The following is a 72,089-nucleotide window of genomic DNA, read 5'->3' on the forward strand; positions in this document are numbered from 1 at the left end:
TGGGTTAGGTGTGACTGATGCAGATGAGCTCGACAGGCTGATCTATTGCAGCAATATGCCCAAGGCGAGAGAGCCCTGATCACCAGCAATGATGCAATCATTTAGCCACCTCCACTTACTGTATCTACTGTAATTTCAAACCCGTTAGCCGCGCTTCGCTAGGTGCGTTAGGAGTCAGAGGAGGCTTGTTGTCGTGTCGCTGAATCGCCTACGAAACGAAAAGGCACCATACACCCTCAGTCGTGTTTCCCGGGCTAACACAGAGCCGGATGAGCGCTACGGGCGGACCCTAACCCGATGTAAATGACACGTTTATAATGCACACACACATCCGCGTGCGGCGGGATGGGAGCTATCAGTCTCCACTGCCTAGATTTGATTTGGTGCCTCTCGTGTTTTTTGGATGAAGGAAATGAGTGATGAGTGTTGGAGAAGAATCCAGAACTTCCAAACTTAAGGAACTCATGAGCACAACTAATGTGGGAATCACTCAAATTCTGCCTTTCCGCTGACATCCGAATCAACCGCGCGTATTACCCTGTCTGATGTGTTTATGATGCAATGCCATTTACACTTGCTCCAAATCTAATCGCAGCTGTCATCGTCCTATATTAAGACAACCCAGACAATTAGAGCGCAGGCTTGGAACCCATTAGAAACCAATAGGAAAGATTTGTTTCAAACGGGTTACTTTTCAGATCTATAGCATCAGGGCGTTAGTAGACCTCGGCCAAATCCAGGCTTCTTCATTCCCCTGAGAGGAGTAAACCACCAGGGGATGTGAAACGGTAGCAGACAGTCACAGATTTCCTGCTGTGGGCGCAGATTATCTGATCTCACTTCTCTCTGTAGGAGGACTCGTTAATGTTCACTTGAACTGCACAGAAACGGATCACGGCGTTTACTGTAATAATATCCAATGCATTATGCATTTATAAACCAATATACAGTTCTTAAAAAAAAACACCTCCTCAGTATACTTCAGTCACTGCATTTGTAGTTGTTAAATTTAGGTATGAGGTTTAGGATTAAAGGATCTAAAATATGGTCATGCAGAATAAAACCTGAATTGGTGCTTTATTAATACTAATAAACAGCCTATATTCTAGTCAAATGCATTCTAATAAGCAACTAGTTAAGTAATATTGAGAACTGATCCTTAAAGTGAAGTGTTACTGAATAATTGTACATAATATTTGTTATATTGATGAGTTGGTTGTCAGTTTATGTTGTTTTTCCATCACTGCTGTGCTTACAACTTAATAGTATTTGTTTCTTTTAAATATTGATCTTCCCATAAAAGTAGCCATAGATGCAGGTTTGGTCATAAAAATAAAGAAAGGAAACATCTTTATAGAAAAAGTCTTAGACCACTGGTATCTTCATTCTCTCGGCTCTCTGTGGATGATTCAGAGTTTGGCACAGTGGGGTTTGGGCTGTTCCTGTAGTGATGCTGTAGTATAATGGACGACACAAGTAAAGTTCTTTGGAAGTTCATTGTAATGTAATAGTCTGAATGAATGAAGTTAACTGGCTCTCTTCATCTCCTGCAGCTCTTCATGGATAAAGAGGAAGCAGAGAGCTTGTGGTTGAACAGACTGATCTCTCTGCGTCAGGAGAGGCTCATGGGAAGTCCAGTTCCCTGACCAGATCCAGCTTCCTCCAAACCCCTGTGGATGATGACTTACTGAGCGGAGCCTCTCTAGTTCCAGCATCTCTCAAAAAGAGCAAGTGCTCCACCTTCTGGTTTCTGTGGGGAGTCTGATCCAGAATTCAGCATGTGATTATTCTCAATCTTTGACCGATTGTTTATTTTAGTTCATACTAACTGATAATGGTAGTATTAAGGTTTTAGGAGTAATTTACACAAAGCTTTTTTTTCACTATGAATGATGGTTGTATTTAGAGTGTGTTGGGTTTTGTTGTTATTGTTTTTTCTTTTTTTTTCAAAATAAATGATTGATGATCAAACTTAGTATTACATTTTTTATAGTAAAGAATGGCTAGATGAAAACCTTTTGAGGAATTAGTGTACAGTTTCTGTCATTAAAAACTATATAAAGTAAGCAGCACTAAACAACAGTGTGAGTGCTGGTCGCTGCCTAATTAGTAACAGAAGTAGATAAGTATGAATTGTGCTTTTTAAAACCGTATGAGACAACAGAGAGAAACTATTTATATTAATGCAGTGTGTGCATGTCAAAAGATTAAATCTGATCAAATGCTAGTGACATATAAACACACATATAAACCTGATCACTTTATTTAGCAATCATGTAAACACTACGTTCAGATTCATCAATCATGCAAATGGATGGCAAAAGGGTCCATGTAAAGTACCTGTCAGAAAATGATCATAGGCTATCTCTGGTTGCAAGACCGTGACATCGGCTGTCTTTGAACATCTCTCACTGTAAGATGTAGGACCACCGTTTAGGAGCCACGATCACAGAATTTGCCACAATTGTTTTACAATGTCAATCATTCATCTGGGACAGCCAAAAAATGTGCATTGTGTCTCTTTGTCTTTTATTCAGATTAAACTTGGCACTAGAATCAAATTAAAACTGGCAAATTAAGTGAACTTTAGTAAAAGAAGTAAAAGACCTACACCCAGTGTACTTTTGACCATGCCATTGGATTCCACCCTTGGTTCAGTGGGTGGTCTTTACAAAGGAGGGAAATATGTTTGTACATGTTTGTCATGTATGAGGGATTTCCATTAGTTAGGTGTACATTTAAGACATTTTCACTTTTAATTTAAGCCTACTGGCACATTGTTTGAAATCAGTCAGTTTCATAATGCTGCTATTATAACATATCTTCAAATTAAAGAAAAGAGTCCAAAATCTAACAATATCGGGGCAAAAATGCCACTGTATGAAATACTAAAGCCTCTGTATAAATAAATAAAAAATGACAACATATTATATTTATGTTCCCTTGCTGTCTGTCACATTAGACATTGTTGAATGTCATTAGGGTCTCACTTGGGATCCCCAATCACCTCTGAGTAGTTAAAAAATGGCCAATGAGATTGGGCGAATGGCTCCACTCCATTGCTTTGGAGCCATAACTGACGGCATAAAAGCAGTCAATCCTCCATTGCCTCAAGAGAAAGAAAGGCGAGGAGCTGTCTTGGCTGGATTTCGACAGCACATTCAGTGGTGCTTCACCAGTGTGCTGGAACAGTTAACTGCAGCGTCTCACTTTTGGGTGCTTCAGTTAAAAAAGCAGTTTCTCTAAAAGAGCAATACAAAAAAAATAAAAATAAAATGTATCTTCCCCTGTGCGTTTCTAGAAGCGGTCATTTCCTTTTTGTGAATGGTTCATTTCCTCATTGCAAGAATATGACAATGGCGATGCTGTGATCACTCCTCATAAGTGGTGGATTTCCCTCTGCTGCTACTCTTGCCAGTCCCTCTGCATCACACATGACCTCTTTGCTTAGCACTCAGGGAGATCTGAGGGGGACAGTGAGAGCTATTCCTCCCAGGCTAGTTCTCACAGACCTCCCACTCCTCTAGCAGGTCAAGTGCCATCATGGTGGCCCTTCTGTCTCTTTCAGGGCTCCAGATGAGGATTATATGCCAATAGCCACATGAGGGGCTGGCGTCCTCAAAAGATGACAGTTTTCTGAGATTCCCCCTTCCAGGGTGGCTGCTAATTCAGAGTCAGACCCTCAGATGACAGTCATGCTTTTCAAGGCAGCCGCAATTATCTATCCTGAGTGGAATCCTCCACCCTGATCAGAATGTTTGCGGCTGGGCGATTTGTTTTTGGCAGTGGGGCACAATGCTCAGCCATGTTTTGCCTAAGTCCCTTTCTTCCTGGAAATGCATGAGGAGATCACAAAGTCATTGAAGGCACCTTTCACTGCTCAACACTACCTTTAACAACAGGGCTTCCAAGAGTTACTCAGAGATTCCCCAGGCTGAGGGTGCAAATGTGGTAGTTCTAAACTGGGGCTAAAGCAGGAACTGCGCATAGCAACCTACTTCATTCTCCAGGTGACCAAGGTCTCGGCGCGGGCTTTCAGCAAGACAATGTCCACCTTGTTGGTCCAGGAATGTCATCTCTGACTGAACCTTTTGGAGATGTAGGACGCAGACAAATTACCCTTTCTCGATGCCCCCATCTGACAAGCAGTCCTCTTCAGCGACACTTAAGGAGTTGAAGCAGATGGAGGCCGTCAAGCAGATCTTGCCCTGTTGAGGTACCACTGCCAGGCAATAACAGCCCTGCCCCTGGTCTGGGCAAAGATTGCTGTCTTGTTGGCAAAGGATGCATAAGAGCCTATTCTACAGTACTTACTTCATCGTACCAAAGAAAAGAGTGGGGTTACGGGTTATCTTTGATCTGTGAGACTTGAACCAGTATGCTGTTAAAGATTCTGACACAGAAATGCATTCTGACATGTGTCTGCTCCCCAGATTGGTTCACAGAAATCAACCTGAAGGTTGCATACTTCCATGTCTCCACTTTTCTTTGACACAGGCCTTATTATATTTCTGATATAAAAGTATATGAACAGTGGCTATGTCCCTCCCAATGGTAAGTTATGTCCATTCTGTCCCAAAGGACTATGGGGCTTACATGGGGTGCTAGGTAGGTTACAATCTTGTGTATGCATTTGTCACTGGCATGCTGTTGCTTGCCAACATCTGCATCACCAATCCACATATCACAGTTCAGCAGTTACCATAGGGACCTCTAATGTCATTAGGAATAATGTTGAACATGACCGATAGAAAAGTGAATGTCTCTGTTGCTGATGTAACCTCAAGCCCTGGTTGAGGGAATTGAGATGAGGTCAGCTGACTTCAGCACAAACCTGAATGAGTAAAGCACACCGACTGCTTTATAAACCCATTTTTACTCATTCCCTGTGATTTTTCTGGACTCATATTTTGTAGTTTCCATATTTCTTTCGTTCTGAATTCACTCCTTGTGTTTAGTCCCTGACTGTCTTGTTTGTTGCCCTAGTGTTTCACTTGTTTCTTTGTCAGTTGTTGAATGTATTGGTACCATTACCATTGGGTAAAAATTTGACTTGACACCACTTAAGACCATTTACAGCCTTCAAATTAAGTGTGATTGGAAAATTAGTCTTAAGAGGTACTCTTATTGTGGTACCACAGTCACTCTATGCTAGAGCTCATAAGTTAATTTGGACATGATAGATACCAAACAGAATCTTTGAACTAAAGTGCTGGTCTGTCATGGAGAAAGATGCAGAGAGGTATGTCACATTGTGCCATGGATGCCAATTAGTGACCTGACAGGCCAGAGCAACTGAGAATAACATTTCTGCTCAAAGGCCATTGGCAGGACACTGATATACTAGCTTCTCTGCCACCTGGAGAGTCTAAACTAGTGCTAGTTGATTATAACAGACACTATAATTAATATGCAGTACTCAAATTCACTGCAGCTGATAAAATCATTGATGGCTTGATCGTCAGATTAGATTGTGGCCCACATTTTATGTCTGCTCAATTTAAACAATTCTGTGAGACAAATAACATCCAGTATGTGAAAACAACCCCACAAAGGGCACAGGCAAATGATGAGGTTGAGAAACAGAATGGGTTCAAATTGAAACACATAATAATAGCTCAGGCGGGGGGCTATACGGGAAACAGAAGCTCCACAGTATTACTGAAAAAAAAAACACCACTGAGTTGCTTTTCATGAGCAAAATTAAGAGAAGCTGTCAGATTTCATCATGCCATGTATGACCACATCATGATGCGGAGTAAAAAAAACGGTCGAGAAAATATTTACACAGATCACTACAGCTGAGCAAAAGCTTCACAGCTAGAGACCGCTTCACTTTACTTGTGACAAGTAAAAACTGACAAACTGAAAACTCCATCCAACTAAATTTCCTATTGTGGAAGGGGAAAATTTTGTAACCTTCAAAGACTCTAGTGGAGCACAATACGAGTGCATCTCAATAAATATTATAATGTCATGGAAAAGTTCATTTATTACAGAAATTCAACTCAAATTGTGAAATAAATTGAACGCACACAGAATGAAGTAGTTTTAGTCTTTGGTTCTTTTGTGATGAATTTGGCTTACATTTAACAAAAACCCACCAATTCAATCTCAAATAATACTTCATAAGACCAATAATAAAAAAAAAGTGAAGTCTTGGCCTTCTGGAATGTATGTTTATTTACTGCACATATACTCAATACTTTATAGGGGCTCCTTTTGGTTTAATTACTGCCTCAGTTCACCGTGGCATGGAGGTGATCAGTTTGTGGCACTGCTGAGGTGGTCTGGAAGCACAGGATTCTTTGACAGTGTCCTTCAGCTCATCTGCATTGTCTGGTCTCTTGTTTCTCATCTTCTTTTTGACAATAGCCCATAGATTCTCTCTGGGGTTCAGGTCTGGTGAATTTGCTGGCCAGTCAAGCACACCAACACCATGATCATTTAACCAACTTTTTGGTGCTTTTGGCAGTGTGGGCAGGTGCCAAATCCTGCTGGAAAGTGAAATCAGCATCTTCAAAAGCTGGTCAGCAGAAGGATGCATGAAGTGCTCCAAGATTTCTTTGTAAATGGGTGCAGTGACTTTGGTTTCCAAAAAACACAATGGACCAACACAGCTGTTGATATTGCAGCTCAAATCATCACATACTTTGGAAACTTAACACTGGACTTCAAGCAACTTGGGCTATGAGCTTCTAAACCCTTCCTCCAGACTCTAAGACCTTGGTTTCCAAATTAAATACAAAACTTGCTCTCATCTGAAAAGAGGAGTTTTCGACCAATGGGCAACAGTCCAGTTCTTTTTCTCCTTAGCCCAGGTAAGATGCCTCTGATGTTGCTGTGGTTCAGGAGTGACTTAACAAGAGGAATACGAAAACTGTAGCCATATTCCTTGACACGTCTGTGTGTGGTGGCTCTTGAATTGATTTTGTTTGACAATTCTCATAAGGCTGTATAGCATATCATAGTATCATAGGGTTCCTGTAGCTAAAGTGGTAGAGCATTGCGTTAGCAAGCAAGCAAGCGCAAGGTTGGGGGTTTGATTCTCCGGGAACACATGATAGGTAAAAATGTATAGCCTGAATGCACTGTAAGTCGCTTTGGACAAAAGCTTCTGCTAAATGCATACATTTAATTTTTTATTTAATTTAATAAGGCTGCAGTTCTCTCGGTTGGTTGTGCATCTTTTTCTTCCACACTTTTTCCTTCCACTCAACTTTCTGTTAGCATGCTTGGATACAGCACTCTGTGAACAACCAGCCTCTTTGGCAATGTCTGTGTCTTACCCTCCTTGTGATTGTCTTCTGGACAACTGTCTGATCAGCAGTCTTCCCCATGATTGCGTAGCCTAGTGAACCAAACTGAGAGACTGTTTTGAAGGCTCAGGAAACCTTTGCAGGTGTTTTGAGTTGATTAGCTGATTGGCATGTAACCATATTCTAATTTGTTGAGATAGTGGATTGGTGGGTTTTTGTTAAATGTGAGCCAAAGTCATCACAATTAAAAGAAGAAAAGACTTAAACTACTTCAGTCTGTGTGCACTGAATTTATTTAATACATGGGTTTCACAATTTGAGTTGAATTACTGAAATAAATGAACTTTCCACAACATTCTAATTTATTGAGATTCATAACTGTATTTGGGTACAGTTATTGACGATAAGCTTAGTTGGGTGGAAAACACAAATCTTGTTGTATCAAAAGCACAAAACGGTTATATTTATAGAGGAAGCTTGAGTCCTTTGATGTGGATCTATATTGATATTGTTTAATAGATCTTTTATTGAAACTGTTTTATCTTTTGCTATGATCTGTTGGTTTTATGGATTAAATGTAGATCCCAGCTGTGGAGCATTGTTAATTTAGGGTCAAAGATTACAGGCTCCGTACAGCTGAGTTTGCCTGCTCTATGTTAGAGGAACGTTCTCAGGAAGACTTTGATTATCTTGGACGATTCATCCCACACTTTGTATTTAGAATTAGAACTACTCTGCTCAGGCAGATGATATAGATTACCCAGGTGGAGGACTGTTAAAGCTTTTAGGTCTTTTGTTTCAAATGCAGTCTTGAGTGTAAATACTAGCTGAAACATAAATATAAAGGTGTACCAGGATTTTAACATTTTTATATATAAATTTGTATGTTTGTGAGGTGTGATGCTGCATAAATTGCCCTGTAAAGGGACAAATAAAGATTTTACTACTACTACTACTACTACTACTACTACTACTACCATAAAAGAGATACAAGTCAGTGATAGAATAATAAACAAATAATTGCTGATATAATGCCGGTCCAGAGTGAGCCACTAGGTGATGGTGTTGCTCAACAGATGCAACCACAGAGACAAATAAGCCTGCCAAAGAGATTTAAACACTTCATGTTGAGTGTTTCTGTTTGAGGAAATGCCATGCACTGATATGTTATGCACATATATTTCACTGTGTTTCTCAAAGTACCAAAATCAATCTGTTTTCAGGTTAACAGTGAAATTAGGGGAAAGTTATTTGTCTATTATTATGCAGTAAAAAGGTAAGCTTACTGTATTTTGTCAGTTAGCACTTGTGTTGATGCTTTGATACATCATGTTGAATATGACAACATGTTCATTATAAACACCAAAAGCATGTTTAGTGTAATGTGTGTGTAAAGAAGCAAACAGAGGTCAGGGGTGTATTCCAGAAAGCACGGTTAACTTACCGTCAGCTATAACCTGAACTTTCAGTGGATAAAACCCAAACCTTGCTAACTCAAGGTACCTGGTTCCAAAAATGTGTCCTGGAGTAAGTTCATTCAACTCAGAGTATGTTCCTCAGAGACATTCTCATCAGAGACAAATCGACAAGTCACCATGGAAATGGATGCGAAGAAAAAGCACACCCTGCTGTTTCTTTCTTCTTTTGTTCGATGGTCATTTACATGTTAAGTGCATATCGCCACCTAATCGATGGTTGTGCAATCATTATTTTTATTTTTTAATTTTAATCCTTAATCCCTAAGAATATTAATTATATTGTTTGTTTGATGCTAATTATATATAAAGTCATATCAGATATGTATTTTGATTTAGAATTTAGACATTATAGAAAATGCAGATCCAAGTGTGAGATGATAATATAAAATGTAATAAACATATATAATATAATAAATTAAACATTACATTGTCATAGTGTTTTATAATTTATATAGATAACGGCTATGTATGCAAATAAAATAAATATAACCATATCAGAATAATATATTACCTTATTTATTACTCATATTAGCACTTCATCATTAATATATATATATATATATATATATATATATATATATATATATATATATATATATATATATATATACATATATAAAAAGGTTCAAACGTTGACTGATGCTACAGAAAGAAACAAGATGCTTTAAGAGCTGTGGGGTGAAAACTTTTTGAATTTGAAGAATTATTGTACTTAATTTTTTTTCGGGAAACATACAAGTATCTTCTGTTGCTCACGGAGGGCAGAACTAAATGGGAAAAAATATATATTTCAACAAAATATTTCAACAACTCTTCATCGTGTTCAAAAGTTTTCACCCCCCCCCCCCCCCAAACTCTTAATGCATCTTGTTTGAACCTTTTTTTTACATTGTTACTACACGCCAGGTGTTTTATTGTTAATTATATACAGGCCACCAAGGTACTCTCAAGCACTTTTCAGATGCTTTTACTCTCAAGCTCTGAAATTAACACTGAATTGAAATGTTGTGTCATTCCTGCAACTTTCATATACAAGAATGTATGCCCCAAAAGGCTCAGATCTAATGTGTGCCTATGATTGTGGGTGGGTCCTTCCACATGTTGGGTGAGATCAAAGGTGCTAGGAATAGATAAAGCTAAAATGTTTTTGGAGCTAGTATTAAGACTTGTTGAAACGTTTAGCTCATCTATTCTAATCACCATTGTCCTCACCCAGCGTGTGCAAGGACCCACCCACAACCATGGACACACTTAGATCTGTTATAAAGGGTGCAGCTCTGTTTGAAACGGTACATAGATGAGAACACTAGGGTTTTGTTCATAAGGCTATATTTATGTTACCACTCTGTTGATGTGGTCTTTGAGAAGAGTAACTTTAAAATGAATGCATTCATTACCAGCAGGATAGATTAAACCAGGATCTGCACCAAACTGAACAACCAGCTCTTAGGTTATAACACCGGCTTCAAGTCAAACAAATGTTAATCACTAATCACCATTAAGGTGACTTCAACACAATTACGGCAGTAAAAAACTACATTTCTCTCAGTGGCACAGTTAACTTTATAATGTGATCTCACAGTAAAACAAGAGCAGTAAATGACTGTGATCATTCTGCTGTTCATCCACGGTAGTTTGTAAGAAAATGACCAGCATGCATTGATTTCACAGTTCATTTCTGACTACAGTAATTTATTGTAAAATAATACTCTTTACTCCTTAAAAATTCCTGGCAATATTTGACAGTGTAGCTCTTACCCAGATGACCTCCTGTGCAGCTTCTATCACACGGGACACAAAAGCCAGTGTGTGAGGAGGAGGATCCCAACCCCCCCCCCCCGAGCTCCAGCTCCTCAGAGCCCAGACCCCCACCTGCTCCTGCACTGCTTGTTCTGTACCTCACCAGATTCCAGAAGTTAAGTACTTCTAATTAGATTAAATCACATTTTTAAATACAAGTAATAAGACTACAGTTGTTTTTTTTAAAGATTACATTATTGCATATTCAATAGCAACAAATTGATCACAATTTAATGATTTTCTTTTTCATTTTTACATTTTTCTTTCTAAAATAGCCTAGTGCTGTTCATATTCAGAAAGTACTCTAGATTTGTGGACATTCACACAAAGACCAGTCACTAGTCTGGAAGCTACACGGCATTTGACCACTGGACTAACAGAAAGCATTTCAACATCGGCGTTAACTAGAGATGGACACATTCATTGTTATTTGAATTATCACTCAGTTGGCTATTTAATAATGCAGTTCAAGTTAATTAATTTATTTATTTATTGGTAATGTATTACTATGTCTTTGGAACGTTTCTGTCTTTCAAACACATTAAAATACATTCTTATTTATATTTATATGAAATACAGGGTAATATTTATTTCTTTATTTTTTTTCTCATCTGCTGAACCTCTTTCGTGTTATATTTTTAAGTACCCCTGAGATGATTTTAAAATAAATATTTTAAAAATTAAATCACATTTGCATGTTCATGGTACTCTAGTATTGATAAATGGTCACATGACATGCAGGTAAATGAATTTTATTTTCAAATCGTTTATTTTAATATGACATGTTTTATGATATCTTTATTTATTAGCTTTTTATCAAACTCACAACCCCCCATGCTGTTCATTTATGAAACCCAGTGCCAGAATGCATTTTATTTTCTTTGCATTTTTAAATCAATATGGTACAAAAGTATCCTATTTAAATTTAAATTAACGTGATAAACGAGTTAGGTTAAACGTAATCTAAAATTATATATATTAATTAACATTTATATATATTAACATTGATTTGCATATTTATGTATAGTACTACATATTGTATAGTTTTACATATTATCTTAATAATTATACAGTGTTATTTAGGTTTAGAAGTGGATTGGCATTCTGACTCATTATAATATGTTATTATTATTATTATTATTATTATTATTATTATTAAAGCTAGGTTCCAACAACAGTCACACACACACACACACACAAGGTAGTTTCACATCCATTTTTCGTGATTTGTTTTCCATAACACGCAATTTAAATAATAAGTGCAACAGTTTTCCAGGAGGGGATTGAATGTGAGGAACAGAGTTACTATTCTGGATGCTACGCAGATGATTCTAGAGGGAAGCTTAGACTTGAGGTTAAAGTTAAGGTGAAGTAGAGTAATTCTCATAGCAGTTAGTCCACACTGTAGATTCCGCACAGCCTCCCGGGTGTTGTGCCCAGTTACACCCCCCGCAGATTAATAGCCCCCAGTGGACCTAATGGTAGGTTTAGGAGTAGTTGGGGGTGAGGATTGGGTAATCAGGTAGCGATCTGAACGAGGGGGGTAATCTTTTGTCAGGGGGTCAGGATTTGGGAACAACACTGTCACTGTGTAGGCTGCGTTTACCAGCAAACGGCGGGAAATTAAGCATATTTTAAAGAAAGCTGGCACGTTTCTTTAAGATTTTAGACCTAGGTTTTAGATTGTTTGAGAGAGCTGTCGAAACACCGGCCACACAAGCCCATGCTCCAGCAGCGGCGCGCGTCGGAAGCAGCGGAGCGCGTCGTCATCGCGTCCGCTCATGCGTTCCGTTCATCGGGCCGCTGTCTGTGAAGGATACAGCTGAGTTTCACTTCTCTCTGAAAGAACTAGTTCATCGGGAACGCCCGTGGATCAAGCAGCAGATTAAACTTTCAGTTTCGATATTAGCCGATAACAGCTGCACTTACGACAGATTTGTTTGTGCCACATAGCTTCAGTTCGCAGAGGCATTTGAGATCGTTAATGCGCGTCTCTTCTCCGACTGGCTTGGAAATCGGTTTTACATGTTGGATTTGTTCAGATAAGCGATGAAGTCTGTGCTGTTTGCTTTAATGACGGCCGTGATCGCGCTTCAGCGGGCCGAATGTCTCACGAGGACTTATTATATTGCCATAAATGAAGAAAACTGGAATTACGCGCCCAGCGGTCGAAACCTGATCAATAACCTGAGCATTGATCGAGATGAGTAAGTTCCTTTACAAACAGGAAAAAATGACGCATGACTATTTAGGCTACCAGTAACAGTTAAAGCCCTTAACAGGTGACATTTTCATTGTGATAGACTAGACCAGTATGTGGGGGTGCTAATACAATTAATGATATTGATGACGTCAGAGTTATTTCATAAAGATTTAGGGCTAAACCGGGGCTATAGCCCCCTAACACAGGTGTAGTGCCTCTCTGATATGTGGATAAAGCTTCTTGTAACTGCATGGTGCTGTAGGCTAACACTATATTATTGTTATTGACAATTGTAACACTAAATCTAATTGTATGATTGACCTTACTGATAAACGAATAACCACTATTTACGTATTTCTCTCTCTAAATTCCCCTTTAACAGACATGCGTCAGGTTTTCTGGTGAATGGCGCTACCCGGATAGGGAGTATTTATAAAAAAGCTTTATACAGGCAGTACACAGATGAGACTTACTCCAGTGAGATACCTAAACCTGCGTGGCTCGGCTTCCTCGGACCAATCATACGGGCCGAGGTCGGTGACGTCATAGAGGTGCACATGAAGAACAATGCCAGCAAGCATTACTCTCTCCACCCTCATGGAGTTTTCTATGAGAAGAATTCAGAAGGTTGGACATGCATTATCTCTCTATCAATTCTTTTACCCCCATCCCTTCCTTTCTGTTAATTTTGCAGTCTTTTTATGTTTATCTTTGGATTACAACAGCAATTCAGTGTTTCTTGACACACATCCCATAAATCAATAACAGCCATAAACGAATAGCTTGCAGCAAAGTGTCAAAAAACAAGTTGTTTCAGAGCAGTTCAAAGGCCAGTCCACCAATTACACGGGACGACAGGAACCTTTAAAAAATGGCTACTTGAAGAAACCACTTCCATTGCTCAGATTTGTAGTCTGTAATTTAAAAAAATGTGTGTATATTTCAAATGTTTCTGAAATGTCTGTCTATCTTAAATGTCACATGCATATGTACACTGAAACAACTTGGTACACAATACACAATGACGGTAACAATCAGTGGATCGTGTTTGAGAATGAACGGGTCATTCTGAGTAATAAATGAACTCCAGATGTCACAAAACAACAAGTTACTCAGCCTAACAATGAAAGCAATGACAAAACACTGTAAATAGAACGAGAAAACAGTGACAGAGAAAACAAATGTTACCTTAATAATTTTTCATGCACCAGTGCATGATGAAAACAAAAGGATATTTACTTGAGGAATCCTTGTAAACATAAACACTTTCATGTAAAATATACTTATAAGTTTAAACTTTAATTTATGCACATGTAAAGTCAGTAATACTATTGAATTGAGTCTCTTTATTTAATTATCGCCTGAACTAAATTATTAAATGTTGTTTTTCCGTAGTATTTACTTCACCACAAAATCATTGTTGTCAGTGTACCGTATGATTGGATACACACACAAAAAAAGATTTTGGTCTAAATTTAAATTTTTATCTATTTCAATTGCATGGAAATTTTACATCCAGTTGGATTTACATAGTTATATAATAAACTAATAAACTTAATGTGGTTCTTGTTCAGTCATACATAAATGAAACCGGTTAGTCCCCAGTGTTAAACTCTGCTCAGTGTTCATGTGTATTATCATATACAGTTGAATCAGTATTTGGATTAATGACATAATTATGTGACAATAGAGGATCAGTGATGGACAGCTGCTGTCCACAAGCAGAATTACATTACATTTTATCCAAAGCCACTTAACACTGAGGTGAGTGGAAGCAATCAAAACCAAAAAGAGCAATGAAATATAAGTGCTAGAACAAGTCTCAGTTAGCTTAACACAGCACACGTAGCATGGGATTTTAAATAATATAATGAATAAAAACAAAACAGATTGAGTAGAAAATAATAGAACAAGCTAGTGTTGGAGGGCTTTTTTTATACTGAAGGAAAGAAAAACAACGCGAACAGAAGAAAGAGAATCAGATTCAGAAAGAGCTTTGTTGTTGGGAAACGCATCCCAGATTTACTTTATTTCTGTTATATGTCCACAAAAGCTCTTATTGAGAAGTACAGAGGTTTAGATGTTGATGATTTATTACAAATGTTTTGTTTGAAATCACCATCAAGGAGATCAGTGTTTGCTTTTTCTTGGCTCGTGACTCTTTGACATTAGCTTTTATGTGGCTGTTTTGTGAGTGTTTGTAAGACCCGCTTAGAATGAAAGTAAAAAAATAAAATGCTGATGCTTATGTATGATGACATAATCATAATCATCTAATTTGGTGGTATAGTTTAATCTCTGATCATATGGGTGATTTATTATTTTTGTGACTATAGTTTGAGATGTAGCACTATTATCCAGTATGAAGAGTTTACAAGAGACTATGATATTTTACTTTTTTTTTATTTATTTATTTATTTATTTTTTTATTTGAGTGTAACCTTGGTGCAACATCATTGTTTTAATCCACTTAACAATTTAACAATAACTTTCACTGTTATTTATATTAGACTTTTAGTGTTTTCAGTTTTTTTTTTTATGAGGTTAAGTTTAATTTACCCTGTCTACTTCCTGCTTTACTGTGTCTGCTTTCCATAGAAAGCCGAGTTACTGAATAGGCATTATTGTGTAAATGTGTGCTAATCATACTTCTGATACCAGTTCCGCAAATATTTCCAAATGAGTGTAGCTTCTTTAAAATCTGGTTGGACTTGAAGAAAAAAATAAATTTTATACTAAAAGAGGGAAATCCAGATAAGATAAAGCGTTTTACTGTATTTAAAGTCCTTGATTTGTTGCAATTTGCCAAATTATGATATGACTCCTCTTTTGCTTTTACTTGAATTCCTTACTTTGTATTTTAGGAGCGTTGTATCCAGACGGCACGGCTGGTGGTGATAAGAGTGATGATGCGGTGGCTCCAGGTGAGAGCTACACATACACCTGGCAGGTCAAACCAGAGTACGCTCCTACTGAAGCAGATGCCCGCTGTCTCACCTGGATCTACCATTCACATGTAGATGCACCAAAAGACATCGCATCAGGGCTTATAGGAGCTCTGCTCACCTGCAAGAAAGGTAAGGTACACACACAAGCCCTAATAAACTGTTCATGTCTGATAATTTAGTTACAATAGTCTACTATAGAATGTAAAGTATCTCACAGTATCAACTACTTCTTGGCATCAAGCACTAATTCCTCCTAATTTTGATAATTTTTTACCCTTTCTTTCTCTTTCTCAGGCACTCTGGACTCTAAGCAAAAGCGCTCCGATGTGGATGAAGATTTCATTTTGATGTTCAGTGTGGTGGATGAGAACTTGAGCTGGTACTTGGAGGAGAATATTGAAAAGTTCTGCTCTGATCCAGATGCAACAAACGAACTTAATAATAGCACAGACGAGGAGTTTAGAGAATCCAACCTCATGCACTGTAAGTCTCAGGATGTCTAACTTTCGCTTAGAAAAACTGGGTTTCTTCTAGTGTTCTGATGAGGATTGTTATTTATTTCATAGAAAATAAAAACGTTTTATTTAAATCATCTTAAACATTTATATTTATGCACTGTATATATATATATATATATATATATATATATATATATATATATATATATATATATATATATATATATAAAAAAGAATCTGAATTTGTCCTAATCCTAATTTTGCTGAAAATAACTGTGATTTCAATCAGGTTGTTTTCTTTTGTTTTTAATTATAGTCAAAATTCTGTAATTATCTCTAAATTAACTCCTGGACTGTTATTTTAAGTATTATGACATTAATGACAAATTACAGTAATTCTGTTTTTTTTTTTTTTTTTTTTTATACAGACAAAAAAAATTAGCAATGTTTTTTTTTTTTACAAAACATTTAAGAAATATAAGGACAAAAGTTATGATATTTTACCTTAATTAATTTTTTTTTTTTGCTTGGCAGCCATTTCTGCCAGTCATTGACCAGTCATAAAAAAAAAAAGAAGAAAAAAAAGATCTTTAATCATTATTAACATTCATGTTAAATGACTGGCACCCTGTGCCTCCATGCAATCATCACTTTTTTAAGTTTATTTTTCTTTACAGTGTGTATTATTCAAATATACTATACACATCTATTCAAAGCAGCTAACATTACACTGTAGCAGTTAAACAGTTAAAATGTGATTCATATCATTTTTATTTTTAGTATTTTACTGGGTTTGGGACTGACTACTGAAATGATGGTATTGTGTTACCAAATCGTGGCACTGCTCACTACTGAGTATCAAAACCATATCATTGGCCAATGCTATGCTCTATTGTTACAGATACAGTAATGTCTGAAACCTAGGGCAATGTCAATTTTAGCAGCTGTCACATAACCAGATTTTTTTTTTTTTTTTTGCATGCTCTAATGGAAAGTACCTTGTAACGTTCCACTTTGACACAAAGCCATTCAGAAAAGTTTAGTTTTTCTTTTGATATCTAAAGTACTTTGCACTCTAAAATTCTATCACGGCTGTCTGTGTTTTTAATATCCAAACCTGACATTTTATCAGTTAAATGAATAATAAACAGGATTATTGTTTTCCTTGTATTTATTAATATGTCTAATTATAAAGCTTGTGTCATTTCAAGTCCTATATTTCTCAGTGTCACTCGTTCATTCGTTCTCGTTCTCCTCTTCTCCCGTTAGCAATCAATGGCTATGTTTATGGGAATTTGCCTGCACTGAAAGTGTGTGTCGGACGTCCCGTGTCCTGGCATCTCTTCGGCATTGGTAACGAGGTGGACATTCATTCGGCTTATTTCCATGGGCACACCCTCGTGGATCGCTTGCACCGCACAGATGTGCTTAGTCTGTTTCCTGCCACTTTTGTCACCGCAACAATGATCCCGAAAACTGAAGGAAAATGGTTGTTAAGCTGCCAAGTCAATGATCATGTACAAGGTAACTGCTCAGTTCTCTTTCTCTCAATCAATGCTTATAATCTCTTTTAGTTTAGTTAACTCTTGAGTTTACCCAACGGAAGCAAGTTCTTTTATGATTTCTAGATATCTTCCCTCTCTTTGTTCCCGTGAGCAGCAGGTATGCAGAGTTTCTATGAGGTCTCGGCCTGTGGCTCCACAGCCTCTGTAACCCTTGCTCCTGGCAAAGAGAGACCTTTCTACATCGCTGCTGAGGAGATGCTTTGGGACTACGCCCCTTCAGGGGTGAACTACATGACAAATAAACCACTTACTGAACCAGACAGGTAAAACTCAGATTTGCAGATACTTTAATGCATGACTGAGTAACTCAAAACAGCTAGAAGGGCTGATCTGAATTACAGATAAATGAGTTTATTTATGTATTTATTTATTATGTAATTACTGTAATTATTACATATAATTGCTGCTTGCGGGTCTGGTATCATCTCTTATTTATACCAAATTTTACTTTTATTTTTTATTTATAATATGCAGGTTAATGTTGTCCTCGTATTAAGTTTTTACGTCTTTCTTTTTCCTGCAGTGACTCTGAATCATATTTCAGTCGTGATGGTGGTAAGCTGGGTGGAAAATACCTGAAGGCCAGATACATTTCATACACTGATGACACATTTACTACCAAAACACATATTGTGGGCTCAGATGTGCATCTTGGAATTCTGGGTAAAATCCTTACTTGTGTCTTACATGCTTTAGAACACTGCTATGTGTTTGATAATATTTTAAAGTTGGCATGAATTGTAATTTGCAACAGACCTGAATAGCTTAACTGCAACGTGGCCTTGCAAATGTCAGCAAATAGGATTCAACTCATATAAAGAAAAATATGGTTAATTTTGATTTCCTGCCAACTTTAAAGTTTTTGAATGAGAAGTATGGGGATATGTCCTAGAGGTAATATCATGCTGTGATGTATGAGTGCTTTTCCCTGTTATTGGTGTAGTTTAAATGATCCTCTACACCGCTTCCCCCCTCCCACTGTAGGTCCAGTCATCAAAGCAGAGACTGGTGATGTTATCATTGTGACATTCTTTAACAATGCCACACATGACTACAGCATTCAGCCACACGGTCTGCACTATGATAAGACCTATGAAGGAGCAAAGTATCAGGACGGTAAGTCATTTACAGCTACAGCTACATACACACAGATACACACATAGATCTTCATTTTAGGGTTTCTAAATGAGGCGAAAGCAAAGAAGAGGGGGCATTCACACAAACAAACCTTAAGAACCTCTGCTGTGAGATTTTATTTGGAAACTTAATAGCAAACAACACAAGGAATAATATTTGACAGCTTCATTAAGACACATTGCACATCATTTGTCTACAATAGTGAGAATACAAAGCATCATAACTCGAAGTTTTAAGTTATAAGTCTAAGATTTCAGAATCTTTTTTGTCCACAGGTACTGAGAAAGCTGGAGCTTCTGTGGCTCCTGGTAAAAAGTTCACCTACCGTTGGAAAGTATTGGAAGGTCCCTCCAGCAGTGATCCTCCTTGTCTTTCATATCTCTACTTTTCTGCTGTTGATCCTGTTCGGGACACTAACTCTGGTTTATTTGGGCCCATACAAGTGTGCAAGAAAGGTGTTCTTGATGGAAGTGGCCATCAGGTAATGAACTTACAAAGAACTGCACAGACAATTTGGTACAAAATAGGACAAATATTAAAGTGAAAAGTTGCATTTATTTGATCAAAAATACAGAACTGTAATATTGTGAAATATTATTACAACTTAAAATAATAGTTTTCTATTTGAATATACTTTTTAAAAAAGCATCAGCATCATTCCTCCAGTCTTCAGTGTCACATGTAACATCAGTCGATCACATGATCATTTAGAAATCATTCTAATATTCTGATTTATTATGAGTGTTGGAAACAGTTCTGCTGTCTAATATATTTGATCAATAAAAGGTTCAAAAGAACTGCATTTATTCATAATAATAAAAGAAAAAAAGTCTAATAATATATATTCTAATAATGTATTTTCTTTACTATCACTTTTTATCAATTTAACACAATTTAACACAAAAATTACTGACCCCAAATTACTGATCAGTAATGTATATTGTTGTTACAAAATATTTATATTTTAAAAACACAGCTTCTTTTTCTTTTCTTTTTTTTTTTACTTTTTATTCATCAAAGTATCCTAAAAAGGTATCAGATGTTCTGAAGAAATATTAAGCAGCAGAACTGTTTCCAGCTTTGATAATGAAGCATCATATTAGAATGATTTCTAAAGGATCATGTGATAATGATCCTAAAAATTCAGCTTTGCATCACAGAAATTAATGATAATTTAAAGTATAATAATTTTAAAAACAATTATTTTAAATTGTAATAATATATCACAATATTCTATTTTTTTTTCTGTTGTTTTTTTTAATAAATTAATGCAGGCTTGATGAGCAGAAGAAACTTCTTTCAAAAACATTAAAAATAGTAATGTTTCCAAACTTTTGGTCTGTACTATATATATATATATATATATATATACACTTTACTATACTGCAGTTTGTAGACAAGTCAAATGTATTTGTCTTTTTAGCATCAGTTTAAACAGAAAATCATGTACGGATGTGCACAGCTAGGTATCGTATTCAATAGCTAATAACTATAAAAATGTTTTACTACAGATTGAATGATTTTTACTATAGACTGTGCAAAAATTATGGTGTTGCTGAAGAATTTTTATATTATGTTACATGGGACTTTCCAAAAAACCTGTTTTGATGCTATGATACAGATATCGTATGTGTTTGAAAATAATGATTTTTCATATTAAAAAAATTATATGTTAAATTACAGTTTTATCTAAAAGGTCTCTGAAAAATAAAAATAAAAATATTTGTGCCTTTAATGCTTTAAAAAAAAACAAAAAAAAAACATGGGACACCAAAGTGTACCTTATTCTTGGAATGTGCCACATATGTAATGCACCTGTTGCTTTTCAGACTATGAATGACTATAATGACTTATGTGTTTGTGTGTGTGTGTAATGTTTCTCCATGTTGTGTGTGTGTCTCTTAAGCATGCTGACCAAATTCAGCATGAGTTTTTTCTGCTGTTCTCTGTGATGGATGAGAATGAAAGCTGGTATCTGAAAGAGAACATTAAAAGGTTTGGCAGCAGTGATTCAGATGAAGCTAATGAAGAGTTTCAGGAGAGCAATAAAATGCATGGTATGTGTTTGTGTGCGTTTAATCACACAGTCATGTGCATTTACATCCACACTTTGTGAATACGCTAATTTATGGTTTGACCATATTCCAGTTATGTGTGTGTTCCTTCTCAGCGGTGAATGGCTTAATGTATGGAAACCTCAAAGGTCTGGACTTGTGTATGTGGGAACACGTTATGTGGCACATACTTGGCTTGGGCTCTGAGGTGGATATCCATGGGGTCTATTTCGAGGGTAACACGTTTCGACGAGATGGGATGAACCGTGACACTCTCAGTGTCTTCCCTCATACCACAGTGACTGTGACCATGACACCTGACAATAATGGTAAGTCACAGCGCTTCTACATCAGGGATATGTAGGTGTGTAAATGCCTTTACACTCATATGACTAACTTTGAAACATAACTTGTAATGCTTTTAATAATAATGATTTTAGTGTTGTGCCAGATCCTAACCCAACCAACAATGTTTGTTTCCAAGAATGTTCTGGAAAACGTCCATTTCCAGAACAGACACTGCAAGTACAGAGCACAAGTACATGATGAATGCAATAAAAAACAACAATACTGGAGGAAATAAATGGAAAATGAATACAAATACATACATATATAATTGCTAAATTGATGATAATGAAATCAGGGACCTGAAACACTGTTCCCAATGAGTAAATCATAAATATCCCAAAATTCAAGTATTCAGCAATCTAATTTGATGGTTTCAAGGTTTATAGAGTTTACTGAATATTAATTGAGCAAAGGTGACTGTCTTGGAACAGAAACTCTATCAGGTGATAGCAGTGAAGAAGACAAACCTCTGGCCAAATAGATGGAATGAACAAATAAACCGAACACAACATGATTAATGAGTCCAAGCACAAGTCTAAGTTTCTCTATGGTATTCGAAATTGGAAGCAGCTCATTTGCTTAGAGACTGGCATGGGCAACAACAAGACTTGTGAGAGATGATCGAGGCAGGGGTTGCAGTCGAGCTGCAGAGACTGGTTTATAAATGAGTGATCCTGCTAGTCATTTAGGTCTTCTTTGAAATCCTCGCTGGTCCTGGCATGATGTGTTACGGCCTTAGTTGGAAATAGGGGTCTGCATAAAGGGATTGTCTGGTTGTAGAGGTCTGTGTAGATGTTCACTGAACATGAAGGGCTGTTTTTTGTTATTTGCTGGGCACAAGTCCAACATCTGGCCGGATACAGGCTGACTGTGGTGACCTTGCGATAAGAGTGACACAGACAAAGTAATAACTTCCAGCTTCAAAGTTTGTAGTACTAATGATAATAATGAATTAACAATATTGAGACGCATTCTTGACCCCAAGCTGCAATACAAAATTACAATTTTGGCAACACTTTACAATTTCTACAGTTTAAAGTGAGTAGCACATTAAAACAATGGACATTTTGAGCACATTATGATATTGTTAAACTGTTTTTTTTTTTTTGGATACTGTGGGATTTTGCAGTCAAAATGTTTAATGGTGTATATGCTACAAAAATGGAAAAATGATGTGCCTAGGGTACTTGTAACACAAATTCCAGTTATCCTAAGAGGATCTCTAGCTAAAACTAGCTAACGTTAGCTTTAAAGTTAGTAAGTCCATGCTAATGTGTAAACCTAAATAGTGAACTGTTCTCACGTCATGTACCGTGCAGTTTAAGTCAAAAACAAATAAACAAAGGTCTATATGTCAGGACAATTGTGCGAGAGAAGAGGCAGAACTCACTGTTGATGTGACATTGGATATCAGAACACCTAAGAACTATCGAACTAATCATTAAAATGCAATCTGAGAGTGTTTAACTAGTCTGTAGGTGCTTATACCCGCTCTACTCTCTTTGCTGCGCTTCTTGCCAAGTGGCTGGATTTGGAATGCTGTTCCCAACAAAGCGGTCTATGTCTTGTGGGAACTCCAGAGGGTATTGAGCCCCTCCAAACCAACAAAACTTGTTACAGAGGCACTGCTGAATGATTTGATGTCTGTGAATGCCTGTTTCTTGCCCAAACTTATTGAATGCTGGCTGCGAGACCAGCAAAGGGTAAGCAACTGTTGCCATTTGTCACTTGTTTTTACTGATTCAGTGTCAAAGAGGAAATATGCAGAAGGCCATCCAAGTCAAACAGTTCAAATACAAGGACAAACATATTTACATCTTACAGGACTTTCCTTCAGAAATCGCAAAAAAAAGTGAGGAGCATACTATGATCTGAACCGAAAGCTGAAGTCCCGGGCTGATGTGAGATATGGGTTAGAAGAGGTCTAACCAGATTTCGGATTTCCCCATAGTTGAGCAAAAGCTAAGGCCAGTTCACACTGCACTGACAGACAATGCAGTGTGTTGCAACCAGTAAAACAGTCATCTGCTATTTGTAAACATTATATCATTATATTAATCCAAGTACCATTCAGAATGTATACCATTCTTGACATTCACTGCTTTATTTTCTCTCTGGTCATCCAGTGTTGTGCCCATTTGTCATTTCCTCATCACCGTACTGTACTGCTGAACCTGCACTGAGTAACAATAACTGTGTTCATCACTGCTCTACCACTACTCCAAACTGTTGTCTGCGGTTACCCACTCAGACGGGGATTATTACAAAACAAGCTCCCTTAATGGGTTAATGGGAGTCTGTAATAAGCATAGTGCTTGCAGAAAATATTTGGTACTCAATCCTTGTCTGAATACACACATCATCACTTTATGCCAGACATACTCAGTTCAGTTCAGGGTGGTGCAAAGGACTCACTTGTCCAGAGCTAAACTAAACAAAATGTTTCCTGACCTCGATTTAACCTGCCTTCACTGAAGCATCAACATTTCTAATCTCTTTCTAGTTCTGTTCCAACTTGTGTTGTTTCTGGGGGAGTCTTTTTTTCTGTTTCTCAACAGACCCTATTACCTCCTAACAGCATTTTGGTATTCTTTTTTAACTTACCACTTTGACAGTACAGCCTTTGAAACTTCACTGGCTAGACAATTTAATGACAGAAAGTCAGCAGTCCTTCCTGTTTATTGCCACTGGGTTTTAGATTTATTTAAAAGCTCCTAAATGAAGTAACAGTGAGAGGAAAAACTAATCACTTTTTGTACATTTGGAACCTGTTATTAGAATACTTTCAGGAGACTAAATGTTATCCTCACTAACTTGCCACATAATATCAAATATATGACAATACTGTTATATTTAGCAATTTACACAGCAAAAAGTGGTTTCACAAACACTAAATGCTCAGCAGCAATGCAGACAGGAAAATAATTGTTTTGAGCTGTCACAATAAGAAAAATATTGCCACTAATGGAACATCCAGACAAACAATATCAAACATACTGTAGTATCTATATTGAATTAGTTTAATCATGACTTGATTATGAATAATTTGATGGCCCAATCCTAATTCTATCCCTTAGCCCTTCCCCTTTCCCCTACCCCTCCGTTTCGCGTGTTCACATGAAGGGGTAGGGGTGTCTCGATTCTCTTTTGGTTGGAGGGGTAGGGGTAAGGGAAGATTCACTTCAAACAAAGGGGTATGAATTATCTCAGAAACATGGCTGCTACAGCGAACAAAAATACACATAAATGTAAGCTTTTTTTGCATAAAAAAGATTTTAACAAAAAGTAATCATTTGTTTTATATGTTACATTCAATTGTGAGTTCGTATTAATGGTCATGTAACTCAAAGAAATGTTTGCAAAAAATCGCTGATATTTGCTAACGTAATATCATTACAGACTGCATGATAGTGCCACAGCATACGCTGTAAAAAATTGTGCCGTTAAATAACAGTTATTTACTGGCAGCAGGGGTGCCAGTAAAGTACTGTTAATTTACAGCTCTCAACCATTAATTTTTTTTTTTACTCTTATTTTTTTTTACAGTATTTTACCGTAAATTCTACCATGGAATTTAACTCCACTCCCACTGCTTCAAACAGTTCAAGTTTAAAACATTAGCATTCCTACGATGTTAGTACTATGAACTTATTTCATTTGATTTCACTGAGAAGGAATATATCTTAATATAACGATGCAAACACTTAGGGCCCTATCTTGCACCCAGCGCAATTGACTTTGTACACCGACGCATGTGTCATTCCTATTTTGCACCCGCGCAAAGCGCGCTTTTCCCTCCACAGAAGCACGTCGCTAAACTAGTGAAGGAACTTGCGCTCCCTGGGCGTTTCAGCGCAAAAAAGGAGGCGTGTTCCGGCGCAAACAATCCCTGGTGCTATTTTGCTGTTCCATTAAACAATTGCGCCACTGACCAGAAAAAACCTAGTCTAAAGTCAGTGGCGCGTTGCGCATTGTTCATTATGCTATTTTAAGGGCGCATGCTTGACCATAATGTATAGCGTGCACAACGCGCATACACTTTGCTCTTGTAATCTACACAGATGCAACAGTTATTTTTGCAAATCATAAACTGTTACACTGAAAAAATATTAACACATGAGATGACGGAAATCATTGTGGTGTGCCACGAAGATGTGAAAAAATAGGCATAAATCTAGCTTACACATTATTCAGGCTAATTGTAGTAGTTAAGGATCAGACCTGTTTGCCCTATAGTGGCAAGACATATATGTATATAAGGACATCTTATAAACATCCAGGAAAAAAAATCGATGAAACAATTGTGGCTATTTCCTCCCACGCCTGTTTAACCGACGCAATTTTGGGTGGGTTTCTCCCATCCCCATACAACACAACTTCTCTGTCTTTCACTGCTCTTACAAGAACATCAGTCTCCTCGGCTGTGAACCGCTCCTGGCGTGCGCCTGGTAAATACGCCATAATAATAGCAATCCATAATGGAACTTGCGCACCTGCTTTTAAAGGGAATGTTGGATGACGCTCTGATTGGTTTATTTCACATTACGGCCAAACCACACCTATGAATAATGAAGCTACATCAGACCAACCCATTTTAGATTTGCGCCGGGCGCAAGAGCCATTTATCCCACCGGGAAAATAGCAACAGCGCCGAGACCCGCCCACAAACTTACTTGCGCTTCGCGCTTTGACACTTGCGTTTCAGATCGTTAAAATAGGGCCCTTAATGTGCAGTAATAAAGTAACTAAATACATGACTTTTACTCAAATCACTGCAGCTCATTGTCAGCTGTAGCACACATGTATGTGCTGAAGTACTCAACACAGAGGTCACCACTGTATCAGTGACTCCACATTTACTGTCTTTATATAAAGCAGTAGGAGATCAGAAATTGTGGCTCATCATTGACTGAAGCACCAGCTCTACTCTCCAGCACAATGGTGAACAACCAAACTACATTAAACTAAACGATCTCTCTTGTGCAAACACACATTAATACAGTCAAGTTCAGTATTTACTCTCATTATCAGTGTATGACTTTGCATACATTTTTTTCTATGGATGTCCACAAATATTTTATTTAAATTAACTTTTTTTTTTCATTTGATAAATCTGACCTTTACATTTTACAGTATATTACTGTTTTTCCTTGACTTAACAGCAATAAACTGTAGAAAAACACTTTTTTTTGCTGGCAACCATTAATTTACGGCAAGAAACAGTAGAAAAACAGTTATTTACTGGCAGCAGGGGTGCCAGTAAATAACTGTTTTTCTACAGTTTGTTTCCTGTAAATTAATTACAGTTTATTACTGTTAAATTATGTTACATGGTGTTTTTTCTTCACCTTAAATCTTTAACTCTTTAAACCCCACAACAAAATCCTCAGTTTTAAATGAACACTTATAATGTGTGCACACTACAGAGTGTTTAAGTAACACTAAATTAGTGAAGTTAATGAGATAATTCGGTGATTAATTGATGATTGAGCATTAGTGATAAACACCTGCAGAATCACTGAAGGAAAGAGAAACACAAGAACTACAAATTACTTCAACCACAGCCTTAAATGAAATCAACTGAATAAAAGAATACATCAAATCTCTCAAGATCTGATTAAACAACTACTAAAACAGCTTCACCAGATTCACATTAATAACCAGACTGACTTTATTTCTGTCAGATGTCTACAGAAGAACTTATGGAGAGTTAAATAGGTTTAGGTGTTTTTTTTTTCATTACCATGATGGAGATCAGTGTTTACTTTAGTTGGGCTCTTGAACGTGACTTTTCAACAACTAAGGTTTTTTTTTTTTTTACATGTTATAACAATGCGCCTTTGGAAATTGTTATAGCAAAACAAATCTGATATTGTTGTTTATAGATTGACAAGAACAAACACTATTATCTCTGAACTAATCCCATGTCTCTTCTCTTATTGATACTACAGCATAAGAAGGAACACTGCTGAGCCATAAGTCATGAAAGACTGTTAAGAAAATTTCACTCATAATAAAAAAAAAAAAACCTTTGCTGATATTTAGACAGAAAGATCAAGAATCAGCGTATGAATCACAGCAATGGTGACAATCCATAAAATAAATGAACAGATCAGTTCTGAACATCACAACAAATGCTACTAAAACTTAAAACAAATGCAAAATGATAAGCACATAATAATTCAAGAAAATAAGTGAACAATTCAGGGGCATAATTTATTCATGCCGCAATGCATGCTGGGAGTCATGGATGAGTTTTATCCTGTGCTGGTACCCAGCATGCATTGCATCATGAACCTTTTGATTGTCACCATTGTTGAGATTCATATGCTGATTGTTGATTTCTCTCTTTGAGTGTTGTGGGGACTGCTGCCCGAAATACTTTTTTTACTAAAACTGTCGTTAAAGCCATAAGTTTAGACCAACTAAAGGAAACACTGATCTCCACAATGGTAACGTCAAACGAAACAGTAACATTATCATCTAAATCTCTGTAATTCTCAATAAGATCTTTCGATCTCTGATCTGACAGAAATAAAGTCAGTCTGGTTAGTAATGAGTGAAGTTGGTAAATCTTCAGTTGATTTCGTCTAAGGCTGTGGCTGAAGTCAGTTGTATTTCATGTGTTTGTCTTGTTTCTCTTTTCTTCAGTGATTCTACTCATTAACAGCAGCTGTTGATCATTGTCTGAATTCACTCATTAGTGTTCATTCTCTCTGTCAGGTGGACTATATTAGTAAACTCATGTAGGGAATAGTGAATGAGGGTGTAGGGTGTGATTTGAAACACAGCCGCTGAGTGTTGAATTTGAACGTTGTTAATTTACGAAATATAGCAGGAGGCTACCTTCTCGAAAATGATCAATATTACCCAGAATGCACCGTTTTAATGAAAAACAGTATGTTACTGTCAAAATTTGGCCGTATTTTTTACAGCGATTTTTAACAGTGTATGTCTGATCAGGGTGATAACTGCCATAGACACTAATGGGGGCTTATCCCCCAATAATTAGAAATCGCTAAACCCTTTTCTCAAATATTGCCTATTCGATAGAGACAGAGAGAGAGAGAGAGAGAGAGAGAGAGAGAGAGAGAGAGAGATGGAGATTGTATCCCCTCGTAGCTGGAAAATATAATGTAGCGATTCAGTATTTAAACTGTATTTAATAAAAGTCATGGGGCAGCATTGACAAGTTTCTTTTCTTCTGGATGTGTGAGCTGCGCGATTTCCGATATGTGTGTGTGTGTCAGTAAGCAGATCATTAATACAGAACGATAATTAAAGGCTCTAATGCACACCAGTATATGTGTGTATTGTAAGAGCTAGACGACGAATGATGGCGTGTGATGTCATGGTAGTGGTGTCCCAATCCTGTAGTGGATTGGTGTATTGGTGTAGGATTTGGCACAACAATGGTGTAACAAAGTTAGGGAAGATTATGCCAGTTTTCTGCTTCCATATACAGTTGCTGCTAGGTATAAAATGTATAATGTATGAAAAGCTTTTTATTTTGTTAAATTATTAAAATATATAAACAAAATGCAGATGATATTATTCTTTTGACAGTAAACATTTGCTCATCAGTATGCTCTTCTCCTGTCAGGCCAGTTTGAGCTGAGCTGTCGTACAGGTGATCACTATGAAGCCGGCATGCGTCAACATTACAATGTCAAGGCCTGTTCGACAGTGACTCCTGCACCAGAACATTTCCCCTCCACAGTGCACTACTATATAGCAGCAGAGGAAATGGAGTGGGATTATGCCCCAGACCGCACATGGGAATTGGAGAAACACAAATTTACAATGCTGAAAAGGTATTCACACAAACTTAAAAGCATATGTGTGCTTGAGACTCTATATTTCACACAAAGCTAGCCACACAGATTTACCTATTTATTGTTATTTTTGGATTACTAGAATGTGTACACATTTAGACACATTACTGCACACATTATCTTTTTTTTTTCTTTCTTTTCCTGATTTTCTCAGCCCTGGAAGTATTTTCCTTGAACAATCAGGAAATCAGATTGGTGGTAAATATAAGAAGGTGGTGTTTCGTGAATACACAGATGACACATTTAACACAAGGAAACCCAGGCGTCCAGAGGAGGAGCACTTGGAAATAATGGGTATGGCACATCTGATTTTGGAAGTGTGAATTGTAAATTGCTTTTTTCTTCTTCTTCTAAAAAACACTCCTTAAGATTAAATTGTAAATCTTGCATTTATGTAAGTCGTTTTGAAACCTGCTTCTCTATAATCATTAATGTATACATATAAATGTGTGTGTATATGTGTGTATATGAGATGTAATTAGTAACAAAAACAATAAGCATCACACATTTAAAGATGAGTGTTAGATGAATATTCCCTATTGTTAGAGCTTTGTTTAGCTCATTACCTTTGCTTTTGTGAATCTATAGTGAGTCTCATTTTATCTGCAGGACCCATCATTAGAGCTGAGGTTGGTGAGACGATTCAAGTTGTGTTTAAAAACAACGCCACAAAGCCATATTCTATTCATGCCCATGGAGTGAAGACCAGTAAAACCCATCAGGATGGTGTTCAGCCAGGTGTGTTATTACACAGATTTCTCTCATTTGTCTTTTTATTTGGGAACTAGTGATTTAATAGTATACCAATAAGTAAACCTCTCTGTGTTCATGTGTTACATGTGTTATAGGTGATACGATGACATACACCTGGACCATTCCAAAACGATCAGGTCCGGGTCCCAGTGATCCAAACTGTATAACGTTTGCCTACTACTCCTCGGTCAGCTTAGTTGAGGTATGAAGATGAAACCTGAAAGTGAAGTTGATAATGTGAGTTTTTACAGATTTACAGCTCTACATTGTGAATGTTCTTCAGGACTTGATGAGTGGTTTGGTGGGTCCACTGATAGTGTGCCGCAAAAAAACCCTGGACACCAAAAGACGCAGAAAAGACATTGATAAAGAGTTTGCCCTCCTCTTTTTGGTGTTTGATGAAAATAAGTCCCACTACCTGGATGAAAACATAGAAACTTACATGAAGGCAGACCCAGAAGAGTTTGACAAATATGATGGGGAATTTATGGAGAGCAACAAAATGCATGGTAATTGTGTGTGTGTGTGTGTGTGTGTGTGTGTGTGTGTGCGCGCGCGCGTGTGCATTATCTATGTTACAAATTCACTGGAGTACATGGTGCCTTCAGATTGACTTTTTTGAAGAACTTGATATTCTCTCTCTCTTCCACAGGCATTAATGGAAAGTTGTATGCTAATCTCCATGGGTTGAATATGACAGAGAATGACAGGACCGAGTGGTACTTGATAGGACTGGGGAATGAAGTGGACATGCACACTGTGCATTTCCATGCTCAGAGCTTCATTTACAAAGTATATACATAAACACACCAGATGAAAAAAAAAAAAAAAAATTATGGAGTGGCTAAGGGGTGGCATGAGGACAATGAGGAGTGCTGATGCCAAAGCAAGCATATTTCTTGTGAATTTATGACCTGACATACACATTCATGTCTGTATATATGTGAATCAGGTGCATTTCCTCAGAGGAACCACAAAGCTATAATTGTATTGTTAAAAAAAAAAAATAATAATAATAATAATAATAAAAAAAAAATGTATATATATATATATATAATTTTTCTTTTTCTTTTTTTTCCGAATGGTAAAAATATCTGTCTGAATAATAAAAGCAGAGATCAGTGAAGAGCAGAGGCAGTCCTTGAATTCAAACTTAGTGTTTGTAAGTCTTTTTGCATCATTCAATAAAAACTATAACTTGGCTATAAGAAGCGTTATTCATTAGTTGGGCTCTGCTGTTTGCACTTTCTGTTTTTGATTTACTATAAGCATTTGTTTTTTCTTATGAAAACCAAGTAATAGAATGACATTTTACCATTCCTTTGCATTACATCGTCTTTTTATCTCATCATATTGAAGCTCTGCTGATAAAGGCAGACTAGGAGACACTGCTTACATTTAGATTTTATACATTGAGATACCGAATGCTAGGGTGATCTCCCCTCCGTGCCACCCTCGTAGATCCACTCCCAAAACACACGAATGCATAAATACAGCTTAAGTGTTCAAATGTCTCTCAAACACTGATTTTCTCTCCCTCAGATGAATCATTCTCATCGAGCTGATGTATACGACCTGTTCCCAGGAACATTTCAGACCATTGAGCTGACTGCAGGAAGTCCTGGGCAGTGGCTGCTTCACTGCCATGTGACCGACCACATCCATGCGGGCATGGAGGCCATTTTCACTGTTCATCCTAAAGGTTAGTAGTAAAAGTTTTCAAATAGGCCTGCAGAGCACCTTTCACATGCTTTCACAATTAAACTCAAGTCTGTTTTTCCCCTTAGAGTTCAAGTTGTTTGGTTGGTGTCAAATCCTTCTTCCAAACTCTTGCATTAGTGCATTAGTGTCCAGTACTGCCTCGGCTTTCTAGTATGTGTGTGTGTAGATGGTAAACCCAATATGACAAAAACATCAATAACGAAATAGTGGCCCGAAAAGTTGGCATTTTCTGGAGTGAAGCTGGATTTTTGTTAATCTTTTGTTCACAGACACTGCAACAAATGCACATGTAAATCCAGGAATGCGCAGGGTGATTGACAAAAGCAAGAATCAATGCGTAATAAGAAGCTTATATAGATTTTAAAATGTACAGTATAATCCACTAATACACAAGGAGCATTTGTATATATTTATGCAATAATGTATTTATGTGGCAAAAATAGAGAGCCGACTGCAGTAGTATATTGTGAATGTTCTTCTGCATTTGTGAATCTTTTATTCACATACAATAGAGAGATGATCTACAAAGTATTTGCATTACCTCCACGTTGCTTTAAAAACGAATGATAACATAAATCAGGGTTCCCCAAATGTGTTTGTGAGGGAACTACAGGGGGTTCTTGGTATTTTTAATAAGTTTCTGTTTTTAAAGCAGTTTGCTCACGGACAATAACCTTATTTTTGGTCGTTGCTGTTACTGCGTCAGAATCTAGCTGGAGACTCTGTGATAAATAGTTAATGGATATTATCACAAGCTTTCCAATTGGTCATTCTGTATGTGATCTGTATGGACATATTCAGTAATGTGTTCAGGTTCCGGTATGCATGGAAGTCCTTATGTTTCATAACAGTGCCAGAAAAGGGGTAATAGTTCAGGTGATCGCATATACCCTTGTTGATTGAAGACCATGCTCAGGTTTAAGTTCATGAAAAGTTTGGCAATGTGCAGATCATCTATTCCATGGTGAAGGAAGCAGAGAGTGCAGTATTTAAATTGTCTGCGTTCGATAATGATGACTACAAGGAAAACTATGAAGTAGTGATTCAGACATTTGACCAGCACTTCATTCCTTTGAAAGAATTTTATATACACAAATTAGCAGACTTTCATCAGAGTCACAGAGTAGGGGAGACGATGGAGGCAATTTGTTAGGGGACTATATGGGGACTATATATAAGATGAATATATCCAAGATAGGATTCTGATCAGATTGAGAGATGAATCTCAGCAAAGAAGCAGCTTGCTAGAACACTGACAAACATTGACAAATTGTGCAAAATTCTGAGCAAAGTAATACTAAAATGGAAAAAAAAATGAGAAGGAAGGGGGGATGAAATTGCACAAGAGACAACAAAATACATAACCAGAGAGAATAGGTGTGCCACAGAGATGATGATACAAATAAAATATGTCATAAAAATGCAGTGATGTTTCCTTTGCTCTGTGAACATCCATTCTACCACAAACAACCAAATTAAACAAGCCTGAACCAGCTGATGAAGAACTTGTAAATTACAGGGAGGTTTGTTTGAGATGGGCTCATTGAAATCACTTCTCAAACAGGAAAAAATTTGGGACTTTTTTTTTTTTTTTTTTTTTGTCGGGAATTGATTTGATTATTGGGTCATTGTTGTTTGTTAATTGCTACAATTTTACATGAGTGAGAGGTTGCTAGAGGGGAGGGGTTAGTGTCCAGCCCTCACGCTGGTGCACATAATCATCATAGAAGAGTTGTTGTGAGAGGAGGGAACCTAGTGAAAAATAAACATACTAAAAGTTACTTTTTTTGCATGCCAAGTATATTACAAATACATTTACATTTTATGTGCTTAATAAAAATACCATGCAATTGTACTTTTAGTATACTCAACTGGTATACTTAAAGATTGCTTAAGGATTAAGTTTGAACTTAATGCACTTTTTTATGGTGCTGAAGTAGTGCTGAAGTCCAACTAAAGATATACTGAAGTATATTTGATTGTGTTAAAGCGGTACTATTGCAAATATACTTCAGGTATACCTCAAATATCCTGCATTTAAAGACACATATTATACAGAGATCATAGAACCTTCATCATTAGTGAGATTAAAACTCATTTTAGGATTAAAATTAAGAAATGGACATTGTCCACAAGTAGTAATCCAAATGATGTTTAATTATAATTTTTATATCAGTAAGCCTCATTTGATATTTCAGTTAATATGTTAATAGATTTGAACTATATTAAGAATGAAATGCATTTTAAATACAATGGGAAGTTAATGTTTTTGATTTAAGATAACACTGGCACATTCATTTTTAAAATCAAATAATGATGTGCACAGAGAAATCATTCCATAAAAAATAAAAAATATAATTTTTGACTTCATGGTGACATTCTGTTCAGCTAAAACATTTAAAGAGTCTGTTTGTGTATTTATGTGTGTCAGATTATACACATTCAGTACGGTTGCTACAGATGCATCTCATAAATCACAATGTCGTGGAAAAGTTCATTTATTTCATTTATTCAACTCAATTTGTGAAACTTGTCTATTAAATAAATTCAGTGCACACACACTGAAGTAGTCTTTGGTTCTTTTAATTGTGACGATTTGGCTCACATTTAACAAAAACCCACCAATTCACAATCTCTACAAGTTAGAATACTTCATGAATCCAATAAAAAATATATATTTTTGTGAATTGTTGGCTTTCTGGAAAGTATGTTAATTTACTGTACATGTACACAATACTTGGTAGAGGCTCCTTTTGCTTTAATGACTGCCTCAGTTCAGTGTGGCGTGGAGGTGATCAGTTTGTGGCTCTGCTGAGGTTGTCTGAAGCACAGGTTTCTTTGACAGTGATAGATTCTCTATGGAACTATTAGCAATGTTAGTTAATAACTAACAATAAGCAATACATTTGTTACAGTATTTATTCATTTTTATATTAAGATTTGTTAATAAAAACTACAACTGTTAATTGTTAGTTCATGTTAGCGCAGGTTTTCAAATAAACTAAAGAAGGTCTGATACAGGGAGAGGAGGAGGAGTTGATTTAGACATTTAGGGGAAAAAAGTGAGCTTTAGAAAACTTTGTAGTTGTTGTATACAAATGATAGAATTACTTTTTTATTATGTAAATGGTGTCAGTGTGTAACAGCTCATGATATATATGTGCATATTAAATGAATATGGTGTAGTTTTCTTAATTTACAGTCCAAAATGTACAGACTTTATTAGTATTGAAGGAGCTGCCAGTAGATTCACAAGGGAAGCAATTTCCAGGATATTTGCAGTTCACAAAAGCTGCCAGTGTAAGAGAAAAGCTCAGAAGGGATTGACCTGCTTACAGCAAAAGCACAAAACTGCTTTATACTGTATGCCATGCCTGCTTTTCTCAAATGAACTTAAAGAGGCTCCCAGAGTGTTGTAAGCAATAGAGATGGATACAAGATTTCAAGATGACAGCTTCCAAATGAAGAAAGCAACAAAGTCCACTCAACTTGTGGAAAAACCTAAAAAACTCAATGTTCACAGGAAGTGGTATTAATAAGTAGATGAACCAAAAACTTTAGATTTTGTGTGGATGTGGTAACATACAGACAGACCACAGCAAAGGCAATCTTATGGTGTTGATTGTGGTTAGGATTAATTTTATTAATGGAATGACCTGAATGCCTGAGTTCAGGTTTATTTACTGTGTTCATAAATTAGGTGGAAAAAAAGTGATCCAACATTTTTGCCATAACATGACATTTTTAAGTTAGTTCTACAAAAAAAAGCATGTTGTAGCCAATAAAAACTCATCCATGGCTCCCATCATGCATTGCGGCATAACTAAATTATGAGCTGAACTGTCTTTTTAACTTTTTATTCAAACTATATTTTATTTTTGCTGTTTTTATGTTCATTTTTTGTATCTAGTTTTGTGATGTTCAGAGTTGGTCTGTTTATCTGAATATGTTGTTTGTCACCGTTGTTGAGATTCATACGTTGATTATTGTTATCTGTGTGTGCCCAAAATTAGAATTCTTTAATAAAAAAATTAATAAAAATCTGAATCACTTACAAGAGATGCCTACAAAATGTATAGAGAAGACAAACTCTTTCATTGTGGAATCAAAGCCATTACAATCAATAACGATTGATAATCTTAATGAAGAGACTGTAAATGAGTTCAGTGTTTAAGGTCAAGCAACAATTACATTAAAACATAATCATTAACACCCAATGATTTTTGCCCAGATCCCAACTAAAGCAAACACTGAACACTATAATGGTGACACACAAATTGTGATTTTCTCGTTTGGTGATTCTGCTTGTTAACATCATGTTTCTTCAATAATGGTCAATCATAACTCAATTAACTTCTTAATTATCTCATTAACTTCAACTCTGCTTCAGTGTTACTTTTAACACTGCTTCAGTGTTTATATGTGTCCACACTCAGAGTGTTAAATTAAAACTGGGGATTTTGCTGTGTAGTTTTATCTTTCATATTTGCTTTGGTTTAAAAGAAATGCTGATATCTTACCGTTACTTGGATAAGAGTTGTTCCACAAATGTTAATTTTAATTGCCTTTATTGGAATGACAAATAATCGACTTTTTATTGCAAATATTCAAATATAGTTATATATATATATATATATATATATATATATATATATATATATATATATATATATATATATACCTATATATATATATATATATATATATATATATATATATATATATATATATAAAACTATACAAAATGCAAAACAACATGCATTAAAGGGATAGGTTACCAAGAAATTAAACTGAAATAATTGTTTCCTCACACTGGTCTTTATCTAATGGCCATAACCTTTTCTTTTTTCAGAACACAAAAGGAGAATTAAAAAAAAAATCTTCCTTTCAAGTTTGCAAAAATGTAAAACTTTTGATAAATTAAGATTAATAAACACAGCATGAAACATGATGCCTATAAACCATATGCATATCATTTCTGTTCTGAGTTCTCTGTTGTGTCAAGAATAATTCCTCTCTCACTTAGGGTTTTGGGATTTTATTATCCACTTTTTTAATGTAAACAACTCTTTAGAGAGGATGAATGACTAAACTGGTTAAAGTGATTGACAATATCTTATATGAATTTATATACATTCATTGTTTTTATTTCTATTTTACTTAGAGTCAACAAAGTCACCAGGATCATCAAGGATTGGTGACAATATTCCAGCCAATGGTAAATAAACTTTTATATTGACACCACTACCATGACATCACACGTCATCATTCGTGGTCTAGTTCTTACAATACATACATATACTGGTGTGCATTAGAGCCTTTAATTATCATTCTGTATTAATGAGCTCCTTACTGACACACACACAATATTGGAAATCACGCAGCTCACACATCCAGAAGAAAAGAAACTTGTCAATGCTGCCCCACAACTTTTTTTAAATACAGTTGAAATACTGATTTGCTACATTATATTTTCCAGCAACGAGAGGATACAATCGCTGTTTTTAAGTAAACTCACTCTAAAAAGATAAACGCACAGATATACGCAACCTCCATATCTCTCTCTCTCTCTCTCTCTCTCTCTCTCTCTCTCTCTCTCTTTCTCTCTCGAATAGGCAATATTTGAGAAAAGGGTTTTTGCAATTTGTAATTTTTTGGGGGACTAGCCCCCATCAATGTCTAAGGTGGTTATCGCCCTGATCAGACATGAAAAATTGTTGTGGTACTGTTGCGCAGTCTATAATGATATGACATCAGCAAATATTAGCGATTATTTGCATACATTTCTTTGAGTTAAATGACCGTTAATATGAAGTCATGATTGAATGTAACTGTAACGATATTCAAATCTCCATATTGATCGGGAAGAAGGAGGCGGGAACCGGCGCACAATCAAAACCCATTTTAATATTCAAAATAAACACAAAGCAGCGCGTCAGCCCCTCACGGCGACTGACGCGCACAAATAAAAAGCAAACATAAATAATATCCCAGGCCTGGTCCTCTCTCGTCCTTCACGGTCGTCACTCCAGTTTTATATCCTTCCATCTCCTACGTGGGACTCAAGACCGGCGGTGGGGCGCAGGTGTAGCCCATCTCCAATCACTACACCTGGCCTCACTCCTCGTTCCCACGCCTCTCGGCCCCGCCCCACTCGCCACATACCCCCATCGCCCCTCGCAGGCCGGGGGGTACCCTCGAGACTGCGCTCTACTCCCCCCCCCCCCCCTTCCCTCCGGGGGGGACCGCTCACGGGGACCTGCAGGAACCTGGGGATAGGACAGACGAGGCGAGAGAAAAGGAGATGGAAGGAGGAGCGACAAGGACGAGAGAGGGGAGAGAGGAAAAAAAAAAAAAATCCGGTTCCCAGACGCACTGCTGCTCGGCCCTCCACCAGCTGGGTGATCTCCTCGGCGGTGCCTGGCGGTGGCACTGGACGGCCCTCGGCGGACGGCGCGACACTCCTCCGCCGCCCGATGGACGGCGACGGCTCCTCCGGTTTTGGGCAGCCGGCAGGAGTCCCCCGTTCCCTGCCCCTCCGGATTCCTTCGCGGAGGCGGCAGGCTCCGGCCCCCTGGCGAACGGCGCCGACTCCTCCGCTCCCTCACGGACGGCAGCCGCCCCTCCATATCGTGGGCGGCCAGCAGCGAGCTCGCCCGTCCCCGGCAACTCGCTCCAGCCCACCGCCTCGAGCATCCCTGGCGGCACATACCTCGCCAGCTCGAGGGCACCGCGGATTCACCACAGCGGCGAGGGATCTTCAGCAGCGCGTCCCTCCTTCTCCCGGGCTTCGGCACCACTGTAACATACAAACTTCCTATACATCAGGAAGAAGGAGGCGGGGAAAGGCGCACAATCAAAACATAATTTTAATATTCAAAAATAAACACAAAACAGCGCGTCAGCCCCTCACGGCGACTGACGCGCACAAATAAAAAGCAAACACATAAACTAATGTCCCAGGCCTGGTCCTCTCTCGTCCTTCACGGTCGTCACTCCAGTTTTATATCCTTCCATCTCCTACGTGGGACTCAAGACCGGCGGTGGGGCGCAGGTGTAGCTCATCTCCAATCACTACACCTGGCCTCACTCCTCGTTCCCACGCCTCTCGGCCCCGCCCCACTCGCCACAGTAACATAAAACAAATTATTACTTTTCGTTAAAATCTTTGTTAATGCCAAAAAAAGCTTACATTTATGTGTCTTTTTGTTCGCTGAAGCAGCCATGTTGCCGAGATATTTCATACCCCTTCGTTTGAAGTGTGGTCCTGAAAAATCTTCGTTTGAAGGGCTATCTGGCCCTTCCCCTTACCCCTAGCCCTCCAACCAAAAGAGAATCGAGACACCTCTACCCCTTCATGTGAACATGCTAAACGGAATGGGGAAGGGCTTAGGCAGGGATAGACAACTCCGGTCCTGGAGGGCCACTATCCTGCAGAGTTTAGCTTCAGCCCTCATAAAAACTCACCTGCCTGTATCTATCTAGCAGAGGTGGACACTCGAGGAGTTCAGAAAGTAAAAGTCCTGCCATAAGTTTATTCCACCCATGAACTCAGCAGCTGATTTCAGCAGAGGAGGAATCAAGTCATTCCCTCCAAGTCACCAACAAGTCTTAAGTAAAATCCCAAGTCCTCAAAGAGATAAAGTTAATTTGATAATTAAGTGACTAATTAAATGAAGATTGTGCATTAGTGATGAACACCTACTGTTAACAATCAACATCACTGAAGAAAAGAGAAACACAAGAGCTATAAAAATATCTTTGTCACCATAATTGTGGTCAGTATTTACTTCCTTTGGGCTCTGGAGCCTTTAGCAGTTTTAATAAGTTTGCTTCTAAGCAAATGCATAACTGTTTTACTGCAAACTTATGTGCAATTCAAGAACAAACTAGCAGGTAACTTATGCTTTTGATGACTGTATGATCTTGATTCAGATTTATTTTTCTTAAAAAAATAAACACTATTTTATTATATATGACCACCATAATAGTTCAATATTAAGAGGAACAAAATTTTTTTTTTAGGATTTATGCATTAAGTCATGATCATTTATCTTATGATCCTCAATAGTGGTGACAAATAATTATTCATACTGCAGTGCATTATGGGTGTTTTCATGTATTGCAACATGAAGCATTTTGTTCATTGTCACCATTGCAGAGATTCATATGCTGGTTCTTGATATATGTGTGTGTCTAAAAAGCACTGGAGTTCAAATTCTTGTATGTAGCACACAGATTTAAAGTCTATTCTCTGTAAATAATGTAGTGCCTTTTTTGCGTGCTGTAGTTTCACTGGGACAATTATTCAAAATGTAAACTTATGAAAAATACATTATTTTGAATATATTCACCAGCTACTTGTGCCCATATGTTTATTGTACACCACTGAGCTCTCGTTTCTACAACATCACTTATAGGGCTACAGAGAAAGATCTAGCACAGCAAATCAAGGGTCAAGAGCACAACTAAATCAAACACTTATTTCCATGATGGTGGCATCATTTTAACCAATAAGACATCTGATCCTCTGTAATTCTCAATAACAGCAGGTGTTCATCACTAATGCACAATCTTCATTTAATTAGTCACTTAATTAGCTCATTAACTTTAACTCTTTGAGAACTTGGGATTTAACTTGAGACTTGTTGGTGACTTGAAAGGAATGACTTGATTCCTTCTCTGGTGAAATCAGCTGCTGAGTTCATGGGTGGAATAAACATATGGCAGGACTTTTACTTTCTGACTCCTGGAGTGTCCACTTCTGCTATCTAGCAATCCCGAAAACACTGATTGCCTTGTTCAGGTGTGTTTAATTAGGGTTGGAGCTAAACTCTGCAGGAGAGTGGCCCTCCAGGACCGGAATTGTCTATCCCTGGGCTAAGGGATATAAATGGGATTGGGCCTTAGTTACCTCATCTAGCATTCTCACTGCATAGCTGGAAACTTCTCAGCTTTTGAGGGAAACAACTACTGAACAAATGAGATATAAATATTACTATTTCTAGTTTTTGCTTTGACATGCAAGTAATGATTAATTTAATTGTCTAATCTTTCAGTTAATAAAATCAGCTTATAGAAGAACGTACTATTCAAGCCTCTTGCGGCTACTTAAAAATATCAGTTCATCTCAGTTTTACCATAGAGCTCCATTATGATATAAACATTTAACTGCTAAATAAACTAGATGGTTTACTCCCCAGCACATTTCATATGTCTCTCCAGTCAGAAGTGAGCATCCTAGAGCAGAGGCCTTGAAGTGGGGACTTTGGAGGGAACAGGGCTCTTATGTTTCATCTAGAGCAGTGGTTCCCAACCTTTTTCATCTCGTGGCCCACACAACCAAACACATATGTTTGCGCGGCCCAATGCAAAAAAAAAAATAAATAAAAAAAAATATATATATATATTTTAACTAGGGCCGGGACTTTAACGCGTTAATTGAGATTAATTAATTACACAAAAAATAACGCATTAACTAAGATTAATTAATTACAGAAAAAAAATTCCCGCATTTTTAATAACTTATTTTTGCACCGCGGAACGTTTCTCACTGGATGAGTTTCAGTGGACCGATTATACTGGAGCACCAACTAGCGTTCGCATATCACTGCAGCACATTGAGCCTCAAGTATCACCTCAACGCAAAACATATAGCAGCTAGCGTGGACTTTACACTTTATGTTGAACTATGTATTATTTTGTTGGTGCAACAGTTTATGTTGAACTCTTTATTGTTTTGGCCAAGGTTATTGAGAGTTGGACTTAGTATGTTATGGCCTCTGAAGCAACAAAGAGATGTTTTCTAATAGTCAGTGTTTCCAATGGTCTAAATGTAATTGACAGTGTTGTGTTTTACTTAAAAATAAAAAAAACACTTTACAGAAGGTCCCAGCACCTATAAGCTACCTGAATTTCTGAAATATACTATTTCTAAATTGTTTCTAAATATGCTATTGCTACACTTCATGGCAAAAATTGCACTGGTCTGCTAGACTTGGTTGAACAAAAATAAACAATATTTTGTTGCTTAAGCTTATGTATTCATTATTCTATGGTATACTATAAATCCATGTGAAAAAAAATTACTTCTCACTGTTCTCAGGTCAAATATTTATCTGCGATTAAAATGCGATTAATTTCGATTAATTAATTACAAAGCCTCTAATTAATTAGATTAATTTTTTTAATTGAGTCCCGGCCCTAATTTTAACTGACCCCGCTATTGTTGGGTTAATAACTTAGTACTCAGAAGCTAGATTGTTAACTGTATTTATTGATTGAACTAGGGCTGTGCTATTGCGGTTTCTTTGATTAATTTTGAGAATTTGATTTTAATCAAGATTTTTACACACAATTATATGCTTTACACAGCAAAATCCCCAGTGTTAATTTAACACTCTGAGTGTGGACTCATATAAACACTGAAGCAGTGTTAAAAGTAACACTGAAGCAGAGTTGAAGTTAATGAGATAATTAAGAAGTTAATTAAGTTATGATTGACCATTATTTGAAGACACCTAATGTTAACAAGCAGAATCACCAATCGAGAAAAATCACAATTTGTGTGTCACCATTATAGTGGTCAGTGTTTGCTTTAGTTGGGATCTAGACCCTTCAGTTATTAACTTTAGATTTTGTGTGACTGTGGTAACTGAATTATATCATATAGACAGACCACAGCAAAGGTAATCTTATGATATTGATTATGGTTTGGACTAATTGTCATGGAGTGACCTGAATGCACGAGTTCAGGTTTCTTTACTGTGTACATAAATTAGGTGGATATAAAAGGGATCCAGCATTTTTGCCGTAATACAACTTTTTAAAACTTAGTTCTACATAATGAAAAAATTATTTAGTTTAGACACACAGACATCAAGAATCAAGCGTGTTGTAGCCAACAAAAACTCATCCATGAGTTTTACGCGAATGCACATTTAAATAATGCACGAGCACGAATCTCTCGCACGCAGATTTCCTTTGCTCTGTCACAAAACCAGAAGTGCTTGCCCGGAGAGAGTGCGCGTACTTAAAACGTGTCTCCTCTCACTTAAACTGCGTCCTGCACTCACAATTCTCTCTATGCTCATGATATTAATTATTTTTATTTCCAGCCTTTTACTGCGTGCAGTGTGAGCACTGATCCGTTAACATGGGCTCGTAAAAAAGGCGCATCACAGACAGTGTGTGAACCTGGAGTTAGGCATATGCCCAGTCTGTTCTGTTCTGTCAGGGCCGCGGAAAATCGTGCTATAAAGCGATTTAGAAATCACGATGCTCAAATTGTGATTTTATGACAATTTCGATTAATCGCACAGCCCTAGAATGGTCTGAAAATGAACAGAAAATAACTCGGACTGGCACCGCTCAGTAAAACGGGAAAAACATCCAGCTCGGCAGTGGGTAGACAGTCAGCGGAGCAAGCAGTCAGGACGGAACATGTTGGCAGCCATTTATGCACGTTTGAATTTGTTGTTCTGTAGCATATGCAGCAAAAATATCTAAGATAAATTGGTGGCTTATTCTTAAACCAATCAGCAAGCTCGAATAGAGGAAGCATAGAAACAGTTTAATATAATTTTTTTTGTTTTTTAATTATATATATGAAATGATGTTATGATGTTATGACTTAGACATTTTTACATATATTAACAATATTATTATTTCTTTTAATAGTAATTGGCGGCCCAGTTGCCATACCACAGGTTGACAACCACTGGTCTAGACTAGAGTACACTTGATGAAGGGAGCAATGAAAGACAATGTATCTTTTCCATGATCTTTGCCTGGAATGTTACCCTGACAACAGCATTTATCAGCTCATTAGCTGTACACAACAGGAATCTCTTATTATTGCTGTTATTGTAAAGAGATCTTGAAACTAATCCATAAGCTGTTTTGTCCAAATTTTCTGAAAAGACTTGATCACTTTATAGGATGAACAGATTTAATATAGGCTTTTATTCAATGTAAACTCAAAGTGCAGAAAAATCTGAAAAATGATCCACAGAAATGGGATACAGTTGAGCTAAATGTCAAAATGTCAGCACAACACCAGAAAGTCATTGCCCAGAAGTTGAAATTCAGATTTCTTCATGGCTAGTTTTATCTTTCATATTTGCTTTGGTTTAAAAGAAATGCTGATATCTTACCGTCACTTGGATAAGAGTCGTTTACAAATTTTAATTTTAATTGCCTTTATTGGAATTGCAAATAATTTACTTTTTTATTGCAAATATTTAAATATGCAAATATGTATAAATAAAACTATTCAAAATGAAAAACAACATACATTAAAGCAGGGGTCTCCAACCTTTTTGTCAGTGAGGGCTCCCTGAAGGGATAAAATAGAGAGTCTTGAGGGCTACTTGTTTGATATAGGCACACACACACACACACACAGAGCTTCAAGTTTTGAAAAATACAACAACAAACAGTAATATTGTTAAATATTATGACAATTGAATTTATAATTACCGTATATACCTGAATATAAGACAATTTTTTGTCCTAAAAATAGGCTGAAAAATGGGGGGTCGTCTTATATTCGTGACAAAATCACGGGGGGAAAGCGAAAAAGAACAACGGCATAAATATGAAATAGTGACTGAATGATTTCGGCTATACTTGGATGTAAAATTAGAAAAGCAACATAATATTTGTGTTTAACCAAATTAAAACGATGCTCCTCTGCCGTGCTAGACCCAAAGAGAACAAGAAAGGTGCGCGCACGCGAGACGAAGAGCGCGCGAGCGAGCTGGAGAGAGAGCGCGCACGAGAGAGAGTTGAACATCGGACTCTGAGGACATTATTTAATTTCCATTCTTGTGATCTTTAAACAGAGTGTTGGTTATCAAAGTCATTGCTCCCTTGACAATTTCACCATCAGAGAAAGGTTTTTTGTGTTTCGTTAAAAAATGAGCAACTCTAAATGAAGCTTCGGTTGCAGCCTGTGAGTTTTTAGCGGGTTTTGTAAAAAAATGATTGCTGCCTGCTTAATGTTGTTTTCATCTCACTAACATTTTCTTTTCTAAGTGATGTACCTGGTGGATAACGAACATTGAAGGTCTTGTGGGTTGTGGTGAAATGTCTCTCCGCATTGTGTCTCTTGGCAACCGCAATGCTAGCTCCACAGATGAGGCATACAGCTTTATCTTTAACGTTGGTGAAGCATTTGCGTTTGGATTATGTCACATTTTATGCGTCCACAAATTGAAAACGCAATTGCAAATACAGTCCGGAAATATAATTCCATATCTGTCTCCCACTCCTCGTTGAAATAATAAGTCTTCTTTTTTGCATGACTTCCATCATCAGCTATAATTAATATTTTTTATAGTTCAATTTATCTCATGTATGTACGTTACCGTCTGCCCGCGACTGCCTCAACTCACAGAAGTGACATTTTTTTTTTTTTTTTGCACAACTGTAATGTAGCCTATAGCCCTAATTGGACGGGACTAGTTTTCTAAACTACGTTTGAGTTTCGATTCTTACCACCTGACGTCTGCGATTTTCATGTACCAATTCGGACGGGACTAACATCTCCATGTTTATTACAGAGGTGTCTGATTTGTGTATCTGGGCGTCACAGAGTTCACGCGCTCTGTATGCGTGCATTGCATTCATTCTGAATGATTGCCATTACACAAATTACATTAAATTTTTTCATTATTTAATTATGTTTTAATGGTATATGGAATTTCACCAATAGTTATTTTTTAATTTATGCCATTATCATAAAAAAAAAAAAAAATGAAAGATTACAATTCAGGCTATTTATAGAACGTGCTTGGCGGGCGACTCAGAGACTCCCCGCGGGCACCATGTTGGAGACCACTGCATTAAAGGGATAGGTTACCAAGAAATAAAACTGAAATAATTGTTTTCTCACACTGGTCTTTATCTAATGGCCATAACCTTTTATTTTTTTTGGAACACAAAAGGAGAAAAACACTTATTTTCAAGTTTGCAAAAATGTACAATATTTTGATAAATTGATTAATAAGCACAGCATGAAACATGATGCCTATAAACCATATGCACATAATATGTTTTCTGAGCTTTCAGTTGTGTCAAGAATAATTCCTCTCTCACTTAAGCTTTTAGGATTTTATTATGGACTTAAAGGGTTAGTTCACAGGAAAATGAAAATTATGTCATTAATAACTCACCTTCATGTCGTTCCAAACCATGGAGATCTCCGTTTATCTTCGAAACACAGTTTAAGATATTTTAGATTTAGTCCGAGAGCTCTCAGTCTCTCCATTGAAGCTGTGTGTACGGTACACTGTCCATGTCCAGAAAGGTAAGAAAAACATCATCAAAGTAGTCCATGTGACATCAGAGGGTCCGTTAGAATTTTTTGAAGCATCGAAAATACATTTTGGTCCAAAAATAGCAAAAACTACGACTGTATTTAGCATTGTCTTCTCTTCCGTGTCTGTGTGAGAGAGTTCAAAACACAACAGTTCAATGATATCCGGTTTGCGAACAAATCATTCGATCTTTTTGAACCAGTTCACCAAATCGAACTGAATCGTTTTAAACGGTTCACTTCTCCAATACGCATTAATCCACAAATTACTTAAGCTGTTAACTTTTTTAATGTGACTGACGCTCCCTCTGTGTTCAAACAGACCAATATCCCGGAGTAATTCATTTACTCAAACAGTACACTGACTGAACTGATGTGAAGAGAGAGATGAAGATGAACACCGAGCCGAGCCAGATAACGAACAAACGAATGACTCTTCCTCGAGTCAAGAACCGGTTGCATCGGTTTTCAGATCACCAGTAGTGATGGGAAGTTCGGTTCTTTTCAGCGAACCGATTCTTCCAGACAATTCGATTCAATAAACCGGTTGAAGACAACGGTTCACCGGTTCTTTTGCACTCGACGTAATGACATTATTTGCGATGATTGCCCTTCATTCAAGCCTTCGGTTTACCAGCGCTCATAATACTAGCACAGAATCAGTTCAGAATCAATCATCAAAAGAATGAGTTCGCTGAATCACACATGCGCAGTATCATCAGCTCCTCGGTTCACGAATCAGACGCGTCTGACAGAAACGGTTCTTCACTCGTGAACGACTCAGTCTATTGTTCGTTATCTGGCTCGGCTCGGTGTTCATCTTCAGTTCTCTCTTCACAGCAGTTCAGTCAGTGTACTGTTTGAGTAAATGAATTACTCCGGGATATTGGTTTGTTTGAACTCAGAGGGAGTGTCAGCCACATTAAAAAAGTGAACAGCTTAAGTTATTTGTGGATTAATGCGTATTGGAGACGAGAACCGTTTCAAATAATTCAGTTTGATTTGCTGAACTGGTTCAAGAAGATCCGGATACATCAAGTGATTCATTCGCGAACCGGATATCATTGAATTTTTGTGATTTGAACTCTTTCACAAAAGACCCGGAAGAGAAGACAATGATGAATAAAGGCATAGTTTTTGCTATTTTTGGACCAAAATGTATTTTCGATGCTTCAAAAAATTCCAACTGACCCTCTGATGTCACATGGACTACTTTGATGATGTTTTTCTTACCTTTCTGGACATGGACAGTAGACCGTACACACAGCTTCAATGGAGGGACTGAGAGCTCTCGGACTAAATCTAAAATATCTTAAACTGTGTTCTGAAGATAAACGAAGGTCTTACGGGTTTGGAACGACATGAGGGTGAGTTCTTAATGTTAACATAATTAACATAATTTTCATTTTCTGTGAACTAACCCTTTAACTTTTAATGTAAACAACTCTTTAGAGAGGATTAATGACTAAACTGGATACAGTGAGTGGCAATAAACTTATATGAATTTATATACATTAATTGTTTTTATTTCTATTATACTTAGGGTCAGCAAATTCACCAGGATCATCAGAGACTGGCAAAATTTCAGGCAGTGGTAAATAAACTTTTATATTCACAGCATTATTTATCTTCTTAATAAACTTAATAAAATCATGTAATGTTCATGGAATGTTTTCACATTGTGATTTTTTTTTTTTTCAGCCTTCAGTCATTTTAGAAATCCATCGACTGTGATGTTGTGTTTCCTTGGATTTGTCCTATCATACTTTGTAGCACACTGAAAAACAGAACAAAGTGACCATGAGCCCTCAGAATGAATATTTATTGCTGTGATGGTGATGCTCACTACTTAGTTACCTAATCTAGCATTCTCACTGGAAACTTCTCAGCTTATGAGGGAAACAACTACTGAACAAATGAGATATACATATTAGTCTTTCTAGTTTTTGCTTTGACATGCAAGTAATGATTTATTTAATTGTCTAATCTTTCAGTTAATAAAATCAGCTTAAAGAATGTGCTATTCAAGCCTCTTGCGGCTACTTAAAAATATCAGTCCATCACAGTTTTACCATAGAGCTCCATTATGATTTAAACATTTAACTGCTAAATAAACTAGATAGTTTAGTCTCCAGCACATTTCAAATGTCTCTTCGGTCAGAAGTGAGCATCCTAGAGCAGAGGCCTTGAAGTGGGGACTTTGGAGGGAACAGGGCTCTTGTGTTTCGTCTAGAGTACACTTGATGAAGGGAGCAATGAAAGACAATGTATCTTGTCCATGATCTTTGCCTGGAATTTTACCATGACAACAGCATTCATCAGCTCATCAGCTGTACACAACAGGAATCTCTTATTATTGCTGTTATAGTTATTGCTGCAACACAAAAACACTGTTTGGAATTTCACCTCAGGGTTTGCAGTCTACAACAAGCTAATTAGTGATTAGCAGACTAATTAGATAAAGCAAACACACAAAATGTGAAATTATTGCATTGGTAGCAGAGTAAAAGTAAGATGAATAATGAGTGTGTGAATGAAAAAAATTTGTTTTTATGGCTTTACATATGAACTGGTTTTTAATCAATATTTTTTTGTTTTAAGATTGTTGTGCAACATTTCTATTTTTAATTTGAACTATTTTTAATCTTAATTGTGCACTGTTTATGAACTTATCACAACTTGTCAGCTGGATATAATAAAGAATAAAATGAATAAAATAAAGAGACGGATTATTAATGTTATTAGTAGTATTCGTATTTTGAAGAATGGTATTTGAGTGGTTTATAATTATATTTATCCAAAGGGTTTGTATGTCATATTGTCATACAGCGTGCATTTCACATTTTATTGGTTTTGTCTCGTCGTGCCGGGACAAACGGTATCACAGAATTTAAGGAGTATAACATTTCTGTCACATGCTTGAGGCATTCAACCAATCACAATGCACTGGAAAGCACACCTCGCTTTTCAGAGTGATGAGCTTTGTAAAAATCAATGTTTCAGAAAGGCGGTGCATTTAGGAGAAACAATAACGTACAGTATGCACACAATTTTCTTTTTAGCAACATCATATGACCCCTTTAAAGGAGAAAAAGATGAATATACTAGTCAGAGACCAGACTGAAACCCCACTGAAAGTCTGTGAAATGAACTGAAGACTGCAGTCCACAAATGCTCACCATCAAATTTAACTGAACTTGAGCAGTTCTTCAAAGATGATTGGGCAAATATTGCAAAGTCTAGAGACAAATCCCAGCAGACTAAAGGCTGTAATTAAAGGAAAGGTGGTTCAACAAAATACTCAATGATTCAGTTTTTTTGCCCCCTACTCTTTTTCAAAGGACATCCTGGGATTTTTAATGACCACAGAAGAGTCAAGACCTCGGTTTAACATCTCATCAGAAAGACGGTCCTTTTTGTCAGTATAGTGTCCCCCTCACTATACTGGGGCATTAGCACCCACACAGACCTCATGGTGAGCACCCTCTGCTGGTCTCACTAACATCTGTTCCAGCAGCAGTGTTTTCACTGCAGGGTGATGGCTGCTATTAAAGGGGATGATTCTATTTTATATACAGTACTCACTGTACACTGTAACTTAAATATATATATATATATATATTTCTAAGGTGGAAGACTGCGGTTCTGCAAACCCTTGAAATGACTTTCAAAAAACTGATTGCTATCCAAGAATACAGAGGCCAATAATTTATTTACTGATGAAGATGAAAACTTAGTTGATGAAGGCTAAACTGAAAAGATGACAGGCCATATTTTGGCATCAAATGTTCAAATTTCTAAATTATATTGTCTTGTTCAATTTTTTATTTTTACATTGACATAAAACTGGAACTTCAGAGATGGGCATATCCAGAAAGAAAGAAAGAAAGAAAGAATAGTGTCATTGTTTAATTCAATCAAATGACTGTGTGAAGAGCATTAACTATTAAATTAGTATAATTCAGCTATAAAGCAGCAGTGCTCCAGAAAACAGTGATGTCATCATCCAACTTCGTTTAGTTCTCTTTTTTATCTATTTATTTATTTTTGATGTGACTATGTGCTGGAAGAAGTAAATATGGGCAAGCTAAAAGATCTAAGTGCCTTTGATAAGAGCCAAATAGTGTCGGATAGATGATAGGGTCAGAGCATCTCTAAAACAGCAAATATTATGGGGTGTTCCTGGTATGAATTGGTTAATACCTACCAAAAGAGATGATGGAAGGACAGCTGCTGTAACCACAAAACTCTGCAGTACAGTGGCCCCCTTCAAAGGTTTAGTCCTGAAAATGGGAGACAAAAAAGTACAATTTCAAGATGCACTGAATCGGGTAAAAGGCAATTAAATCATGTATGCAGCAGCAGGTCAATGAGCCCAAAAGGGCCCACGTCTGACCTCTCTTTATCTTGCTGCACTGGTTACTGATTGTGGCTCGTATCAAGTTCAAGTCATTGATACTTGCATGTAGAACAAACACAGGCTCAGCACCCACCTACTTCCACTCACTTTTGTGAATCTACATCCCCTCCAGAAGTCTGAGATCCGCTAGTGAGCGATGCCTCGTGGTCCCATCACAGAGAGGCTCAAAATCACTTTCCAGAACATTTTTGCTCATCATTCCGGGCTGGTGGAATGATCTTCCCACCCCTATCTGGAAAGATGTATCCCTGACAATTTTCAAAGGGCCAGCTGAAAAACTCATCTCTCTTTAGTCAACATTTAACAAAATCTTAATTTAATAAAAAATATCTTTCGCTTTTCTTAATCCCCCACTGTTCTAGCTTGCACTAATATGAGCAGTAGCTGCGTTTACAGGGATGATTCTAATCCGATAGTAATAGGACTAGAAGCACAATCAGAATAAAAAAAAAGTCACATGTAAACATGCCAGTTTGATTTAATTGGCCAGATCTGACAATGTTTTTGATTGGATTGTAAGGGGTGGTTTATTCCTTTTGTAATCCGAGTCAGAGGACATGTAAACAGTTGATCGGATTGAAAACCGAAACTGGAGAGTACTGCACATGGGCTGTGACAAAGAAATTACATATGACGAGCGGAATGAGCTGTTCTTCCTGGAGAATAAAGTGTCATAAATGAGTGTCCGGTCATTATAAAACTCCCCTTTCGATCAGGGTCTGTAAAACCACTAGCCTGACTTCGTCATACTCATATTCTAGGCAGAATGTGAGTCTGATACTGCTCCATTGCACTTGAATTATGGGGCGTGTCTTAACCGAACCAGTAAAAAAAACCTCTGCACTCAATTGGATAAACCTACAACCAATCAGAGCAATGCAGTAAGAGACGTATGTAGAGTTCCACTGCACGCACGCACGCTGGAACTGGAAGAAGTAGGAAAGTAATGAGTGTAAACGATCTTTGCCGCTGTTGTAAAAGGAATTTAAGAATTCGAAGAGTACTTACAAGCATGAACAACATTTTTGAGAGAAACACAAAAGGTGCATGTATATACGAATAAGATCGCTTTCTAGGATTAGATCTCAACAATAATGAAAATAAATATTATTGCATTTGTCGGCCCTGTCTCAACTTTATTACACGGTTGCAATGCGACTTGACTAACTTAAAAAAATGGAAAGACAAAATCTTTGATGACGTGGGTGGTTACGTAACCGCAGATAGCCTGTCCATCATCGATTAAAGCCCGCCCTGGCAATTTGATTGGCTCGGCCTTCTGGGAGCCGAGCATGATTACACCTCAATGGATCGAGTCCAGACCGAACTTCCCATCCAAAAAATGATATGGGCGGGGTTCGGGCTGGCACCCAGGCTATAAAACCACCAGTCCTTGTTTAAGACTTTTATCAACAGACGACTGTAAGGGGCATTTTTGCTACTTTTTTTTTTAAGTAAGTAGCACTGTACAGCAGTCCATGTGCAAGTTGTCACTTAATTAGGACCTGAAATAGATAAATATCACATGTGGTTTTTAAATCACTTTGCGGCAACAGTGGAAAACTCTGTATATTGATACAGCTTGCGCATGTCAAAAGATTAAATCTGATCAGAATAGTGACATATAAATGCGCATATAAACCCGATTACTTTATTTAACGTTCATGTAAACACTACTTTTACATTCATCCATCAGAATGAACTCATTCCGATGGAAGCAAAAAGTGTCCATGTAAAGTACCTAGTGTCTTAAACGTTGTATTATAAGCATTATTAATTGCATGTTGTATTCCTCGAAAATATATAATTTGGTTATGGCAGAAAGTAAAAGGGATTATGAGGCATTTTTGCAATGCCTCCAAGAGTGTGTTTCCAAAAATACACCAACACATTAACTTTCCAACACAAGGTAATAACATCTTAGACTTTGTTTACAGCACACAGAGAGGAACCACAGATCACATCACTGTCATGCTAATGCCTGCACACAGACCGCTCATTAAAGTCACCAAACCAGTTCACAAACAGATTCAAGTGTGGCCAGAAGGGTCGTGTCGTCAGAGGCTCTTCAAGACTGCTTTGACACAACTGACTGGAATATGTTTAAGCAGGCTGCCACATACAATAACACCACAGACATCCAAGAGTACTCCGAGACTGTCACTGTCTACATCAACAAGTGTATTGATGATGTAACAGTCACAAAAACCATCACTATCCGGGCCAACCAGGAGCCGTGGATGACAGGGGAGGTCTACAGACTCCTGAAGACACGGAACACTGCCTTCAGAGCTGGAGATGAGGTGGGCCTGAGAACAGCCAACCTGTCCCGTGGCATCAGAGATGGCAAGAGACAGCACTCCAGGAGGATAGCTCATCAATTCAGTGACAGCAGAGACACTAGGAACCTGTGGCAGGGGATACAGACCATCATGGACTACAAGCCCCCACCATGGACCTGTGACAGCAGCATCTCTCTGCTGAATGAGCTGAACACAGCTCCACTGCACAGAAGACTCCACCACCTCCCGGTGACCAGCGTGAGGAGATCCTTCAGCAGGATCAATGCACGCAAAGCTGCGGGTCCTGACAACATCCCTGGGCGTGTACTTGAAAGACTGTGCAGCAGAACTCACTGATGTCTTCACATCTCACTTAGTCAGGCTGACGTTCCCACATGTTTCAAAGCTACCACCATCATTCCAGTCCCGAAGAAGCCATCTCCATCCTGCTTTAATGACTACCGTCCAGTTGCACTTACCCCTGTTATCATGAAGTGCTTTGAACGGCTAGTCATGCACCACATCATTATGCAGCATTGGTCTGCTCACTACCTCATTCAGCACTGAACTGACATCATTCTACTACCTCATCAGTCAATTAAATAAAATAACTGCTCATGAGCCCTTTGTCACTTTAATCAGAATGAATAAGCTTTTTTGCACAAAAAATATTTTTATCTGCACTGTTTGTTCACTTCACTTGTTTGCACTCTATCTGCCATGTGCCTTGCGCTCTACTGTTAGCGTTATCTGAATGCACCAAGGGTCTGAGAGTAACGCAATTTCGATATTCTTTATGTATGTACTGTACATGTGGAAGAATTTACAATAAAGCAGACTTGACTTGACTTGACTTGATTTCTGAAAATGTTCAGGGACCATTCATGCATTTATGAAAAGGTGAACATTATTTTCACATATCACCTTGACTGTAAAAATCTCATCTACTCGAATGTTACAGTATTCGCTTCAGTAGCCTACTGTACATCACCTGGTGCCAGCTGCATAAAATGCTTAGACTTAGTCTTACAACTAATTCATCTATTATATTTTTTTTCTTAAAGACTTGATATTTTTTAAAAGTGAGTTGCATAAAAAAAAAAAAAACATAGATTGTCCTAATTTGAATCAGGAAAGATTGATTCTAACACTAGATTTATGCAACTGGCCCCTAAACTTGTTGAAATTGAGGGCCAGTCACAGAACTGGTCACAATTAGCAAAGCTTTGTTATTGCTTTCCAAACAATTTAAACCAATAGTATAATAGTTATAAATGCATCTCTCTCTCTCTCGTTCTCTCTCTCTCTCGTTTTCCACATTGTGCTGCAAACACACATCTGCTGTCCTGTAACAGAGCAGTAAAAACTAGGGTGCAGTTGTTCAAAAAGTTTGACCTGGATCAGAATGATCTGGATTTGGAAATCCCATGTTTTGTTTGCTATCCAGGATCAGGTAAGCATCTTACTTTTTGAACTGGTTTTTCAAAGCAAATTTGGATTGGATCACCCTGATCCAGATACAGACTTTTTAAGAATTTTCAAATCTGTATTGCTAATTTCTACAGAACCCATAAAGGGCCATGAAAAATCCCACCCCAAAAAGGCCAATGTTTTGTATTCTATTTTTACATTGCGTTTACACAAATAACTACTTCTCACGGGCTAAACTCTGAAAATAAATATAAATATAAACTTTTATTTCATTTTTGTTCCTGAAATCCACCCTTCTGATGGGATCAGAATAATCCAGGTTTTTTTATTTATTTATCAAAATTAATAAAAAATAAAAACTTTTTGAACAACACAAATTGAGGATTTAATCCAGATTAGTTGGGATTTTGTGGTCTAATCCTAATTCAGAATCCTTTTTTATATTATTTTTTATTTTAAACAACTAATTTTCAAGATTTGATCCAATCCGTAGGGCCAAAATCCGGTCCGGCCACAGGTGATCGCCCCGATAGGGACTATCCCGAAACTCGTCTTTCTGGAGGTCGAGTGCTCGATTGCGACTGGAAGTGACATCGTGGACAGAGGCTGGATGGTGGAAGGGAGAATGTCATGGGGAGATGAGTCGGATGGCAACAAAGACATGGAGTATCAGGAAGTAAGATTTAATAAAAGAGGAAAAAAAAAAAAAAGCATAAGTGATGGATCTGATTCGGAGGAAATAATTAACAAATCAAGCGGGTCGAGAAATGAAGCTGATAAGGAGGCGGAAGAAAGAGAAATCAAAGTGATAATTACTTTTGCTAAACAGTCACTGACCACTGTAATGGTAACCAATAATTTACCCTTTTCTCCTTCAGTGATTCTGTTCGTTAACATTAGGTGTCTTCAATAACTCTGTTTTGGGGGCCTTAAGACACAACCTTTTGAACATGATGCCTGTATCATATCTATGTAAGCAACAAAAATGTGAATTTGTAAAAAGGTTGACATCATGTGCATGCACATAATGTTTTCACAGAGTGTTTCATGATCGCCAACTACTGGCCTGGCATGCATAACATAGTATTCTTTGGCATAATGTTTTTTGTTTGTTTGTTTTTTGTCCAATGAAATCAATATTTTTGTGTAAATTTTACTTTATTTTTTCATTTTATTCTACTCATTTTGAATGGTTAATTCTAATTAATTCTAATGTGTTAAATGTAATTAATAATATTGCTATTAATCTGTTGTCACAATTTTATTGAGTAAATATGGAGAATCACTTTTTACAGTGTGCATCCAGTTAAACTTTCAAAAGCAATTGAGAAAGAGATAGGAATAGTGACAGCTGTATCCTTTCTTATATGGAAGAATAATGATTAAATGCAAGGACGGGAAACAGAAACAAAATATTCTGAAAATGAAAACACTAGTTGGAGGAAAGATAACATGTTCAGAAATAGGCGATAACACTAGTGGGGTCATTTCAGGAGTACCCCTCAATGTAAGCCTGGAAGACATTAAAGGAAGTCTGTATGGAGGCATAGTTACCTCTGCTAGAAGATTGCAGATGTGGAAAGACGATAAAAGATGTGATAGCACAAGTGTGATGATCCAGTTCGAAGGGAGCACTTTAACCGAAGCCCGGATTTATAAGCTTTTCGGTTCGAGAGTACATGCCTCCACCTTTGAGATGTTTTAAATGTCAGAGAATGGGACGTACGGCAAATCTGTGCAAAGGAAAAATGCGATGTGCAAAGTGTGGAGGAGAACATGAATACGGCAAGTTCAAGGAGAGAGCAGAGATCAAATGCTGTAGGCTGATGCCCTGTACAACAAGAAGCTCTGGAAATACAAAAAGTTAAAACAATGCAAAAGCTAATGTATGCAGAAGCTACTCTTAATACAGTAGTATTAGTACTCTTAAAGTAGTACAGGCAGATGGTATTATAATATTGAAAAATCAGTAAGGAAAAATAAACAGTTTGATGGAAGACATAGAAAGGAAGAAGTTATGATATCAAGATTAAGATTTGGACATACATGATTAAATTCAACACTTGCAATAATGGGGAAGCATGAAAATGGTATATGTGATGCGTGTGATGTATTAGAAACAATAGAGCATGTTTTTTTTTATGTGTAATAAATATCATGATGAGCACAATAGTCTTTTCAGCGACAATAAACCAGTGAGTGTAGTGGACCTACTGAGAAAGGGTTTGAGAGATAATCAGGCATATATGGCGGTTATAACCTTTTTAAAGTGTACAGGATTAAAGTATAGATGTAGTAATGCTTTCATCCATCTCAGAGAGTGAGGAGCCTACTGTGGAAGCTGGAGGAGCTGAACACACAGAGCCAGTTAAAGCATGAGATCTGATCCTCTGGGGGTGGGTGGGGCAATTCAATAAAAATTATACAGAATACGGTAGATACATCACTAATGCAAGTAAATAAGTAAGGTAGGTAATAAGTAGGTGCCGGTTATACTCCAAAGGAGTGAATGGCCATATAACAAGAAGAAGAAGAAGAAGAAGAAGAAGAAGAAGAAGAAGAAGAAGAAGAAGAAGAAGAAGAAGAAGAAGAAGAAGAAGAAGAAGAAGAAGAAGAAGAAGAAGAAGAAGAAGAAGAAGAAGAAGAACTCGTATTTCTCTTCCTCCGGTACAGCAGGCGGCGCTGTGCAAGTATTAAGTGGGTTTGCAGCCAGACAGTAGATCATGGAAGAAAAAGAAAATGAAAACGAAGCGCAACAAGTACAACGAAAACATTTACGGAAATGGTGTCGTTGTTTGTGTGTTTACGTCTAAAACCAACTGCTGCATATGTTAATACGTAAATCTTGTCACTATTGCGAGAATGAGCACAGTTTGATTTTCTTTTCCAGTCAGTCCAAAGTTGGATGGATGTTTGTGATTCGAGAGTTAGTAGATAGTATAAGAGAAGGTCATGGCGATAGCGCACGCTGCCACGGAGTACTTGTTCACGGACTTCGTGCTGAAGGAGCCCTCGTCCGAGAACAGGTACAAAGGCATCCGTCTGGATCTGGCCCTGGATAAGATGGTCACCTGTGTGGCTGTGGGGCTGCCCCTGCTGCTCATCTCTCTCGCCTTCGCTCAGGAGGTGTCTGTCGGTATGACATTTTCTCACGATCATCATGAGATAGTATGGGTAAAGATCATATGCTGCTTCTCTTTTCAGTTTCTCACAGTTTCACTTCACAAAAGAACTCACATCTAACTGATGATGCGGAGTTATTCATTGTTGAGAGCAGTAAAGGCATGCATGGCTTGAACTGCATTTCTTATGTGATGCATTTTCTTTTGGTAGAAAGAATACTGAGCTTCTGTTTTATAATATTTCTTTATTTATTGTATATTTTTAGAGCCTTTTCAGTGAGAGATCAGTTTAATTTCCAAAAAAACAAATACACCTTAAGTTACTTTGAGGGTAAATTGCAATAGCAGTTTATTCTCTGAACGTAACCTGCACTCAGTAGGACAGGTGTGTTCATGTTGCTGCAGGTAAATATATATATCTCATCTTCAGAGGTATTTGGGGCATGCAAACTCTTTTGATGAGGCTTCAGTAAGCATGACAGCAGATAATGCTGTATCTTATTACCTGAAGTGCATTACATTAGGTTGTATATAATTTTGTAGTGTTATTATAAGTAAAGTTTGTTGTATTTCATCTAACAAAACATTAAGTTCTGCATTCAAAAGTTCCTTTTTTCCCAAGGGAAGTATACCTATGTAGCACTTTAACACAAATGTGAGAACAAAATAGCTAAACATAAACCAAATTTAAAAAAAAAATACATTTATACAGCTGTATTGTATTCATTTTTATTTAGCAGCAAACAAATAATATAATCCTTGTTGACAAGCCCATATGTAGTGATATAGGCTACTAAGAATGTAAGTTGTAAAAAAAAAAAAAACACTTTACATGGTATTAAAAGTGGTAGGCATAATTTGCATTAACACAATTATTTGCACTTATGCAATTTGAAGATTGAGAATGTTTCTTATCAAAAGTAACTAAGCTCATTGTGATTATTGGATGAGAGCCATGGCACATATAATGTTTAGTGAAGCTTTATTTTCAGTGTAAATTATAATGTTATAATGTAATATCATAAGAACCAAAATATTCTTTCATCCGTGTTTTAATTTGTACAGAATGCAAGGTTTGTTGCACAGTACCCTAAGACAAAAAATAAAAATACAACGTGAACTGTGCATATAAATGTTCATAGGGAGGTGACGGATTCTTAAAACACCAAGAGCACAAGAGACGAAACTGCAGTGCTCTTTCACACAGACACACCTGCTGGGGCTGGAATGACACATCAACAATGGCATTATGTAAACTGGTCTATTTGCATTGAGTCAACCGGAGGGATAACTCAACCGAAAATGAAAATTCTGTGATCATTTACTCGCTCTCATGTGTTCATCTTCAGGACACAAATTAAGATATTTTATTTAAATCTGAGAGATTTCTGTCCCTCCTTTGACAGTCTGTGTAACTACCAGTTTGACGTTTCATAAAGTTCATGAGGGCAAGGCAAGTTTATTTATACAGCACATTTTGTACACAATGGTAATTCAAAGTGCTTTACATAAAATAAATTAATAATATATATATATATATATATATGTATATCTTTTTTTATAAAAAGAAAATGATTTAAAAATTGATTTTAAAAAGTGCAATCAGTTTGGACATTGCACAGTGCTCATTCAATAAATGCACAGCTAAACAGATGGGTTTTGAGTCTAGATTTAAATGTGACTAGTGTTTTAGCACATCTGATCTCTTCTGGAAGCTGATTCCAACTGCGGGCAGCATAGTAACTAAAGGAGGACTCCACTTGTTTTGAAAAAGATGAAAATGTCTTCACTGATTTATTTTCTATCTAAAAATCAGATTCTCTTTTCTCTAGGTACACAGATTAGTTGTTTCTCCCCCACGAAGTTCTCGTGGCGTCAGGCTGCTTATGTGGATTCGTACTGTTGGGCTGCAGTGCAAACACAGGACACAGGAGGCCTGCCGCTATGGCTGCACAAGGTACACCCATAAAACATGTTCAGACTTTTTACTGGGTTCTTCTAAGCACGACTTTAAAACGGAAAAAAATTCAATTGGTTCACTTGAAGCAGAATCGATATTTTAACATTTCTGTTCCTGCATTCCTCTGATATTATTACCGTTCTGAAACCGGTTTGGGTGGAAGAAATACCAGTTAATAAGGTTATTTTTTTTCTTTGCCTATAATTTGCCTAATAATAATATAATAATAAATTATAGCGTTTTCTTTACTCAAAAAGAAAAGGAAAAAATAGAGCTCTAACGCTTAGTGATAGCCAATACAGCATCATCTTCTCTAGATTTTGGCCAAATGTAAGCTGCTTAAAAAAAAAAATAAAAAAAAAATCTATCAACACTTTAAAGACAAAGTATTTTTAAGATATGTAAAAATGTTTGCTGCATTGTAAAAAAAAAAAAAAAAAAAGCTTAAGATGCGGCTCACATCGCATTTTATTAGCTCTATTACTTCCGAAATAATGAAGGCTAAAATGCCTGTAGTCTAAAGCAAAATGTTAACAAACATAAAAAAAAACAGTTATTAGTTTCTCTCCAAAAAAATCCTTTAAAGTTTAGGCTATGGAAACATCAATCCAAAAACTAATTAATTTAAGCTGAAGCTTGATGCCTACCTCTCTCATTCGGCACGAATCCAAATGTTTCTGTGTTCTCGAAATATCTGGATGCTAAAACAGTATTTAATATAAAGAATATGGAATATTAGTTACTGTATAATAAATATGTATATGCGTCCGAAACTCGGACTCCAAATTTCATTCTAAGAATTATTTCGAGGTTAATAGGCTATAGCAGATCAAAACTGTTCGCTTCCAGGAAATTAGAGATATATAAAAAGCTATAGCAATATTAACGACAAACCAAAACTAATTAATTTAGGCTAAAACAAAACTGAAACCAATGTTGAGTCTCTCATTCGACACAAAATCAAAGATTCCATATTCGCGATGTATTTGAATGATAAATGATTATAAAAAATAGCCTAGTGTTTATTATAGCCTAATGTTTATAAACATTTTGTGTCCGCATGGTCTATTTGTGAATTAAGTATTTTTTTTTTCTCTAAAAAAACCTCTCAAAGTTGAGAATAACCAAAGGAGAGCTGCAGTCCTCAGATGGGCAGGAAAGGCAAAGCTTGCTGGCGTTTGAGTGTCGAATACACATGCACCAACGGCGAGAAAAAAATAGGCCCTTTTTGCACTGCAGCATCAGGCCTAATTTGGTCTTAATCCGGCCCTGAAGACGGTGTATTACCATTGAGGCTTGCCCATGATGAGTTCACAGCTGAACGGACATTTCACTTGTTGGCTTCATTGTCACATTTGGATATGCCATACTGCTGGAAGCCGTGATTGGCTGCCAGCAAATTTCAAATATTAAATGGAATGATAAAATAATTTTATTAGCCGGTTAATGGCTATTACTAATTTTTTATTCTGTTTGGAACTATAAAATTTGATTTAGGTTCTGTTCCTGTCAAAATTTCGTTAGTTCGAGCCTTGCTTCTAAGTATTGTAGTCTAGAGCTTACTTAAAATTGATCACTTAAATTGAATACTCTATTTAAAAAAAAAAAATGATTGGATCATTTGCTCAACTGATTCATTTAAAACACAGATTCTTTCAGGGATGAAACACTTCTGTTTGTTGTCCAGAGACACACAATAGGGGATTTAGAATGTTTTTCCAAATAAATGTAAGAAAATTATGAATGTGTCGTAGGGCACATGATCCCCTTAAATGAACTACTCTCCCCTCTCACTGCAGTTTTTCCCTTATGTCCTTTTGCTGGTGGCAGTATCCGTTTACATGCCAGCGTTGTTTTGGCGGTTCACTGGAGCTCCTGTGCTTTCTTCTGATCTGACCTTTATAATGGAAGAACTGGACCGGTCCTATAACGGAGCCATCAAACTGTCTAAATGCCTTTACAAGGCAGGAAAACTGGACTCGGAGTCAGCCCGCATGGGCTCACAGAGGTAAACTGAACACACGCACAAAGAGCAGAGAAAATGTCAGTTCTTCTTGACACCTGAAGAGTGACTGGGTTTACAGAGCACACAGAACTGTCACATGATTTCACTCTGTGGGATTTGAAATACATACACAAACACACACACACACACACACACTCAAGCTTACCTTCCTTTAGTATTTTTCTAAAAAAATGCCATTTTCACAAACCATTTTTTTTCTCCGCCATACTATTTCCTATTACATACCTATAACATGTAAATCCTGTTATTCTTGCATGTTTTTTCTTCAGCTCTGTGAGAGATCTTACCGAGAGCTTCTTTAAATATCCTCTGGTGGAGCAGTACCTGAGGACCAAACGCTCCTCTCGAGGATTAGTGATCCGATACCTCCTCTGCCGCACCATCACTTTGTTGGCCCTCGTGTTAGCCTGCATCTACCTTTGCTATTACATCCGTCTCTCCATCACAGATGAGTTTCAATGTGACATCCGCACTGGAGCGGTTCTCAACGACTCCTCAGTTCCTCCGGCCATGCAGTGCAAGCTAGTCGCTGTGGGCATCTTTCAGCTCCTGAGCTACATCAATCTGTGTGTGTATTTGCTGCTGGTGCCATTGTGCTTGTACGCCATGTTGGTTCCGTTCAGAAGGACCATGGGCTTCTTGAAACCCTATGAGATGTTACCCACTATAGGGGTAATGCAGTTTGGGCAGGTGACCTGGGATGATCAAGCACTCTACCTGCTGTTTCTGGAGGAGAACCTCAGTGAACTGAAGAGTTATAAGTACCTAAAGGTGTGTTAATCAGGTTTTCAGGTTTATCTTTGTTGTTGCATAAATTCTGGAGGGGGGGGAACCCTCCAGACATTACCTGCTTACAGTATGATGCCCATGAAGTCTATGTTTCAGTTTTGTCATGTAATTTTGATTTGAAATGTAACATGTTTATTTGAATTGCCTTTTAATTTGGAGATTTGATTCAGCAGCATACATCAAAAGCTGCTGATCGGTGCAGTTGTTTATTGGATGTAGCTTTTATCTTACAATATCTTTGTAATTTTAAATACCTTCATCCAATTAATTTTAAAGAGCAATATTCCTTCCTTTACAGGTGAATTATAGTAAATTGTGTTCTTGAATTTATAAGAAATCTTCATGTGATGTGAACATCGCTAAGATCAAGCATTAATTAATTGTATTAATGCATTTGTTTATATTCAAATTGGTTACAATATCCTATTTCTTCAATATATTATGTAATATTTGTGCTTTATGTATGCAGGTTTTGGAGTTGTTAAAAGAGGAGGGAGATGATTCTTTTGACACCATAATGCTGTTGCAGACACTTGGACAAGTTAAAACAGATGTGGTGGATGGCAGATTGCCAGGAAAGGACCAGAATATCTCCAGCACCAACAATGGTGCCACTGAAATGAAAGGTGTTTTAGTTTAGTTTTTTTAATTTTCTGATCTTTGATTTACATATAAATTCACAGATTAAGACTAGTATTGTCTCTGAAAAAGGGCAGAACATGCCAGTAACCATTTTTGTCCTAAGATGTTATGTCAAATAAGGAAGTGTGTTACATTGACACATAAGATCTCATCGATCTCTGACCCTTTTTATTTAAACAAATATAAATGTGTGTTTCCCTAGAGATGTCTCCATTGCTGCAGGAGAGCGGATTGAAAAATCATGAAGATGAGAAGGTTGTGCGCCAGAGGGTGATCTGAACTGTTATTGCAGTGTATGGTGACTGCCTGCATCAGCATCTGGAACAGGAATACATTTGGGGAAAGGAGGAGAACAATGGAAGTTTCATTCTTCCATAAATGCATAACTAAGATCCACTAAGAATGCAGTTGAATTCTGTTTTAGTGCTTCTTGTAGCGGGGTTGGTGTATTAACGGTTTTATATTACTTTAATTTTTCACATTTAGTTTAATAGTCCCATTCATAGTAAAATTTTAACAGCAGAAAATGTGTCTGGCTCAAACAGTTATATACTGTTGCTGTCACTAATGTGGCAACACTACGTATACTTGACTTGAAAAAACTGACATATTTAGTTGCATGCTCACATTGTCACCCACATAGACAAAAGCTGCCTGTGAGCATTTGCTGATTCTCTCAGTCTGAAATAATGGGAAAATTGTAATAAACTGAAAGAAAATATTAATCTTTTTGAAATAGGAATTGTGGGAAGAAGTGAAAGAAATGGCACAAATGGATCATCTACTGTTTCTGCCAAGGTTGATATTGTCAGTTTGTTTACCTTTCTGCATCCATGTTTTTTTTTTTTGTTTGTTTCATTTTTCTTTTTATATACTTGTGTGAATTATGTTTTGCGTCTGTCTCTTTTCTCTGGAAATAAAAATTGATTTTTGCACTAGTTGTGAAATTCTTAGCTATACAGTTGCTGTCATTAGTTCATCTTACAGAAGATGCAAAATGTAAATAATCTGAACAAAATAAGAGGGAGCATTCAAATTGCTGCTTGTTTTCAATACTGCCTTGGATAAACTATTTCATATAACAGATGTTTACATCTAGGCCACAACAGAAAATAATAGATGAATGTATCCCAGCTAGAATTTTTTTGTTCTAAAAATGTTCTAAGAACATTACTATTGTTCTAACAATGTTTTTAGCGGGTAGTTTTAGTTTTGTTCCCAGAACATTCTCTCAAAAGATAGGATAATGTTATAACATTATTAGAACATTATCCCCTAACATTCTAAGTAAGATTTAAGCAGAGGTTTAGATGTTGATGTCGGTTTCAAAGTAATAGTTTGATTTGATGTCACCATAATGGTGGTAAGTGTTGGCTTTAGTTGTGTAATTTGACACTTGGCTTGGCAGTGTTGATCTTTAGCTGCTGTATTTTTTATTGTGGAGAAAACAGCAAGAGGACATGTGGATGATGCTGTTTGCTTGCTGATGAATAAGACATCACCACATATGTGGTCTGGTTACATGGTTTCACCCATTCTAATGTATGGTGTTAGTTGGTATTATTAAAGTGCCTCAATGGGTCAACAGCATGAGACCCATTTGAATTTAAAGCAGATGAAATCCAAAAAAAAAATAATAATGTTGTCTTTGTCACACAAACATCAAGATTCAGTGTATGATTCTCAACAATGGTGACATGCTTCATGCAGCAATGTATTCTGGGTACATCATACAAAACTCATCCATGGCATGCAGAATGCATTGTGGCATGAAGCATGTCACCATTTTTGAGATTCATACACTAATTCTTGAGGTCTTTGTGTAGCTAAACATTCTGGGTTACAAAGAGGTTCATGAAAAAAGTAATTTAAAAAGAATAGACAAAAATATATATGATATAAATCTGCAGGATCCTATGTGTTGCAACAAATTTGCTATAGTCACTTGCAGTAAATTAATAGCATAGACTATACTCCAGATAAAACCAGTTTGTCAGATTGTTACATGACAAATTTTTTAACATCAGCAAGTAACCCACATCACCTGATGAATTTTTTTTTTTTTTAAATTCTCACCTTTTTCACTGTAATAAATATACTTACAGCAGTTAAACAAAAAGTAACATTGAAAAGAGTCATACTTTCTATGTACTGATCACCATAATGGTGACGTCAAACTAAACTATTATTTTCAATAAACCATCAACACCTCTGTTAATCTGTATAATAACTTTTTTACATTTATAACAGAAATAGTCAATCTTGTTTAAAATAAGTGAAATTGGTAATACTGTTTTTGAACTTATTTACGCTGGAGTTTGACATCAAACAAAGGTTGGGTTTTCACTTTCAACCAACATTTGACTTCTGAGGCCCATCTACACTGTAAAAAATTGTGCCGTTAAATAAAAGTAATTTACTGGCAGCAGGGATTTTAGTATTATTAATTTATTTAATCTGAGTCCACTGAAAAGGAATATTTCATAATATAAAACTGCAAACACTTAATGTGTAATAGTAAAGTAACTTAATGCATGACTTTTGCTCAAATCACTGCAGTTCACATTTATGTGCTGAAGTACTTAACAAAGATCACCACTGTATCAGTGACTCCACATTTACTATTTTTATATAAAGCAGCAGAAGATCAGAAATTGTGGCTCATCATTGACTGAAGCACAGGCTCTACTCTCCAGCACAATGGTGAACAACAAAACTGCATTAAACAAACAGATCTCTCTTGTGCAAACACACATTAATACAGTTGAGTTCAGTATTTTCTCTCATTATCAGTGTATTGTCTTTGCATATTTTTTTGTATGGATGTTCACAAATATTTTAGTTAAATTAACTTTTTTTTTTCATTTGGTAAATCTGATATTTATATTTTACAGTATATTACTGTTTTTCCTTGACTTAACGGCAACAGACTGTAGAATTTTTTTTTTGCTGCACTGTTAAAAATCGCTGTTAAAAAACGGCCAAATTTCGACAGTAACATACTGTTTTTCATTAAAACATTCTGGGTAATATTCATCGTTTTCGAGAAGGTAGCCTGCTGCTATATATCGTAAATTAGCAACGTTCAAAGTCAACACTCAGCGGCTGTGTTTCAAATCACACCCTACTCCCTCATTCACTATTCCCTACATGAGTTTACTAATATAGTCCACCAGACAGAGAGAATGAAAACTAATGAGTGAATTCAGACAATGATCAACAGCTGCTGTTAACGAGTAGAATCACTGAAGAAAAAAGAAACAAGACACATACAAGAACTACAACTGACTTCAGCCACAGCCTTAGATGAAATCAACTGAAGATTTAAACAATCAACAAACAGCTTTATCAACTTCACTCATTACTAACCAGACTGTCTTTATTTCTATCAGATCAGAGATCAGAGATCAAAAGATCTTATTGAGAATTACAGAGGTGTAGATGATAATCTTAGTTTCGTTTAGCATCACCATTGTGGAGATCAGTGTTTGCTTTATTTGGGCTCCTGACCCTTGACTTTTGTACTTCAACTTTTGTTTCATTGCTATATTTGTATCTTTGTGTTACATTTATTACAGCAATATTAATCTTGATGGTCAAGTGATTATGACTGTTTCTGTCAGGCATGATCTACTAGACTGACTTGTTGTTATAATAGTCAAATAATAATTTGGTGTTGAAATATGTGAGTGAATAACACTTTTCTTTTGTTTGTTTCTTCAAATTTATAAGATTGAATGGTAATGTGGTTATCTGGATATGGATTTTTGAGCTTTAAATATTTTGGGCAGCAGTCCTCACAATACTGAAAGAGAGACATCAACAATCAGCATATTAATCTCAACAATGGTGACAATCAAAAGGTTTATGATGCAATGCATGCTGGGTACCAGCACAGGATAAAACTCATCCATGACTCCCAGCATGCATTGCGGCATGAATAAATTATGCCACTGAATTGTTCACTTATTTTCTTGAATTCTTATGTGCTTATCATTTTGCATTTGTTTTAAGTTTTAGTAGCATGTGTTGTGATGTTCAGAACTGATCTGTTCATTTGTTTTATGGATTGTCACCATTGCTGTGATTCATACGTTGATTCTTGATGTTTCTGTCTAAATTTCAGCAAAGGTTTTTTTTTTTTTTATTATGAGTGAAATTTTCTTAACAGTCTTTTATAACTTATGGCTCAGCAGTGTTCCTTCTTATGCTGTAGTATCAATAAGAGAAGAGACATGGGATTAGATCAGAAATAATAGTATTTGTTCTTGTCAATCTATAAACAACATCAGATTGTTTTTCTTCTGTGTACTTTTGTTTTGCTATAACAGGTTCCAAAGGCGCATTGTCACAGCATGTAAAAAAAAAAAAAAAAACTTAATTGTTGAAAAGTCACGTTCAAGAGCCCAACTAAAGTAAACACTGATCTCCATCATGGTAGTGAAAAAAACACCTAAACCTATTTAACTCTCCATAAGTTCTTCTGTAGACATCTGACAGAAATAAAGTCAGTCTGGTAAGTAATGTGAATCTGGTGAAGCTGTTTTAGTAGTTGTTTAATCAGATATTGAGAGATTTGATGTATTCTTTTATTCAGTTGATTTCATCTAAGGCTGTGGTTGAAGTAATTTGTAGTTCTTGTGTTTCTATTTGCTTCAGTGATTCTGCAGGTGTTTATCACTAATGCTCAATCATCAATTAATCACCGAATTATCTCATTAACTTCACTGATTCGGTGTTACTCTAACACTCTGTAGTGTGCACACATTATAAGTGTTCATTTAAAACTGAGGATTTTCTTGTGGGGTTTAAAGGGTTAAAGATTTAAGATGAAGAAAAAACAGCATTGAACATAATTTAACAGTAATAAACTGTAATTAATTTACAGGAAACAAACTGTAGAAAAACAGTTATTTACTGGCACCCCTGCTGCCAGTAAATGACTGTTTTTCTACAGTTTGTTGCCGTTAGGTCAAGGAAAAACAGTAATATACTGTAAAATGTAAACGTCAGATTTACCAAATGAAAAAAAAAGTTAATTTAACTAAAATATTTGTGAACATCCATAGAAAAAAACATTAGGCAAAGTCATACACTGATAATGAGAGTAAATACTGAACTTGACTGTATTAATGTGTGTTTGCACAAGAGAGATCGTTTAGTTTAATGTAGTTTGGTTGTTCACCATTGTGCTGTAGAGTAGAGCCGGTGCTTCAGTCAATGATGAGCCACAAATTCAGATTTTCTGCTGCTTTATATAAAGGCAGTAAATGTGGAGTCGCTGATACAGTGATGATCTCTGTGTTAAGTACTTCAGCACATGCATGTGTGCTATAGCTGACAATGAGCTGCAGTGATTTGAGTAAAAGTCATGTATTTAGTTACTTTATTACTGCACATTAAGTGTTTGCATCGTTATATTAAGAAATATTCCTTCTCAGTGGACTCAAATGAAATAAGTTCATAGTACTGACATCGTAGGAATGCTAGTTTTAAAAACTCGAACTGTTTGAAGCAGTGGGAGTGGAGTTAATTTCCATGGTAGAATTGACGGTAAAATACTGTTAAAAAATAAGAGCGGTAAATTAATGGTTAAGAGCTGTAAATTAACAGTACTTTACTGGCACCCCTGCTGCCAGAAAATTACTGTTATTTAACGGCAAAAATTTTTACAGTGTATATATCGTAAATTAGCAACGTTCAAAGTCAACACTCAGCGGCTGTGTTTCAAATCACACCCTACACCCTCATTCACTATTCCCTACATGAGTTTACTAATATAGTCCACCTGATAGAGAGAATGAAAACTAATGAGTGAATTCAGACAATGATCAACAGCTGCTGTTAACCATTAGAATCACTGAAAAAAAAAAACCAAGACACACACAAGAACTACAACTGACTTCAGCCACAGCTTAAAACGAAATCAACCGAAGATGTATACAATCAACAAATAGCTTTACCAACTTCACTCATTACTAACCAGACTGACTTTATTTCTTTCAGATCAGAGATCAAAAGATCTTATTGAGAATTACAGAGATGTAGATGATAATGATAGTTTATTTTAGCATCACCATTGCGGAGATCAGTGTTTGCTTTAGTTGGGCTCCTGACCCTTGACTTTTGTACTTCAAATTTTGATTCATTGCTGTATTTGTATCTTTATGGTACATCTGTTACTGCAATGTTAATTTTGATAATCAAGTGATTATGGTGGTTTCTGTTAGGCATGATCTACTAGAATGACTTAAAGTGTTACTATAGTAGTCAAATATTATTTTGGTGTTGCAATATTTGAGTGAATTACACAACTTTATTTTTTTTTGTTTCTCACATTTTATGATAATGAACCGTAATGTGATGATCTGAACATATTGATTTAACAACAGTTTGAGTTTTAAATATTTTGGCCAGCAGTGTCCGCAAAACTCAAAGAGACACATCAACAATCAGCATATGAATCTCAACAATGGTGATAATCAAAAGGTTTATGATGCAAAGCATGATGGGTACCAGCACAGGATAAAACTCATCCATGACTCCCAGCATGCATTGCGGCATGAATAAATTATGATGCTGAATTGTTCACTTATTTTCTTGAATTCTTATGTACTTATAATTTTGCTTTTGTCTTAAGTTTTAGTATCATGTTTTGTGAAGTTCAGAACCTATCTGTTTATTTATTTTGTGGATTGTCACCATTGTTGTGATTCATACACTGATTATTGATGTTTCTGTCTAAATACCAGTGTAGGTTTTTTTGAGTGAAATTTTCTTAACAGACTTTCATAACTTAAGGCTCAGCAGTGTTTCTTATTTTGCTGTAGTGTCAATATTCAATAAGAGAAGGGACACGGGATTGGATCAGAAATAATAGAGTGTTTGTTGTTGTCAATCTATGAACAGCAATAACAGATTTTTTTTTCTTCTGTTTACTTTTTTTCCCCCGCTATAACAGGTTCCAAAAATGCATTATTACAGCATGTAAAAAAAAAAAAAATAGTTGTTTTAAAGTCACGTTTAAGAGCCCAACTAGAGTAAACACTGATCTCCATCATGGTAGTGAAAAAAAAAACACCTAAACCTATTTAACTCTCAATAAGATCTTCTGTAGACATCTGACAGAAATAAAGTCTGTCTGGTTAGTAATGTGAATCTGGTGAAGCTGTTTTATGAGTTGTATAATCAGATCTTGAGAGATTTTATTAATTATTTTATTTCAGTTGATTTTCAGTTGAATTATTTTGAAGTCAGTTGTATTTCTCTTTCCTTTAGTAATTTTGTTTGTTAATAGCAGGTGTTCATCACTCATGCTCAATCATCAATTAATCACATAATTATCTCATTAACTTCACTAATTCAGTGAAACACTCAAACATTCTGTAGTGTGCACACATTATAAGTCTTCATTTAAAACGGAGGATTTTGTTGTGGGGTTTAAAGGGTAAAAAATTTAATATGAAGAAAAAACAGCATGAAACATAGTTTAACAGTAATAAACTGTAATTAATTTACAGGAAACAAACTGTAGAAAAACAGTTATTTACTGGCACCCCTGCTGCCAGTAAATAACTGTTTTTCTACAGTTTGTTGCCGTAAATTAATGGTTGCTAGCAAAAAAAGTGTTTTTCTACAGTTTGTTGCCGTTAAGTCAAGGAAAAACAGTAATATACTGTTAAATGTAAATGTCAGATTAACCAAATGAAAAAAAATAATAATTTAACTAAAATATTTGTGAACATCCATAGAAAAAAATGTATGCAAAGTCATACACTGATAATGAGAGTAAATACTGAACTCAACTGTATTAATGTGTTTTTACAAGAGAGATCTGTTAGTTTAATGCAGTTTTGTTGTTCACCATTGTTCTGGAGCGTAGAGCCTGTGCTTCAGTCAATGATGAGCCACAATTTCTGATTTTCTGCTGCTTTATATAAAGATGCTGATACAGTGGTGATCTCTGTGTTAAGTACTTCAGCACATACATGTGTGCTATAGCTGACAATTAACTGCAGTTATTTAAGTTAAAGTCATGCATTTAGTTTCTTTACTAATACACATTAAGTGTTTGCATTTTTATATTAAGAAATATTCCTTCTCAGTGGACTCAAATGGAATAAGTTCATAGTACTAACATCATAGGAATGTTAGCTTTTGAACTCGAACTGTTTGAAGCAGTGGGAGTGGAGTTAATTTCCATGGTATAATTTACGGTAAAATATTGTAAAAAAAAAAAAATAAGAGTGGTAAATTAATGGTTGAAAGCTGTAAATTAACAGTACTTTACTGGCGCCCCTGCTGCCAGTAAATTACTGTTATTTAACGGCACAATTTTTTACAGTGTGCTGCCAGAAAATTACTGTTATTTAACGGCAAAAATTTTTACAGTGTGGCAACCATTTATTTACGGCAACAAACTGTAGAAAAACAGTTATTTACTGGCAGCAGGGGTGCCAGTAAATAACTGTTTTTCTACAGTTTGTTTCCTGTAAATTAATTACAGTTTATTACTGTTAAATTATATTTCATGCTGTTTTTTCTTCATCTTAAATCTTTAACCCTTTAAACCCCACAACAAAATCCTCAGTTTTAAGTGAACACTTATAATGTGTGCACACTACAGAGTGTTTGAGTAACACTGAATTAGTGAAGTTAATGAGATAATTCTTTGATTAATTGATGTTTGAGCATTAGTGATGAACACCTGCTATTAACAAACAAAATTACTAAAGGAAAGAGAAACACATGGACTACAAATGACTTCAGCCACAGCCTTAGATGAAATCAATTGAAATAAAATAATTAATCAACTCTCTCAAGATCTGATTAAACAACTCCTAAAACAGCTTCACCAGATTCACATTACTAACCAGACTGACTTTATTTCTGTCAGATATCTACAGAAGGTCTTATTGAGAGTTAAATAGGTTTAGGTTTTTTTTATTCACTACCATGATGGAGATCAGTGTTTACTTAAGTTGGGCTCTTGAATGTGAATTTTCAACAACCAAGGTTTTTTTTTTTTTTTACATGCTGTAACAATGCATCTTTGGAACTTGTTATAGTGAAAAAAAGGTCAACCGAAGGAATAAATCTGGTATTGTTGTTTATAGATTGACAAGAACAAACACTATTATTTCTGATTCAATCCTGTGTCCCTTCTCTTATTGAATATTGATACTACAGCAAAATAAGAAACACTCCTGAGCCTTAATTTATGAAAGACTGGAAAATTTAACTCATTAAAAAAAAAAAAACCTTTGCTGAAATTTAGACAGAAACATCAAGAATCAGCGTATGAATCACAACAATGGTGACAATACACAAAATAAACAAACAGGTCAGTTCTGAACATCACAAAACATGCTAATAAAACTTAAGACAAAAGCAAAATTATAAGCACATAAGAATTCAAGACAATAAGTGAACAATTTAGGCGCATAATTTATTCATGCCGTAATGCATGCTGGGAGTCATAGAAGAGTTTTTCCTGCGCTGGTACCCAGCATGCATTGCACCATGAACCTTTTGATC

At 36.6% G+C, this 72,089-nt stretch overlaps 3 protein-coding genes across 5 annotated transcripts in view; all 3 read left to right on the forward strand.

Annotated features, from left to right (window-relative positions):
- rsrc1 (arginine/serine-rich coiled-coil 1) overlaps positions 1–1,971 on the forward strand; it is a 127,676-nt gene extending 125,705 nt beyond the window's left edge. The window contains exon 10 of the mRNA XM_026225902.1: positions 1,554–1,971. Within this exon, the coding sequence (XP_026081687.1) occupies positions 1,554–1,646 (93 nt within the window). The 3' untranslated portion in view covers positions 1,647–1,971. The remainder of the gene's footprint in view (positions 1–1,553) is intronic.
- A 10,101-nt stretch (positions 1,972–12,072) lies between these two features.
- Positions 12,073–48,621, forward strand: hephl1a (hephaestin-like 1a). Of its 2 annotated transcripts, XM_026225905.1 has the most exons (21): positions 12,073–12,744; positions 13,123–13,367; positions 15,605–15,817; positions 15,983–16,171; positions 17,416–17,670; positions 17,806–17,974; positions 18,235–18,374; positions 18,696–18,827; positions 19,124–19,329; positions 20,755–20,905; positions 21,019–21,231; positions 28,854–29,064; positions 29,240–29,379; positions 29,695–29,823; positions 29,934–30,040; positions 30,122–30,347; positions 30,491–30,630; positions 31,381–31,540; positions 36,725–36,778; positions 47,424–47,474; positions 47,582–48,621. In XM_026225905.1, exons 1-21 carry the CDS (start codon positions 12,587–12,589, stop codon positions 47,659–47,661), a joined length of 3,369 nt encoding a protein of 1,122 aa, XP_026081690.1. In that variant the 5' UTR covers positions 12,073–12,586; the 3' UTR covers positions 47,662–48,621. The 2 variants fall into 2 exon arrangements, with proteins under 2 accessions (XP_026081690.1, XP_026081692.1); XM_026225907.1 differs by lacking the exons at positions 36,725–36,778; positions 47,424–47,474; positions 47,582–48,621 and having other exon boundaries at positions 31,381–31,545.
- Positions 48,622–56,678: 8,057 nt separating this feature from the next.
- Positions 56,679–63,490, forward strand: LOC113058217 (pannexin-1-like). 2 transcript variants are annotated; one of them, XM_026225909.1, is made up of 7 exons: positions 56,679–56,772; positions 56,904–57,149; positions 58,968–59,092; positions 60,895–61,103; positions 61,391–61,892; positions 62,380–62,536; positions 62,755–63,490. In XM_026225909.1, exons 2-7 carry the CDS (start codon positions 56,966–56,968, stop codon positions 62,829–62,831), a joined length of 1,254 nt encoding a protein of 417 aa, XP_026081694.1. In that variant the 5' UTR covers positions 56,679–56,772; positions 56,904–56,965; the 3' UTR covers positions 62,832–63,490. The 2 variants fall into 2 exon arrangements, with proteins under 2 accessions (XP_026081694.1, XP_026081693.1); XM_026225908.1 differs by having other exon boundaries at positions 56,724–57,149.
- The last annotated feature ends 8,599 nt before the right edge of the window (positions 63,491–72,089 follow it).

This window comes from Carassius auratus, chromosome 40 (assembly GCF_003368295.1).
Source record: "Carassius auratus strain Wakin chromosome 40, ASM336829v1, whole genome shotgun sequence".
Lineage (NCBI taxonomy): Eukaryota > Metazoa > Chordata > Actinopteri > Cypriniformes > Cyprinidae > Carassius > Carassius auratus.

Coding starts and splice junctions, on each gene's coding strand:
- hephl1a (XM_026225905.1), top strand. CDS start 12,587: ATGAAGTCTGTGCTGTTTGCTTTAATGACGGCCGTGATCGCGCTTCAG. Junction 15,818..15,982: donor TCTGCTCACCTGCAAGAAAG/GTAAGGTACACA, acceptor TCTCTTTCTCAG/GCACTCTGGACTCTAAGCAA. Junction 21,232..28,853: donor CATGACACCTGACAATAATG/GTAAGTCACAGC, acceptor TTCTCCTGTCAG/GCCAGTTTGAGCTGAGCTGT.
- LOC113058217 (XM_026225909.1), top strand. CDS start 56,966: ATGGCGATAGCGCACGCTGCCACGGAGTACTTGTTCACGGACTTCGTG. Junction 61,893..62,379: donor AGAGTTATAAGTACCTAAAG/GTGTGTTAATCA, acceptor TTATGTATGCAG/GTTTTGGAGTTGTTAAAAGA. Junction 62,537..62,754: donor TGGTGCCACTGAAATGAAAG/GTGTTTTAGTTT, acceptor GTGTTTCCCTAG/AGATGTCTCCATTGCTGCAG.